Source organism: Archocentrus centrarchus, unplaced genomic scaffold (assembly GCF_007364275.1).
Source record: "Archocentrus centrarchus isolate MPI-CPG fArcCen1 unplaced genomic scaffold, fArcCen1 scaffold_36_ctg1, whole genome shotgun sequence".
In the NCBI taxonomy this organism is placed as follows: domain Eukaryota; kingdom Metazoa; phylum Chordata; class Actinopteri; order Cichliformes; family Cichlidae; genus Archocentrus; species Archocentrus centrarchus.
In genome coordinates this window covers 1,278,791-1,350,879 of record NW_022060263.1, presented here as the reverse complement: position 1 = coordinate 1,350,879, position 72,089 = coordinate 1,278,791, and the positions used below count along the sequence as shown (strand labels likewise).

At 41.6% G+C, this 72,089-nt stretch overlaps 1 protein-coding gene across 2 annotated transcripts; it reads right to left on the bottom strand.

The window, feature by feature from the left end:
- Positions 1-23,407: 23,407 nt before the first annotated feature.
- On the bottom strand, positions 23,408-52,913 carry LOC115776692 (protein mono-ADP-ribosyltransferase PARP4-like). Of its 2 annotated transcripts, XM_030724448.1 has the most exons (36): positions 52,789-52,913; positions 52,364-52,497; positions 49,087-49,318; positions 48,277-48,370; positions 47,910-47,988; positions 47,720-47,824; positions 47,008-47,166; positions 46,782-46,919; positions 46,467-46,634; positions 43,272-43,423; positions 42,883-43,014; positions 40,327-40,425; positions 39,003-39,186; positions 38,661-38,802; positions 37,976-38,118; positions 37,748-37,879; positions 37,181-37,267; positions 36,873-37,037; positions 36,559-36,605; positions 36,016-36,097; positions 35,009-35,146; positions 34,744-34,933; positions 33,178-33,248; positions 31,863-32,050; positions 31,150-31,249; positions 30,837-31,007; positions 29,574-29,654; positions 29,355-29,435; positions 28,631-28,726; positions 28,359-28,508; positions 28,058-28,117; positions 26,871-27,757; positions 26,707-26,776; positions 25,458-25,560; positions 24,488-24,620; positions 23,408-24,208 (listed from the first exon to the last, which is right to left on the bottom strand). In XM_030724448.1, exons 2-36 carry the CDS (start codon positions 52,493-52,495, stop codon positions 24,001-24,003), a joined length of 5,199 nt encoding a protein of 1,732 aa, XP_030580308.1. In that variant the 5' UTR covers positions 52,496-52,497; positions 52,789-52,913; the 3' UTR covers positions 23,408-24,000. The 2 variants fall into 2 exon arrangements, with proteins under 2 accessions (XP_030580308.1, XP_030580309.1); XM_030724449.1 differs by lacking the exon at positions 52,789-52,913 and having other exon boundaries at positions 52,364-52,728.
- Positions 52,914-72,089: the final 19,176 nt, after the last annotated feature.

Below are 72,089 nucleotides of genomic sequence, written 5' to 3'. Positions count from 1 at the left end.
AAGTGTCAGAAATCCATGGACCTCTTGAAAAAGTGTGTCACCTCAGTACCTGTCCTGAGATTTCCTGACCTTGGACACCCCTTCTTTATTGACACCAATGCTTATGACATTAGGGGTCAGTCTTAATGCAGAAGGATAAAGAGGGTCGAGAAGTTGTTATCGCTTATGCAAGTTGCTCTCTGCACAAAGCGGAGAAGTTTCTTAGCCTGACAGGGTACTATCGCGGAGAAGCCATACTCCCAAGAAGGAGTGTTTGGCTGTTATATGGGCTCTTGAACATTTTAGACCTTATGTTGAGGGCCTCCATGTGACTTTTCTTACTGATCACAGCAGCCTCAAGTGGCTAATGTCCCGGCCTAACCCTTCCGGCCGACTAGCCCGATGGTCCTTGCGATTCTAAGACTTTTATTTCAGCATAGTGCAGAAATCTGGTGTTGCAATCTTGCAACCCTGTGCCCCTTTCCTGCAGCACTCCTACAGATCTTTTGCCCAAGTACACTGTCATTGGCAGTTTGGATCTCCGTACTCTGCCTCCAGTGTTACTGGCAGATTCCGAACATGTTAAGCGATTGCAGTTGGATGACCCAATCACTGGCCAACTGCTCAGAGGTAATAAATGGACCTCGATAACATGAATGAGAACGATTCCTCATTATACACTGTGAATGATGTTTGGGCACCACTGTGGTCTACTCTATTATAAAGACCCAAAACACAAGTGTGGGTTGCATCCATTGAAGGAGCTTAAATTGTATGCTCCTATGTCACTCCGTGGTACTTTGCTCAGCTACTACCACAATCACCCCACCGCGGGTCACCTTGGTATTTCTAAAACACTGGTGAGATGCGGTCCAGGTTTTTCTGGGCACAAATGGCTGCGGATGTCAAGCGTTACGTCGCTTCCTACTCGGTCTGTCAGCTCACTAAACCAAGCCAAATGAAACCAGCTGGTTTCATGGTTCCTATCGTGCCCCAAAAACCCTGGGAGTACACAGGGGTGGATTTTGTCGGGCCACTGCTCCGCACTGCTTCGGGGAATGCCTATTTGCTGGTCTTCATTGACTATTTTTCCAAGTGGGATATATATATATATATATATATATATATATATATATATATATATATATATATATATATATATATATATCCTAAATATGTTTCTATTGCAGGTCTATATTTAGTCACTAATCAGGGATTAAGGTGTAAAAAATATTTTGACGGGGAAGGGGTCCTTCCGGTACTGAATGATCGCGACTGCTAATGGCAGCACTCGCTAGCAAACTGCAGTTATAGCCATCCATTCTGGGAGCTAAAGTAGAGAAAAAAAAAATCTCAGCACAGCGAGCACAACACACAAAGTGGTGGAGGTGTGGAAAAAAGGCCGGCGATGATCCACTATGGCCTCTTTCCCACCAACAGGGTTCCGGAGTCTGTGCCGTAATTTGAACCGTTAGGCGGGTTTTCCACTGCCGAAGCACTCGGTGCTCGGCCGAAAAACGGGTTCAATTCCGGCCCCGCAAACTAGCTGGTCTGAAGGGTGTGACTCTGCCGTCTCAACATCAAGTTTTCTACCATATTACATGTGTATTACATGAGAAAAGCAAAGTGATTTTCACGGCTGTGAATTAGGTTGGGCTCTAAGGCTGAGCTTGCTGCTTTGTATCAGTTCATATCACAGATAAAAGGACACAAAGTGCGTACTTGTCGTCTTGCTCCAATCGCTGTCTGTGTTTCCCTCTGTGCTGCACACAGATGCTGCAGTAGTTTGGTTTGGACCGTAAAACGTATTTGCAGCACAACAAAGGGGAGCGTGTTCTCCCACGTTTGTGCGCGTCGGCTTCCGTGTCCAGACGAGGACCCGCCCACACTCATACGTAAAGGAGCAGTTCACAGAAAGGCGGTGGGAACGCGGGCCCGTTCTTAATCTTTTCACCGGTTCCTTGGGAACGGCACGGGAACTTGCTCTGGAACCTCGGCGGTGGGAAAGTAGTATTAGTGTTACTCGCACTAAGGGGTACTCGCACATGCGCACTACGGTTGCGACTGCCACAGATGAACAACACTCGTTGGGGTTAGGATTCACGAGTGCCTCATCAAACTTCGAGTAGCTGTCGATCTTTTCTTGTGTTTTTGCCATTTTATTATTGAGTGTTGTGTGCAGCAGCCATCCAACCTCGTCGTCAGTCCACTAAGCCTCTCACATTGCCCATTTTGTAAATAATAAACAAATCTTTGCGGCATCCTACTTAGTTCCTCCACACATGCGTGTGTTGTGTAAATAAACTTTGCAAAACAAAAACAAAAACACCACCATCTTGTGGCCTGGCAATATGAACTACATTGTTTTCACGTTTCAAGCGTCTTCGTGTAAACGCAAAGCATTTCTGAAATGTCTCCGTGTAAACGGGAGGCCGAAACACATCAAAACGACACCACATGTCATTAGCACCGTAACGCAGACAGTGCTGGCGATCGTCGCTGAGGCACCTGTTACGTGCCCTTACCTGGCGTGAAGAGCTGTTTAACAATGAGCGTATCACCGCTGAGCCGGCTGATCAAAGGCATTTTGAATTACCGTCATTCTGCGACCGTTTGTCCTATCGGAAAAATTCAAACAGTTTCTGAAAGCTGAGAAATTGCACTTCAAATCCAATATATGTTTATTCCGGTAAAAGTTCGCAAACAGCGGCACCTTTGTCCCTGCAGCTTCAGGGATGAAAATCAAAGCAAGTCTCCACCGCTGTGTTTGCAGCTGCACTTAAACTGAACACACTGCGCAGTTTATGCAGCATTTTTCCGCATATGAAGCGAAAATATTCACAGCACAATTTTTACCTGAAAAATTAGCAGCTTGAAATATTCAAATTTTTCCTACAATTATGTAAATAAAATATATAATTTTATATATGCTGTTCTGCATAGGCCTGAATCCCCTCAGCCAAATCATCAACAAGTCTGGCTATGGATACTGACTACAGAATGGCACAAACATTAGCCACCTCCTCTACATGGATGACATGAAGCTGTATGCCAGGAGTGAACGATACATCGATTCACTGGCACTGCATGAAAAGAAGCATATTCGTCCCCGTATACTGACGCAGGCGCCGCTAGTAAACGGCAGCTTTCGTCAGCATACGGGGCAGCGCATTGTCGTTCGCCTGAGACAGATATGGTCGTTTACGTACCACCAGAAGCAGCGGGGGGTAAAGGTACGGGGGAGCCGGCAGGCATTAACGACTACTTTACATATGAATAGCAGCGCTGCAAGCCGAAGTAGCGGCAACAGACCCACGTGGCTTCTCTGTCATTGGATGAAAAAAATACCATCACAATTCAGCACTCACATGTGATTGGCTGGTAGATCTGTCCCCCATTGGCCTTTATAAAGACAGGCCTGGGTAAGCCCCTCCCTAATAAATAATAACCCAGTAATAAAAATTATTTTTAATCATTATTTCTGTGATAAACCTTGTATGTTATGTTGTATTCATGCCATGCTAATAACCTCAACTAAAAGGAATTCAATTAAGAGAAACAAATTGTGAGGCACAAGTTTGAATATTTTTTTTTATTTTCAAAGCAATATGCACATACACACATCATATAATCCATATATATATATATATATATATATATATATATATATATATATATATATATATATATATATATATATATGTAAAGAAAACAAAAACATTATGACATATAATGCTTTGCTACTTCTGGGCCATGTGGTGGTGGCTTTCTCTCAGAGAATGTCCAGCATACAAACACTTATGGTGCACAGTGTTGTATTTAGGGTGAGCTTCTAGTCAGTCTTGCAGTTTGGCTCAGAGGTCACTGAGCTCCTGGCTGGGGAAGCTTGGGGGTCTTAATCCAGCCCGACACGCCCTCTGAGACGCCATCCTCCTCATCCAACATGAGGTCAGTGGTGACACCGTCCCAGAAGGCAACCTCCTTCACTGCCAGGACACTCGTCCTCGCCTCCAGCAGCTGTTGACACAGAGCACACATTAAGTCATTATGAAACTGTATGAAATATTGTGAAAAATCAGGAAACTACACTGAAAGTTTGAGTCTCTTGACTTTGAATGTACACATAGCAGATAAGACCCTGAATGCAAAATTAATCAGCCCATCTTTGTCATCACAAACAATGGTTATGTGACAAAGTACCAACTCCTGCATCCTGTGAATAAAAGACAAATGAACAAGTACTTTGAAAAAATGTAACATTGATAAAAGTACTTCAGTGATTTTGGTCATAAACCCTTGAGGCACCTTTAAACTGATTATACATTTTTTATCTTTTAGGTCCCAAAATGTTACAGCTGCTATAAACTATAAACTATAAACATTCAGTGTTAATTATTTTCACCTTCACTGCATCATCTTTTTATATACATTTTGGGTTGTTCAAAAGAAGCCAGATTTTATATAAAGTTAAAAAAAACAATAAGTAATATTTTCCAAAAATAAAACTGCATTTCCAAGCTAACTACACAAATACAGCAGACCAACAATACAATCCAACACGTCTTACTGGCTTCCTTCTTGCACGTCACCGGGCAGGATTTTTAATGGCTGTCGCCTTTTCCTGAACGTGAGGCTGACTGTAGCGGAAGCTGTGGCGGACTGTCTGTAGGTTTAACAAGAAGCTGGAAAACATTTTTGTACATTGTAAATAAAGAGCATAAACACAGTGTATACATAAACATATCCAGGCAAAAAACACACGAACAACACCAATAGATACTTACACACAATTATATCACGGTCCACACATTAGGAACACTCACTCGCATTGTGAGGCGAACACAGTCTGTGGAAAATAAAGGTGAAAATAAATAAGAGTAAAAACATTTGAAGTTCTTCTCTCCTCCACACATTGAATACTGCTGCTTTGTTTCTGATTCTTACCTCTGCAGATGATCATACCGGCTTTTATTGGATTCAGAGTTGTGCAGGAACTGCTTCCTATAAGATGAAACCAAATAAAAATAAGAAACCAAATCACAATACGTCTGTCAGCTTACTGTGACCATTCCTCCACTCTTAGTATTTTTGTTTTAGAAACGACCAAGTCTTACCGCAGTTTTCAGATTGTGCTGCCGTCTTTTCTTTGTTAGAGTCCAGAGCATCGAGTCTCTACACAATAGACGCCATCTTGTCTTTAAGTTGAGAAAAAACAGGAGATAACCCACTCATTGCAGCCAGTAGTGTCTTCTCGTCTGCAGCGGGGCTGGTTGAAGCTGGCCGGTAGAGAGGCCCGCTTTCACGAGGAGCTTCTGGGGTGTTGAAAATATAGACGACCTCCATTGTACCAGGAAAGCAGCGTAGACAAAGAACGCCATTCAGTTTGAACGGAAGAGAACGACCGCACTGGTTTCCTTTGGTCTTGCAAGACCTTCAGCGTGATCCCGCACGTGATCTGTATTGTCCAATCACAGGCGAGGAAGGTGCCACACGGAATTCAATTCATTTCATTTCAATTAAATTCAATTTTATTTATATAGCGCCAAATCACAACAAACAGTCGCCTCAAGGCGCTTTGTATTGTGGGTAAAGACCCTACAATAATACAGAGAAAACCCAACAGTCAACGGGATTTGATTCATGTCATTTTTGGGAAAAATATTAAACCCACACTGCATGAAAAGTGGGTTTTTCGACAGTTTCTTGTATGTAATATTGCCGCGCGCCTTGAGCTTTCGGGCTCTCAGCAGGAGGCTTTGGCCAGAACAGTAAACTGTAGGGAAACTGCCGTGGACTCTCTGTGTCAGTGCTCCCTCAGCTCCCCCCCTCTCTCAGGTCTAGGGCAGGCTCTCATATTCAATTCAATTCAATTCAATTCAATTTTATTTATATAGCGCCAAATCACAACAAACTGTCGCCTCAAGGCGCTTTGTATTGTGGGTAAAGACCCTACAATAATACAGAGAAAACCCAACAGTCAAAACGACCCCCTATGAGCAGCACTTGGTGACAGTGGGAAGGAAAAACTCCCTTTTAACAGGAAGAAACCTCCAGCAGAACCAGGCTCAGGGAGGGGCAGTCATCTGCTGCGACCGGTTGGGCTGAGGGGAGAGAAGACATGCTGTGGAAGAGAGCCAGAGATTAATATCAATTAATGATTAAATGCAGAGTGGAGTATAAACAAAGTAAATAAGGTGAATGAGAAACAGTGCATTATGTGAACCCCCCAGCAGCCTAGGCCTATAGCAGCATAACTAAGGGATGGTTCAGGGTCACCTGATCCAGCCCTAACTATAAGCTTTATCATAAAGGAAAGTTTTAAGCCTAATCTTAAAAATAGAGAGGGTGTCTGTCTCCTGAATCCAAGCTGGGAGCTGGTTCCACAGAAGAGGGGCCTGAAAGCTGAAGGCTCTGCCTCCCATTCTACTCTTAAGTATCCGAGGAACCACAAGTAAGCCAGCAGTCTGAGAGCGAAGTGCTCTGTTGGGGTGATATGGTACTATGAGGTCTTTGAGATAAGATGGGGCCTGATTATTGAAGACCTTGTATGTGAGGAGAAGAATTTTAAATTCTATTCTAGATTTAACAGGGAGCCAATGAAGAGAAGCCAATATGGGAGAAATCTGCTCTCTCTTTCTAGTCCCTGTCAGTACTCTAGCTGCAGCATTTTGGATCAGCTGAAGGCTTTTCAGGGAGCTTTTAGGACAGCCTGTTAATAATGAATTACAATAGTCCAGCCTAGAAGTAATAAATGCATGAATGAGCTTTTCAGCATCACTCTGAGAAAGGATGATTCTAATTTTAGAAATATTGCGCAAATGCAAAAAAGCGGTCCTGCATATTTGTTTAATATGTGCATTGAAGGACATATCCTGGTCAAAAATGACTCCAAGATTTCTCACAGTGTTACTGGAGGCCAAAGTAATGCCATCCAGAGTAAGTATCTGGTTAGACACCATGTTTCTAAGATTTGTGGGGCCGAGAACAAGAATTTCAGTTTTATCTGAATTTAGAAGCAGGAAATTAGAGGTCATCCAGGCCTTAATGTCTTTAAGACATTCCTGCAGTTTAACTAATTGATGTGTGTCATCTGGCTTCATTGATAGGTAAAGCTGAGTATCATCTGCATAAGAATGAAAATTGATGCAGTGCTTTCTAATAATACTGCCTAAGGGAAGCATGTATAATGTAAATAAAATTGGTCCTAGCACAGAACCCTGTGGAACTCCATAATTAACCTTAGTGTGTGAAGAAGACTCCCCATTTACATGAACAAATTGGAGTCTATTAGATGAATATGATTCAAACCACTGCAGTGCAGTACCTTTAATACCTATAGCAAGCTCTAATCTCTGTAATAAAATGTTATGGTCAACAGTATCAAAGCTGCACTGAGGTCCAACAGGACAAGAACAGAGATGAGTCCACTGTCAGAGGCTCTAAGAAGATCATTTGTAACCTTCACTAATGCTGTTTCTGTACTGTGATGAATTCTGAAACCTGACTGAAACTCTTCAAATAAACCGTTCCTCTGCAGATGATCAGTTAGCTGTTTTACAACTACTCTTTCAAGAATCTTTGAGAGAAAAGGAAGGTTGGAGATTGGCCTATAATTAGCTAAGACAGCTGGGTCAGTGATGGCTTTTTAAGTAGAGGTTTAATTACAGCCACCTTGAAGGTCTGTGGTACATAGCCAACTAATAAAGACTGATTGATCATTTTTAAGATTGAAGCATCAATAATTGGAAAGACTTCTTTGAACAGTCTAGTAGGAATGGGATCTAACAAACATGTTGCTGGTTTGGAGGAAGTAACTATTGAAGTTAACTCTGAAAGATCAACTGGCGCAAAAGAGTCTAAACAAATACCAGCAGTGCTGAAAACAGCCGAACATGAAGAATAATCTTTGAGATGGTTATGAATAATTTTTTCTCTAATGTCTAAAATTTTATTTGTAAAGAAATCCATTAAGTCACTACTAGTTAAAGTGAAAGGAATACTCGGCTCTACAGAGCTCTGACTCTTTGTCAGCCTGGCTACAGTGCTGAAAACAAACCTGGGGTTGTTCTTATTTTCTTCAATTAATGATGAATAGTAAGATGTCCTAGCTTTACGGAGGGCTTTTTTATAGAGCAACAAACTCTTTTTCCAGGCTAAATGAGCATCTTCTAATTTAGTGAGACGCCATTCCCTCTCCAGCTTTCGGGTTATCTGCTTTAAGCTGTGCGTTTGTGAATTATACCACGGAGTCAGGCACTTCTGATTTGAAGCTTTCCTTTTCAGAGGAGCCACAGTATCCAAAGTTATACGCAGTGAGGATGTAAAACTATTGACGAGATAATCGACCTCACTGGGAGCAGAGTTTAGGTAGCTGCTCTGCACTGTGTTGGCACATGGCACCGAAGAGCATAACAATGAAGGAATTAGATCCTTAAACTTAGTTACAGCACTTTCAGAAAGACTTCTACTGTAATTAAACTTATTCCCCACTGCTGTGTAATCCATTAAAGTAAATGTAAATGTTACTAAGAAATGATCAGACAGGAGGGGGCTTTCAGGGAATACTGTTAAGTCTTCAGTTTCTATGCCATATGTTAGGACAAGATCCAGAGTATGATTAAAGTGGTGGGTGGGCTCCTTTACATTTTGAGAGAAGCCAATTGAATCTAACAATAGATTAAATGCAGTGTTGAGGCTGTCATTCTCAGCAGGAGGTTTCTGTGAGTCATACAAATGCAGATCAAGTACTCACCAGTGGTCACCAGTACTCACCAGAGGTCTACCCCTCCCAACAGTTGTAAGCAGCATATTTTTATTTTGAGATATATATAATCAAATTTACATGATCATCTTTTAAGCCTTTTTCTATTACAATGTGACTACACATAAATTATACAGCGAAACATTCAAACAAGATTAAACTCAGAAGAAGTCATTCTATTTTATAAATTAGTATTATCTAGTTGGAAATATACTTTTGGAAGTTTTCAGCTTTTGTCCCTTTTTCCAATAAGGCTGTGAGCTTCTGTCTGTGAGCTTCTGTCTGTGAGCCTTTGTCATGGAGTTTTTTGTGAACCCTGAACTTTAGTGGACTGAGGGAGATAAACAAAGGCTATAACTTGATTTTGGTGACACTACAAGCATTATTTTCATTGAAAAGCAAACTCAGTTTTCAGTCTAATTCACTGTAACTAAAAGTCTGTCACACCATCATCCTCTTCTATGCAGTAGCTTCCCAGCTAGCATTGAACATTCAGACAACATCCCATGAACGCTGCCATAAACGTTCAGTGAATGTTCACATGCATTAATGACATTAAAGACTACCAAGGCAGATGGAATAAGAAAACATATAAACATATAAACTTTTATTTTGCTATACATGGATGTACATAAGAGATATCAGCAGTGGATGTGTGTCTTCCTGCTCATAGGGGGTCGTTTTGACTGTTGGGTTTTCTCTGTATTATTGTAGGGTCTTTACCCACAATACAAAGCGCCTTGAGGCGACTGTTTGTTGTGATTTGGCGCTATATAAATAAAATTTAATTGAGTTGAAATGAAATGAATTGAATTCCGTGTGGCACCTTCCTCGCCTGTGATTGGACAATACCAGAGGTGGCAAAAGTACTGACATTCTGTACTTAAGTAGAAGTACAAGTACTTATGTTAAAAAATACTTTAGTAAAAGTCGAAGTACTGGTTAAACTTCTCTACTTAAGTAAAAGTAAAAAAGTACAGGCTCTGAAATGTACTCAAAGTAAGAAAGTAAAAGTAGTTCTTTGGAGGATGTTTCTGCCTGCTATTTTTGTGTAAAACAAACCGAACCTCATTATATATTATTGTAATAACATAAAATAATATTACATGAGAATACAAATGTTATTCCAATCTAAATTTTAATCCTAATGAATGCACTCAGCTTGAATCTGTTATGTAGGACACAAACTGTTAAAGGGAATTTAAACACAGCTCTGTTCTCTGTGTCCTCCATAGTAGAGGGTGACTGTGCCTCCACCTAAACACCAACATGACTCAGGGGTTACAGTGGGATTCAGAAGGTGGAGGAACCCTAAGATCAGCTGTACAGATGCAGCCACTGAAAATTTCCGGCCGATCCGTGACGCGACCTTGGCCGGTCCTTGGCCGATTCGTGGCCGAACCTTGGCCTAAACGTGATCCCCCGCTAATGACGTAGGAATTCCGGCCACTGGTGGGAACGCCCCTAAGCAGCATTTGGGGAAAATGGTGGTAATGTCTTGTTTATCCACCAGGAGGAGCAGTAATAGTGGAAGCGCATTCATTTACAGTCCGCTGTATACTGTACCAAGGATCCTCACATCATTGAACTGTAATTGTAAGCGGAACTGTCCATTAAAAAGAATAGAAAGATGAGATTAAAGCGGTCATTATAGTGGAGCGGTGAGTACTGTCTGGAGGGACGGGCTGGGCTTGAAGTTCAGCCCGGGACCTCGGACAGGCTGTGAGCGCTGCACCGCCAGCGAAACTGGGTAAAAAAATAAATAAAATAATTCTGATCACCAGCTGGTTTGGCCTGGGAATGACCTGGGAAGCCTAATCCTCTCATCAGTGTCACATTGTTCTTCCAAGTCTTCACAATGTTAAGCTTTTTGTTTGTTTATATTTTCGCTTTTATTTTATAATCAAAACTGCGACCAAAATGACTCCTTCCCAAACTAATAATACCGGCAGTCGTTATTGTATGCTGAGCTAGGGTTAGGGTTAGTAATTCAGACTAAATGTCATCCATATTACCTTTGCTGAATCTAACAAAGCATTCTTTGACTCTCCTCCACCTGCTTCATCAAACCTCAGCAGTAACATGTATGAAGGCAGCAGCTGACACAGTAACAGTGAGCGCAGCACACTGTGCAGTCTAAACTCTGCTCTGATTAATTATACGAATGTACAGCGAGTCAATCAGGATTGTGAAACGTCAGCTGCAGAGCCTCCATCATCAGATCAATGCCCGGTTCATTTTCCATTTTATAAACAATACTTTAGAGGTTTTAGTGAAGTCACACTGTGACAGTGACGTGCATTAGTGTGTGTGTGTCATCAGTGGCTATAAAAGGCCTTTTCTTAAAGGATAAAGTGGTGTTTGAGCCACAGTTACGGCGGAGCGGCGGCTCTTTGAAATGGGACGCAGCCTTCCTGCGGCAGACAGCTAGCAGCAGGAACCGGACGCGCCAGGTTAGCCTAAGAAGCTACTGAGGCGTCCGTGACAACCACCAGAGCAACAGCCTTTTAAGACCGTTTTAAAAACATCCTCAGAGTTCAAACGAACAAAAATATATGATTTGAAACAGTTACAGCTGCAGAGCTGTGGCGGCTTCTTTAAACGTTGTTTACACAGATGATCATGAATGATACGATGTAGCTAGCAGTGTAGCTAGCAGTGAATGAGGTGATGTCATTGTGTGCGCATTTCACAGCTGTCTGTCTCAGTCTGTTGTTGATATTATTCCAATGAACATGTGTTTACTTTCTCTGGACCATCTCAGGTCCACCGTTACAATTTCAGCCTACAAAATGATTTAAATATGAACACACACTCTAACATCAGTGCGCTTTATGAAGTCCAATCCTTAAAATAAATATTATGTTTGTAAACATTCATGTCTCTGAAATAAGTACAGATGTTCATGTTTGTCATTACCATTTTATTTGTTTAGAGAATTGTGAACTTCACATTGTGTATCTAATCAGAGTCTCAGCAACCTTCAGTCAGAGACTGAGACTGGATCACAGCTTTAACCTCTGCAGAGTCACAGACAGACACAAACCTTCCAAATCACACACAAGCAGCCCAGTCTCATCATTTTTGGATGCCTCTACTGTACACTACACTGTGATCAATATATTAAAAATTATAAATGAAAAGACAACATTCACATAAAGCTGTTTGAAAGTAAAATTAATAGGTACTTTCCAATAATATTTTTAAGGATCTCTGTCAGAGACCAGACAGAGCCATGACTCTCAAGAACCAGAGACTGAAATATGGAAAGAAAAAAAATCCCTATGAGAAATAAATGTGTAACAGTAAATATTTTGTCCAGTGGAAAATAATCGTTTTGAAACAAAAGCTTGGGATATCATCAAACCAGGAAAATAGAACTCATTTTTTTCTTTAATAACACACCTTAGCATGTAGTAATGTGACACATTTCCAAACAACAATACATAGATTTTGTTCAATGTTTTGATTGTGGCAGTGAAAACACATGTTGCTGTGTGAGTGTGACTGGCAGCCTGTGCACTGAGACCATGAAGCCCACTTCTCTGAAGCAGCTTCTTCTTCTTCTTGGCATCAAAACAGAGGAGGGAGAAATCTACCAAAAGGAGAAAGAACATCTGAGGTGAAACCAGTCAGGACAAATGATTAAATTATATATAGTAGTTCAATACAGCCTCTCAGGTAGCTTTGTGCTGATTTCAGCTCACTGCTCCTGTCTGTGGACCCGTGGTTTTTATGTTTGTAACCACTTAACTTCCATTCATCTATTTAACTCAGGGAGGAGAAATGTCAGGTTGGTGCAGGCTGGTGAGTTTAGGAGGGAGGTGCGTTTGGTTCTCTGTTGTCATTATCTGAAAGATTTGGTTCACCCTGTGGCTGGGCTGTATCTGGGGTTATGTTGGACCTGTCACACTTAGCAAGTTTCCCAGGTTGGTGTTTATGGTTTAGAACTTCTAGCTCTGGAGCAGCATCTGTGGCTGTGTAGGGTCCCGTTGGTTTTTGCTGTTTCTCCAGATCTGCGTTGGAAATTAGGTTATTGATCTCAGTGCATTCCTAAACAGGCTGAACAAGGTTATATATCGTCACCCTCCTAAAAAAATGGTCAAAGACATTTTTAAAATTTTATTTTTGTCTAAATTAAATTTTCAACATTCGGTTCAGTTTTTTGTGTTTTCTGAAAAGCCTGAAAAAAATCAAGGGAGGGTGATGACATGTTTCATGGCTAAATAACATAACTGCTGCAGTCTGATGGTGTCAGCAAGATCTGAAGCAGTGGGTGACGAGGAAGAGGAGGAATACAACAATTTGAAGAGATCCCTCAGTCTACAGTCAGCACAACGGCTACATTAGTGGCTGTTTGAGTTTCCTTCCATCTGCTGTGAACCTGAAGCACGGAGAACACAAAACATCTCTTCCAAATTTGAGATCACAATTACAAATATGTTCTTATTAAAGGTGAAATATGTGTTGTGACCTGGCTTTTTATACACCTGGCGACCCTGGGTCATCAGTGGTAACCCATCCCCACCCCCACACCCATCCCACACACATTCCGATCTACTGGCCCCGTGTACATAACAAAAGGTGGCCTAATGAGATGTAAACTGCCATTTGGAGGCGCTTGGTAGAAAAAGGAGTAGTGTGAAAATGCTGGTAGTTCTAGTGGTCCAAGTTGTTCACCCACTCCTCCAACCTCCTACAACAGTCTCCTAAATCCTTAGGGCTTGGTTTGTGGCCTGAACTTGAGTTCAAGCTTCTCCAAACTCCACTGGTGTTGCTCTGCAGTAGCTGGTCCTCCATCTTCTTTCTGTAGGTGTTTTTTCCATCCCTGATTTTCCTTCTGAGATCCTTCTGCACAGCTCTCAGCTCCTCCTTATTTCCTGATCTAAAGGTTCTCTTCTTCTCCTTCAGGAGAGCCTTTGTTTCAGAGCCACAGTTATGTACAACAAGTAATACTCAAGTGAATGTTAAACATGTATTAAAAGAAAAATGATTCAGCTCAGCTCACAAGAAACTGCTGGATACTATTCTGGAAATGCCTAATGAATACAAGGCCACTGTGAGCAATGACAAACCTTTAAACATGATAATCAAAAAGTACACATTAAGTATCATTGCTCACCTTTATTTATGAGAGTGTCACTTCTCAAAATGATTGCATGCTGTCAGCTCTCATGGGTGAAGTTTGGCTTTGAGGGTTGGAGAAGAAGCTTTCCAGCACCTTTGGATTTCCAATTCAGTTCTGAAAGAGCAAAGACACAAACTACAATGATGTATGAAGCGGAAATGTTTGATTGTTGCTGCAGCACTAAACAGGTTTATAAACTGGTAGCTGATATAGCCTGAAGTATTAAAGATGAACCTCCTCTTCCACAAAAAAAAAAAAAAAAAAAGATTTAGTGCTTCTTATTGCTGTTCTCAAATCTGCGCCCTCCACTGATAAACGACAACAATGTAAAACATATTAATGAATCAGTAACAAAATGATGGTGTTGAAAGTAAGTAGCCTGATGCTTCTAGATTAGTGACTCCAAAGCAGGCTGAGTCAAAACCTGAGATGGAGACTGGGTTTGTTTAAAGCTGAGGACAGTGACTCAGTCCCTGCTCACTGACAGGATTCCCAGAGTCTGGAAGCTAATACACTGTAAGTAATACACTGTAATACACTGTAAGTTTCAGCTCATTCTCAGGTGCTGGCAGGTTTCATGGATCCTCAGGTTTGTCACAGAGGATTAAAGGCAGCCAGACTTTCAGTTTTATGTGTATAGTGCCAAATCACAACAGTCACCTCAAGGCTCTTTCCACAGAAGAGCTGAAGGCTCTGCATCCCATTCTACTCTTAAGTATCATAGGAACCACAAGGAAGCCAGCAGTCTGAAGTATAAACAGACTGCTCTTTGTTTATATAGTGAATATAAGAAACTTGCTAATATAAGGTTTGTTTACAGTGAATATAAAGAAATCACGGGAACCTCCCCAGCAGTCTAGGCCTATAGCAGCATAACTAAGAGAGGCTTCAGGGTCACCTGATCCAGCAACTGTGTTCAGACCAGTATCATTTTATTTTACATTGTGATAACCCTGGGTCAGTTCAATGCAGATTAAATGAAGCACTGTACTCGCAGATATTGAATATGGATGCACTGAAGCTCATCAGGATATTTATTTGGAATCTGTGGCTGAAAATAATCATTTTACTTAACTAGTAAGTCCAGAAGCTCATATTTCTGTCATAACATTGTTTAAATAGTGAACGCTTTCCTACGATATCCGCTAACATTTGCACAGAAAATTTAAGCTAGCGTCTCAAAGACGGCAAAACCCGCAATAATCTCTACAAATGCATCTCAGAGTTGGGATATCAGCGCTCTCTTACACCACATTAATCTAATTTCAAGTGCTTATTGAACTCACTGCTGTAATAATATCACTATATAAACGCTGTCCATTGAAATCCTCTTACCTGAACACTGCAGCATCCGCCGGAAGTCAGCGAGCATGGCTTCTGTAGTCCTTCGTCTGTAGTCCTTCTCTGTCAGTGATCCTCCATTAGAACGATAACTACCTTCTCGACTGACTACGAGGTGCAGACGGCCCTTGCTGGCCCATATCTACGGGCCTGAAAACCGCTAATAAAGTCAGTAATTACCTGATAACATCCGAAGCGGGTGAACGAATGCAATTTACCTGGACAGCAACGGGAAAACGCGTGACCATGGTCACGGCCGATGGGGTGATGGGTACTGTAGTTCATTTATTTATTCATCGTTGGTTCATGGATTTAACACAGAGGAAAAATGGCTTCAGACCACGGAACTCACAGAAAAAATTGGACACCGAATATAGCACTAACCATAAGCACCCCACAATGAAACAAGGAGAAATTCATGTCAAAAGGAAAAGTGGCGGTTAAGTATCGCAATTAAAGGCATAATTCAGCTTCTGAGCTTCCAGTTCAAAAGAAAAGGGGGGAAAAAAGGGGGACAGGGGCAAAAAAAAAAAAAAAACTATACTGCAGCTTAGAAGCCGTGCTCAGAGGCACGAACTTTATCCCACTGCATTTCAGGCAGAATAGAAGTCGTGCCGAGTAACACGAAAAAAAAAGGGAATTCGTGTTCATGAGCACGAATCAATAGATTACATTTCGTGACTACTGCACGAACTGCCGTGAGACCGGGTTGGCTCAGCGCAGCACCGCTTCTTTTTTAACCTACTGTATTTATTTACTTATTTAGTTAAAAGATGAAGTGAAACAAAGGAATCTTTTGGTGATTCGCAATGGAAATGTGTGAAAGGTCATACTGACAAAAATTTTAGGCATCTATTTTAGGTTTTCAAAACTTGATACTTCACCAAAACTTTTTTGAATCACAGAACTCAACGTTTTTGTTAAGAAGGCGCCACCTTTTGGTGACAGTCTACAATTGAGGGAAAGGGGTGTGTTCATGCTGGAAAGTAGATACGCCCAGGAGAAGGAGGGGGACTTCCAGCCCGACGACAGCCGGACGTCGGCCAGCTGGGAGCTGGACTTCAGCTGGCCGACGTCTGGCTGGATGCTGCAACATTAGGTGGCTGCATCTGTAGTGGCTCTGCATGGGGAGAAGAATCACAGCTTTCTATTGTGAGCTGCAGTAAATGATGTTGGTGTGCAGGCTGTGATCAGCTGACCTGCTGCTGCTGCTCTGAGGTTTACTGCTCTGTGTGGATGAACTGAACTCACAAAGATGTAACCCAGTATTTCACAGCTCTCTGAGCTGATCTCCATCCCCTACACTGACAGCATACAGGCTGTAGAAATGTTGGATTCAGTGATCTCAGCATCAGCAGCTTTGATTCAAACTCATCTCTGCTGCACTGATGTAACCTGTAACTCTGACCATGAACACAAACACTGTGCTCCAGTCCAACACAGAGCTTTACTGTAAATACAGTACAACAAGCTAACCTATTTATTACACACTAAACTGCAGTATTTTCATACAATCTTTGAATTACACAAAGTCAGCATACTTCAGTTTATTTTCCAGTCCTTACCTTTAATTCTAACCTCTCTTCTTCCTCTCCTGTCCTCTTTCTCCATCTCTGAGTGAACTTCTCTCTCTTTGCTCTCCCTGAAATACAGCAGCTCTTCTTTTAGCTAGCAGACACACTGTGTGACAAACTGCACACACTTTGTGTGTTTGCTGATATTTGTTGAGCATTTAGAAACGTTGCATTTACCTGCCACACGTTACTCCCTTCATGCTCGCTCCTCTATAGTAGCGCTAGCTAAGCTGTTTATGTGCCGCAGCGCAACTTACGGACTCGGTCCGGCCCGATTATAGCGCTATAAATGATACATTAATTATATGGGTTTGCGTATTTAATCCCTTTGTACGAGATCAGCCCCGATGATGAAGGATACACCAGTACGATTGTCTCTTGTGTGTTATTATTCCTCCGTTTAGGCTCAGATCGTTTGATGTTTGACGGCGCACTGACCGGAAATGCAAACTTCTCTCTGACGTTTTAAAAAGTAACGAGTCTGTTTGAAAATGTAAGAAGTAGAAAGTACAGATACTTGTGTAAAAATGTAGGGAGTAAAAGTAAAAAGTAGTCAGAAAAATAGATACTTAAGTAAAATACAGATACCTGAAAAATCTACTTAAGTACAGTAACGAAGTATTTGTACTTCGTTACTTCCCACCTCTGGACAATACAGATCACGTGCGGGATCACGCTGAAGGTCTCGCAAGACCAAAGGAAATCAGTGCGGTCGTTCTCTTCCGTTCAAACTGAATGGCGTTCTTTGTCTACGCTGCTTTCCTGGTACAATGGAGGTCGTCTATATTTTCAACACCCCAGAAGCTCCTCGTGAAAGCGGGCCTCTCTACCGGCCAGCTTCAACCAGCCCCGCTGCAGACGAGAAGACACTACTGGCTGCAATGAGTGGGTTATCTCCTCAGTTAAAGATGGCGTCTATTGTGTAGAGACTCGATGCTCTGGACTCTAACAAAGAAAAGACGGCAGCACAATCAGAAAACTGCGGTAAGACTTGGTCGTTTCTAAAACATAAATACTAAGAGTGGAGGAATGGTCACAGTAAGCTGACAGACGTATTGTGAATTGGTTTCTTATTTTTATTTGGTTTCATCTTATAGGAAGCAGTTCCTGCACAACTCTGAATCCAATAAAAGCCGGTATGATCCTCTGCAGAGGTAAGAATCAGAAACAAAGCAGCAGTATTCAATGTGTGGAGGAGAGAAGAACTTCAAATGTTTCTACTCTTATTTATTTTCACCCTTATTTTCCACAGACTGTGTTCGCCTCACAACGCGAGTGTGAGTGTTCCTAATGCGTGGACCGTGATATAATTGTGTGTAAGTATCTATTGGTGTTTGTTTGTGTGTTTTTTGCCTGGATATGTTTATGTATACACTGTGTTTATGCTCTTTATTTACAATGTACAAAAATGTTTTCCAGCTTCTTGTTAAACCTACAGACGGTCCGCCGCAGCTTCTGCTACAGTCAGCCTCACGTTCAGGAAAAGGCGACAGCCATTAAAAATCCTGCCCGGTGACGTGCAAGAAGGAAGCCAGTAAGACGTGTTGGATTGTATTGTTGGTCTGCTGTATTTGTGTAGTTAGCTTGGAAATGCAGTTTTATTTTTGGGAAATATTACTTATTGTTTTTTTTAACTTTATATAAAATCTGGCTTCTTTTGAACAACCCAAAATGTCTATAAAAAGATGATGCAGTGAAGGTGAAAATAATTAACACTGAATGTTTATAGTTTCAGCAGCTGTAACATTTTGGGACCTAAAAGATAAAAAGTGTATAATCAGTTTAAAGGTGCCTCAAGGGTTAATGACCAAAATCACTGAAGTACTTTTATCAATGTTACATTTTTTCAAAGTACTTGTTCATTTGTCTTTTATTCACAGGATGCAGGAGTTGGTACTTTGTCACATAACCATTGTTTGTGATGACAAAGATGGGCTGATTAATTTTGCATTCAGGGTCTTATCTGCTATGTGTGCATTCAAAGTCAAGAGACTCAAACTTTCAGTGTAGTTTCCAGATTTTTCACAATATTTCATACAGTTTCATAATGACTTAATGTGTGCTCTGTGTCAACAGCTGCTGGAGGCGAGGACGAGTGTCCTGGTAGTGAAGGAGGTTGCCTTCTGGGACGGTGTCACCACTGACCTCATGTTGGATGAGGAGGATGGCGTCTCAGAGGGCATGTCGGGCTGGATTAAGACCCCCAAGCTTCCCCAGCCAGGAGCTCAGTGACCTCTGAGCCAAACTGCAAGACTGACTAGAAGCTCACCCTAAATACAACACTGTGCACCATAAGTGTTTTTATGCTGGACCATGCTCTGAGAGAAAGCCACCACCACATGGCCCAGAAGTAGCAAAGCATTATATGTCATAATGTTTTTGTTTTCTTTATATACCGTAATTTTCGGACTATAAGTCGCTCCGGAGTATAGGTCGCACCAGCCAAAAAATGCATATTAAAGAAGAAAAAAACATATATAAATCGCACTTTTTTTGGGGTGGGGGTTATTTGATAGAATCCGAGACCCAGAGCAGAAATTCCATCTTGAAAGGCAATTTAAAATAATAATGGATTAAAGAACAGGGCGAACACGGTTACGTCTACGTTATGCTAACGTAACACATTCAGCTACATGACGCACAACAAACAGAGTACGTGTTCGGTAAGTTAACGTAACATTAACAGTTATTCAGATAACCATAGCATAAAGAACATGCTAACAAACCATCAATCCATTGAATTCTTCATCCTCGGTGTCACTTCTAAACAATTCCGTACACTCCGTAGACGAAGCGCCGCTTCCTCTTCTGTGTCGCTTTCGTCAGACTCGTCGTCAGCTGCAGTTCCAATTATTCCAGCCTTTCTGAATCCCAACAGGATGGTTTGGTTGTCACTGAAGCCCATGTTTTCTTGATCCATCCAATGACTTCCAGGAAAGTTGGGTGGCGCATTCTCCCAGTTGCCGTTAAATTGTGCTCTCCATCCATCATCCACTGCTCCCACAGGTTACGCAAGACTGCCTCAAAGCTGCGGTTCAGGGAGATGTCAAATGGCTGGAGTATTTTGGTTCATGTGTTATAAATTTCACATATAAGTCGCTCCGGAGTATAGGTCGCACCCCCAGCCAAACTATGAAAAAAAGCGCGACTTATACATCGGAAAATACGGTATATATATGGATTATATGATGTGTGTATGTGCATATTGCTTTGAAAATAAAAAAAAAAATTCAAACTTGTGCCTCACAATTTGTTTCTCTTAATTGAATTCCTTTTAGTTGAGGTTATTAGCATGGCATGAATACAACATAACATACAAGGTATATCACAGAATTAGTCATTAAAAATAATTTTTATTACTGGGTTATTATTTATTAGGGAGGGGCTTACCCAGGCCTGTCTTTATAAAGGCCAATGGGGGACAGATCTACCAGCCAATCACATGCGAGTGCTGAATTGTGATGGTATTTTTTTCATCCAATGACAGAGAAGCCACATGGGTCTGTTGCCGCTGCTTCGGCTTGCAGCGCTGCTATTCTTATGTAAAGTAGTCAACGCCTGCCAGCTCCCCCATACCTCTACCCCCCGCTGCTTCTGGTGGTACGTAAACGACCATATCCGTCTCAGGCGAACGACAATGCGCTGCCCCGTATGCTGACGAAAGCTGTCGTTTACTAACAGCGCCTGCGTCAGTATATGGGGATGAATATGCTTCTTTTCGTGCAGTGTTAACAAAGTATTTGTACTTCATTATTTCCCACCTCTGCTGTTAGGAAAGCTGCAACCTCCAAGTACCTGCAGAGAGTAAGGCAAATCCTGAAGAGTCAGCTGAATAGGAAGAACAAGAAGCTGTCAGATACCCTGCTGGGGTAATAAACTGGCCAAAGGAGGAAACAGAAGCCACTGATGTTAAGACAAGAAAGCTTCTTACCATGCATGGAGGGTTTTACCCCAAATCCAGCACCCTGAGACTGTACGCTGAGCGGAAGGAAGGTGGCCGAGGACTAGTGAGTGTCAGAACCACTGTTCTAGATGAAACAAGAAAGATCCATGAATACATCAGGAAGATGACCACAAAGGATCATGTGCTTAGTGAGTACCTCACGCAGCAGAAACTTGAGAAAGAAAAGGAGGAAGAACAGAACCATCGTGGAAGGACAGGTCTCTGCATGGCATGTACTACCAGCAGATAGAGGAAGTGGCTGACATAGAGAAATCCTACCAATGGCTGGACAAGGCTGGACTAACAGACAGCACAGAGTCACTAATCATGGCAGCACAGGAACAAGCTCTGAGCACAAGATCTATACAGGCTGGGGTCTACCACACCAGGCAAGACCCCAAGTGCAGGCTGTACAGAGATGTCCCTGAGACAATCCAGCACATAACAGCAGGGTGCAAGATGCTAGCAGGCAGGGCATACATGGAACGCCATAAGCAAGTGGCCGACAGAGTATACAGGAACATCTGTGTATGACCTGGAAGTCCCGAGGTGAAAATGGGATATTCCCCCAAGGACCCCCAAGGATGGTTGAGAACAACAGAGCTAAGATCCTGTGGGACTTCCAGATACCGACAGACAAACTTGTGATGGCTAACCAACCGGACATCGTAGTGGTGGATAAACAAAGGAAGGTCGTAGTGATAGACAGTGCAACACCAAGTGACAGCAACATCAAGAAGAAGAACACGAGAAGTTCGATAAATACCAAGGGCTCAGAGAGGAGCTGGAAAGGATGTGGAACATGAAGGTAACAGTGGTCCCCGTGGTAATTGGAACATTCAGGGCAGTGACCCCCAAACTGGGAGAGTGGCTCCAGCAGATTCCAGGAACAACATTCGAGATCTCTGTCCAGAAGAGCGCAATACTGGGAATAGCTTAGATACTGCGCAGGACCCTCAAGCTCCCAGGCCTCTGGTAGAGGACCTGAGCTTGGAGGGTAAAAAGAAAAGCTGGGATTTCTTTTCTTATATAAGTGAATAAATATGTGAATTTGTTTAATAATACAGAGAAAACCCAACAGTCAAAACGACCCCCTATGAGCAGCACTTGGTGACAGTGGGAAAGAAAAACTCCCTTTAACAGGAAGAAACCTCCAGCAGAACCAGGCTCAGGGAGGGGGGGTCATGTGCTGTGACCAGTTGGGGTGGGGGTTCTCCCCTATCTCTTTTTTTTGCTTTGCTCTCTACCTTCTTACGCTTCCTGCCTGTCAGACCTGGCTGTCACATTGTGTGAACAATGATCAAAATTAACAAATAAGTTAAAGAAAAAGACAAACTTTAATAAAAGTAGCCTATAGAGAACTTATAGAGTTCTTCTTGTAAAAGCAAATATTTATGGTACAACAATGTATTTGGATCAAGAACTGGAAATAATGCCTTAACCCATCCACAAATCAATATTCATGTAAAAGGACTGCATTACACTCTAAAATTACATTTAATTGCCAAGACGTTTTTCCCATAATATTTATTTTGACCTTCATTTGGGCATTTGCTCAAAACCTCCAAGTGTGCATTGTATGTTTATCAAGTTATCTCCTGTGTATGTGACAATACCCCAAAGCTCCTTCTGTCTGAAGCCATCACCACCTGTCCAGACAAGAAATGAAGACTATACGTTGTTTATGTAGTTTTAATAGATTCCACAGTCGTAAAATCAGATCGGCAGTGTCTGACATGTTTGTTCTCTATTGTGCGTAGGAAGTCCTTATCACAGTGTTCACAAATTATCAAAAAGTTGGGATGCTGTGTAACGTGCAAATAAAAACATAATGCAATGATTTACAAATCTCATAAATCCATGTTTGATATATGTCAAATGTTTCAACTGAGAAAATGTACAAGGAAAAAATATTTTCTCAGTTTGATGGCAGCAAAGTACTTCTTAAACATATTTGTACTTAAAAAAAAAGTTTAGCCACATTTTCCACTATGTTGCATTACCTGTTCTTTTTTATGGCAGTTCATAAACATTTGGGAGCTGAGGAGCCCACTTTGCTGGACATTTGGAAAATGAATGCTGGCTTATTCTTGCCTGATTAAGGATTCTAGCTGCTCAACACTCCTTGTCATAGTTTTCATTTTATGATGTGCCAAATGTTTCTGATTGGTGAAAGGTTTGGACTGCAGGTTACTATGAAGCTATACTACATTAGAGTTTATCTTAATTAAAGTTATGTTATGTGTAGTTTCTGGTGAGAATGAGCTTTAGTGCACAGCTCCAGGATCTCACCTCTGCTTTTTGTGGATAATGTGGTTCTATTGGCGCCATCAGGTGGTGGCCTTCAGCTCGCACTGGAGCGGTTCACAGCCAAGTGTGATGCAGCAGGAATGAGAAACGATGCTTTAAGTGGAATGCAACAGCTACGTATCATTTTGAGCAGCTGTATCAACTGATCCTGTAATGATCACTGTAATGAAATAAACAGCCATCTCAAATAGTAATATTTTGACGGTGTCTTTCTGAGCCTGATTGCAGTTCAGTGAACAAATGATCTTTATTATATCCAGACATATCTCAAGTTTTAATTTAGAAAAGTGTGCATTTTATAACAGTGCAAATGCAGTTCATTTTTGGTGTTTAAATAACATGAAATTGCAATCAAAAATATTCAGCCGAACAAACAATAACACATTTATTTAAGTGATTAAAATTTTTATTAACCATCACAAATTAAAGCTTTGGTAAATAATCATTAAGTCATCATGGACATGAATTATTTTTAAGAACATGATCTCATTACACTAAAGATGAAAACTTTTGACCTTTATGATCTCCAGCATTTCACTAACTCATAGTTTTCAGAAGTCACTGGATTGTAGGCCAAATGGATGCTTTCTTCAGCTAAATTAGTTATGTTATCAGGTTTGTTTAACCAAAATTCTTGAGGAATTATAGCTTCTGTGTCTAAAGGTTGGTACAAGAGCAGAAGCAAAAGAAAAAATGATCCTGGCTGACTGGCTTTTTCCAGAAGTCACATATATGGCCAAACATTCGATACCCAACTTGATTAACAACATTGTGATTCCTGTATTTGTAACATTTAAGAAATTAATTACTGTAGAGGATTGAAAGTATATGATTATGTATGTGTATAAACACAGAGTACAGAACTCTACATATAACCCAAAGGAATACATGCACATTCATCTTCAAACAAATCTTAAAGCTCTTATCATCTCCTCAGAAAGGCTACAAGGTCTCCAAAACAAACTCATTGGACCAGTAGTGAGGCCATGGTCATCTGCAGATGCAGACCGTTGAGGGGGGAGAAGGGAGGAAGGCCTTCATAACCTAGTAGCTGACGGGTGGCGGATTCCCAGGTCAAGCCAAACTCCAGCCGACTGTAGACACAGGGGTACTGCCGGTCAGCCCAGCAAACCCAGTCCACCGCCTTCTTCACCCCCTCCCATTGGTCAGGCCTGAAACATAAAAACTTCCTTCAGTTCAGTCTCAGTCACAGTGGTGGATGTTTGAATTAAAGGTGAAAGTCAACACTTTTGATTTTTCCATTTCAAATATGAAACAAAATTGTAAAAACAGTGATTATGCAAATATTTCCAGACCTAACTGTATTTTTAAAGTCATGTGAGGCAAAAAGAGAGGTATGCTTCATTAACATATCACATCACACGTTGTGCAGTGTTCAAGTTTAATTTCATATTTTCTCCTAAAGGCGCTGTGTCCTGTGTGAGACAGACCTGGGCTGAGAAGCCTCTTCCAGGCAAAACAGGGTGCGGAGCAGCTTGCCTTCTTCGGTTTTTTCCACCCTCATCAGCTGCAGAACCAGAAGAGTTGCCACCAGCCTCAGGATGTCTGCATGGGCCTTCACGCCTTCAAACACACATGCACACACACACAAAGAGTATATGTGTTTAGCACTGTTTAAAGCAGTGGGTGGCTGTGACTCAGGAGGTAGAGTAGGTCATCTACTAATTGAAGGTTGGTAGTGATCCCTGGATGCTCCAGTCAAAGTATCCTTGGGCAAGATACTGAACCCCAAGTTGCTCCCAGTGCGTTTTTTAGAGCGTGAATGTGTGTGAACAAAAAGCATTCAGACGTAGAAAGTGACTGCAGGACTGTGTGTGAAAGAAGCATGCTGTATAATATGCTGATAAGGTCCATTTACCATTTGATTGTTTGCATATAATATATATATATATATATATATATATATATATATATATATATATATATATATATATATATAAAATACAAACCAAAATAGAACCAAAAAAGCCTCTTGATGTGTGTTTCACATAATCATACTTTTATACCCAGAGTAATAGCTACCAAATGTAAATCTCACACTTCAGAATGATCTACAAGCTTAAAATGTGAAATAGTGAAATAGTGAAATAACTGTCAATAACATCTGAGCCCCTGAAAAATGGGGGGAAAATGGCCTTAATGGTTAAATCTTTGTTACACCAATCAACTGAAAGCACTAAGTGTGGACTGTAGTTATTTAAATGATGAGTAGAGACCTAAATTGTAAAACACTTAAAAAAAAAAAGGAAAAAAAAACCAGACCTAACTGTAGGTGTTTGTATGGGTTTACTTTCACTTATGTTTACACTGTACAACTTTCTTACAGTATAATAATGATAGTATCTCTTCAATCAATCCCCAAAAAAGAATCCCCTTCAAAGCTCTGTAACAGGTTCTCACCTAGAGAATGGATGCCTTTGTTCTTCAGGAACACGTTGGCAAAAATGTCCACATTGACATTAATTAGTGTCCCCAGTTCTGTGGTTAACTCCCAGTACCCCACCTGCAACAAAGAGACAAACAGCACTGGATCAAAGGCAAACCTTTTTTTTTTATTTTTAATCCAGAAGAAAAAAAAGACAAAATCACTGGTCCATCCTTTTTACATTATCAGTGCTGCAGGCAAACAGAGGCCAAATCTGTGCCTCCGGCACGTTAGCCTTAGCCATGATTCCTTTTGTGGCAAAATATTTTTTAATATAGTCATAAGTTAAGACTCTCAAATGTAGCTTTAAAATGGAGAAACAACATGTACTATATAAAAGTGTAGATACAGCACATTAAAACACTGTGGCCCCAACAACTAGTAATTATTTTTTATTTATTTATCTTTCTCTTTGAATCACAGTAAAAATCGCCTCAGTAGGATTCAAATGGCCCATGGAATTTGATCCAACTTGAAAAAAATCCGTCTTATGTGTAAGTCAGATAAAATCAGATTCTTCAAAATAGACAGTTTGGGGTCTGATATTGAATTTCAGAGCAACTGGTTCGTCTCTGGATTTGCTTCCACAAATATTATAATCTTGTATTTTTGGTTATAATTGTGAGTTTGTAGCTTATGCTTGCCTCCTGCGCTTGCCATGATTGTCTCTGGTGAAATGAACTTATTGGCCCAGTGTAGCTAACCGCTTATGTCGTGTGTGTGTATAAAGCAATCTCCAGGCATTGTTACTGTGTGCAGTTGTGCATGAAGGAGCCGATGCACGGAAGTGGGCGTGGCGGCAGCTGAGGAGGGCTAAACTCATCCAACTTATGTGATCACATTTAATTGTAAATGTATTACAATGGGACCAGATTTTTCACCCGAGCTAGGCGAAAATCTGACTTGTATGATTTGATTTAGGACCCGCAGAAGCCATCAGATTAGAGCGAAAATCTGACTTGTGTGACTTTGACTTAGGCAAATTCTACTGTATATTTAAAGTCCAAGGAATTCCCCTAAAAATACATATATATATTTATTTTTTAAGCTCAATAAATGCATATTTGTACAGATCAGAAGTAATTCTGGTAAATAATTAAGCAAAAATGAAGCTTCATTTTACACAAGCAAAAAGAGATGTTTTAACTTGAGAACAGAAGCTGTTGCTGCCTCCTAGTGATAAACAGGTTTGTTGTTACTGTGTGCTATGATTTAAAATCTTACTGAACGTTGCATCTGGAAGATCTTTGTCCACTGGATCTTCACTGCTTCAGGAGATTCTTTGTGCTGTATGCTTAACAAAGTCATTTTCATTTGTCAGCCAAATACTTGTCATAGTTGTTGCATCAAGTAGAATTCTTAGAATTTTTTAAATTTTAGGGACTTACACAGTAATGGACTGACATGAACGGCGATGTTGCCTTATGGCTCTCCGATGTATCTTTCGTGTCATCTCAGAAAGTGGAACTCGAGAAGTAGAACTGGCCTCTCTGTAGTCAGCCTCGTTTTCATTACGATCATAATAAACATCTTCTGGTTCAAAGCTCGACAATTTCATAGGTGGAGAGGGCATCCTAAAAATTGCTGAGTTTATTGTGGCTTGGACACCTTCTACCACGATAGACCTGCTTGTTTCCTCTAGCTGACTGACTGATGGGATGGGGATATGAGGTTTCGGTGGGAGTACTTTCCGAAGACTTTTTAAGACTACTTTCTTTTTCGGTTCATAAAATGATTGCCCAGACAACAATGTGGCTACATCACTGCCTCTGTGCTCATCAACCATTAAATGAGGACTTCCTTCAAGTGGAGAGCCAACCTTTGCATCCATGTCAGGTGTAAACATGTTACTGGATGAAAAGCCAAATACACCCGTTGTTCCATAAGACCGAGAAACAATAGGAGCCTTTTGGGCCATGGAAACGTGTCTGGGGACACTGCTGCCAAACAGTGTGGGAACCTCAGGCAAAGAGGACGCGTCACTCTGTGCCAATGTAGGGACATGTTTTGCTGAATATTTAATATCCATGAAGTTCTGTGGCTGACTATCTGGCAATGATAATGAATGTGCAAATAAGCAACCAGGAGGTGAGACCATCTGTTGAACTCTAAAGGGTGGTCGATGTGGAGAAAATCCAAAAGAAAAAGATCGTGGAACATCTTCTGAAGCATGCACCAGATTAAGGGGAGGGGGAGGGGGAGGGGGAGGGGATGGAGCAGCATGGGGAACATCTTCATATGCTTCCATACTGAAGTCCATACTGAAGAAGCTGTCCTTTAATTTTGAAAGGAGAGAAATGAAGAAAAAACTGAATTCCTCCACAAACCACTAACATCCAATTTTAATCTGACTTCAACAAGAATGATATTAGTGATGTTACCTGACAGGTTTTACAAGGAAATTCATACATGAACATTAACTCAACACAAAAAAATGAGAATTGTGTACTGCACTGTCCTAAGGACAATGGCTGCATGTTAATTTAGAAATATATACATTTGTTAAATTGCTGTCATTTGTTTTGCTTTGAAAGTAGTGAATGTGCAGTATTAATCTGAGTGTAAAGGGACTAACCTTGTTTATGACATCGTCATAATGTGTGGGTTTTTCACAGAGCATGTATTGAGGTTCAGCCTATACCAAGGAGATAAACGCAGCCATTAGTAAAAAAAGAAGAAGAAAAGAAAACGTGGTCATTGGTTGTGAAGCATGCAGCAGAAATGTGTCAGTCAAATCAATAACATGATGATCAACATTTGTTTACTATGGATGTGTTGTGCCCTGGCCCAAGGAAACGTAACTAATTTCTATGCAGCTCGAGTTTGTGTGTTACACGAATTACTGTGTATGAATAACAGTTTGTATCAATTCCTACCTCAAAACAACACATCAACTCCGCTTTCTCATCCTCTTCCTCTTCCTCATCCTCGAGAGAAATCCAGTCAATGTAGGGAAGGAAGTCCACATCCTCCTCTGCAATCAACTTTGGGACGTCTGTAAAACCGTCTCCTGCTTGTTCTGAGTCCTAAAAAATATTGAATTAAAAGCTCAAAAAACCCACCCTCAAATCTAGACTGTAAAGTAAGCGGCTTAACGGGATAAGATCTGAAGACAAATAAGACTGTAGAAAAAGCTGATTGCACAAACCCTTTCCTCAATGGCCACAAAGCTGGTAAACTGACACAGGATGGAAAATTCTTTGCTCAGCTCAATGATGAAGGACTTCAACTCTGCTTTTCTACCCTGCAAGAGTGAAGCAAATATCACACACACATACTTTACTTAAGCAGGCAGCCAAGCTATGCTAACGGCTGCCACTGCACCGGGCTGTGTAAGCAATGCTTTTCAAAGTGTCCCTTTAATTTTTCTGAGCAGTGTACATAGAAAAAAATATAATTTTAATCTGCCAATTTAACCAGATTAATGAACACGTTCAACAACAGGAGGTATTAGCACATCTGTTTATTGCCCCTACAATATCTATGACTGCTCATGGACAGCTGTGGTTAAAGGTTTACATACACTCATTATGAGCATGAATGTGATGGGAATCTGGGACTTTGAATTAATTCTTCATGCCCATGATGAGTAGATCTAAACTTTTATACTGCAACACAGATTCTGAACCTTTTAAATTTTGCCCCAGACAAATATCCCAACTTTATAATAATAACTGCAAAAGAGTAACACTGAAACCACTAAAAACAAAACAAAAAAAACCCATTTCTCTGGAAATTAAATGGAACTTAACTGAAAACATACATTCAAAGCACAATAAAAATATTTAAACAAAAATAAGAGCTAAGATGTAAAGCTTAGAATAGATGTCTCAGTGTTTGTCTGACTTTAGTCTCACTTGCAGACAAAATACCTCATGTTCAGCTTCACTGGTATCCAGGTTTCCATCTTCATAATCCCTGATGATGGCCCTCGCGGTGAGCTTGTGCAGAAACTGAATACATGACATAGTCATCACCTCACTGTCCTCATGGTCACATGACAATCATCCAGCATCAGGACTGCAGGCCCAACAAGTGAGATGTAAACATGTACAGCAGGTACTGCTGAGTGTCAGTGTTTGTGCTCTTACTGTGCCCCTGGTCTTCTGCAGCTCACTGGTTGACACCATTGTTTTGAGCTCCTGACCACCCAGGTTTCCAAGGAGAGTAGCCTGCATTAAAACTGGAGTTAGCAAGGAGAATTTGCTTCTTTGCATCGTGGTGTTATACTGTTACTATTTGGTGGGGTCAAAAGCCAGAGATCACATTACAAAGGAGTTGGGAGGTGTTAAAAGAAGTTAAAATATTTTTGCCTCTGCAGTTTCTAAGTCAGCAATCAAACTGAAGCAGATTAGCGGCACTGATCATGCACAGGAGGTCAGATTACCTTCAGTTGTACCCTTCTATCAGATCACACTGATTTTGTTGGACTCATATGAACCTTCAACACAAACAACCTGCAGTTACTGTTGACCTGTTAGAATGTGACTGAGCCTTAAGTTTAAAGCAAAGCATTACTATAGAACTGTGGTAGGTGGAAACATGGTATTGAAAATAAGTTAAAGGCTCTCTCTGCTGCATCTCTCGTCCTGATTGGTGCCAGAGGCTCACCTACACGCATACAAAGCTACAAAATGAGGAGCGACAGAATCTCTTCTCCGTCAACACTGGCTTCAGTTGCTTTTTGCATTTTTGTTTATTAATTATTAGCTGAGTATTGAGTTATGAGCAGGTATGATTTTTGGTCTTGGTTTATTAGTTTAGGGGAGCACTCTGAGCCCGACAGCCTCAATCTGATGCCTTCTTCTTTTCTTTAGTATTTGTTTGTTTTGCTGGGGCTTCCATTTTACACAGTTGTATTTGGTTTTCATTATTTTTCTATTATCATATAGTCCTTAAACTGCAGCAACACATATCAAAGTACTTTTTGAACCCTAATGTGACCTAAGAGACTGTCACAGACTTCCCTCCACAGTCACAGCCACACGTGTGCCTATGATGGTTTCCTCATTGCCTCAAAGACATCCTTGATAGGTTAACTAGTTTGATTTGAAATTGTCCATGAGTGTGGATCCAGGGTAGATAAAGTGCACAGAATAAAGTGTATATGAATGTGAGAAAAAGGTGAACATGACTTCGAAGTGCGGCGTGATTTGAGTGGCCAGAAAGAATAAATGTCAGTCCATACAAGAAACCCTGTGGAACACTATCAGATCATGTGGAGACATTTTTCACAGATTCACTTGTTAAATGATCATTTTTAGGAGCAAAGTGTTGCTTTTCCATATGTAAAAGGAACACAAGGAAACTGCAGGGCTGCATTCAGTTTGCAGCTACAGACATGAACAGCTTACCTGAGTGCAGTGCATCACAAAGCCATAAACCAGAGTGTGACAGTCATTGAAGAGGGCGTGCAGCTGTTTGGGGGCCTGCAGAGCAGATGGAGCTGTAGGGTTGAACTGCTGCCACTTGACAGACACTGAACTGCAGCCAGGAGATGCCATACGCTTCACCTGACATGCCACCTGTAAACAAGACAAATTCACACCGGATCTCCAATCGCTTTCTCAATTTTGGATTAATTTTATCATTTACATATTTACAATTTTTCATAATGAGTCAACAATAACTGACAGCTGCTGATCTGTGATAAATTTGAGCTCCTACCTTCTTGGCCCAGTTGTGTTTGGTTTTTGTGTCAAAGAATTCATAGGCTCCGCCCCCTGCTTGAGCCAGGGCTCTCAGCATGTGTCGGTTGGCTGTTGGGCTAAAATCATAAAGACAAATAACTTCATACACCTTTAAACATCCAGCCAGAAATATACCAGAAGTTTATTGATGGCTACCAAAAGCATCTGGTGGACATGTAACCAAACATTAGTGGAGGTGTATGTATGTATTTGAGCCTGTGTGGATTAGAGAAAATCCAAAATAAGTTATTTTATTTCTTTTATAATTATTATTACCTCCGCCAAGGAGGTTATGTTTTTGGTCGCGTTGGTTTGTTTGTCTGCTTGTTTGTCAGCAGGATTACTCCAAAAGTTATGAACGGATTTTGATGAAATTTTGTGGAGTGGTTGGAAATGACAAGAGGAAGAAGTGATTACATTTTGGCGGTGATCCGGATCACGATCTGGATCCAGGAATTTTTTTAAGGATTCTTCACTATTGCGGGATAGGGGGTTATTGTTGTCTGGGAAAGATGAAAGATTATTTCACAGTATTTAGATACACGTATTACAGCGTCAGTGACTCTATGGCCTTGGCGGAGGTTTGCGCGGTTTACTATGACATTCATGCCCATGAGTGTATGTGAACTTCTGCCCCCCCCCCCCCCCCCCCCCCCGCCCCCCCCCAAAAAAAAAAAAACCTTTTCAGACCTGAGGCCACAAGTGAAGAGGCGGCTGTGCTGAGTATTGTCCCTTAGCAGCTTCAAGGTGAGCTCAGCGTTCTGGATATGACCATCCGACAGCAGCAGCAGGTTCCTGATGCCACGAGATGGAGGCAGCAGGCTGAGGGCCCGCAGGGGCCGCCACAGCTCAGTGCTGCCTCCTACTGCAAAGGAGTGCTAACAGGGAAGAGAAGAATCGGGCATTTCTGAAACTCTCTGTTGACAAACTGGTGGCAGAATGGCTTCAAATGCACCATCACCATGCCACTTACATCAAAATTAAACCTAACCTATAAAACCTATAATACCTGTTCATTAATACAATACAATTGAATCTTTACAGAAGATATGCACTGTCTGTACTATGAAAAAAGACAAATACAAAAAACAGCACAGTGGTAAATGTCATTTCAAAGGCTGGTATTATTACTGGTATTATAACTGTTACATAACAGTTATACAATCCAAATTTTTTACCATTGTTTCCTGTTCATGCTGTAAAGTGAGAAATAGCAATATTTTCTAGAGCTACGTTTTATAAAATGTAGTTCTCATAGCTGCAAGCACAGGTAAGTGGCTAAAACTGAAATGACACTAACTTTACAGTCAAAGATAGCATGAAAATATGAGGCAATTCAGTGCCGGCTGAACAGGTCAGTTTGCAGTACTGTGGTGAATTTACAGTAATACACAATGCTGGACTGGTGCACAGCAGCTGCGGTGTTCACGGTCAGTGTTAGGTCACATCAAGGGTAGCAGAGATGAATCTGACTGGATTCACTCACTGTGTACGGATTAGAAATCAGCAATGATCGCTCCTGTGATATCAGCTTATTTCTTGACTAACTGAGTTGTGTAAGTCCACAAAGAGCAGCAAACCTCAGAGCAACAACAGCCACAGAAGATAGAAGATAGCACTGAGTCAGAAAACCAAACAATCCCTCCATGAATTAAATTCCCAGCTGATGATGAGCATAGTTTCCCCCTTACAGCCACATCTCTGCCAGACAAGCTTCATTAGAAAAAAAGGCTTTCTTCTGGATAATATTAGCTAGTGTTAGCTTACCTGCTAAAACAAGCAAATGTCACTAAGGAGATACTCTCTGAAGCTCCATCAGCTTTTGGTTAGTGTAGTCTGTGTTTGCTCATGTTAGTTATTACTGGACCCCATGCTATTGTTAGCTGGTGTTGCTCATTGTTGAGTGTTAAAGAAGCATTAGCAATAAGTGACCAGCACGGGGGCAGAAATTATTCACAATTCTTTTGGACAATGGCTCCCAGGAGGCAGAAGATTCATAACTCACTTTGATAAATCTCCGGGCTTCTTCATAAACTTCAACAAGTGGCTGCACTGTTAGAAAAGCTTCAGTGTGATCTGAAAGGCAAACACATTAACAGTTAGGAAATCTATCACCGCTTACAGCAGCGATATCTGATCATACTGATGATATCTCATTAACACCTTTACAGGTCATACGAGATTGATTTGACACATTTGTATCAAAGGAGTGCTCAGTTTATACAAGTCTTGCACTGGTGGGAATAATCCAACTATGACATGTTGTAAATGATCAGCTAATGTGAAATAACGGATATCTCATTGTCTCTCAGATACATCCTCATGGATGAAGTCACACCATCTTCAACTTAATCTTTCTAAGACTGAACTACTGGTGTTTCCTGCATCAGACAAATTAGACCGTTTCTAACGCAACATGCTGCTCAGCTCCTGGTGCAGGCTGTGGTCATCTCGCGCCTTGATTATAGTGACGCAGTGCTAACGGGCCTTCCAGCCTGTGCTATTAAACCATTACAAATGATCCAGAGCGCAGCAGCACGTCTGGTCTTTAATCTTCCAAAACGGGCACGTCACCCCACTGCTCATTGAGCTTCATTGGCTTCCGGTTGCTGCTCGCATCAAATATAAAGCCTATAAGGTAATGACAGAAGACAGCCTATGTTCCATCTCGGCCTTTGCGCTCCTCCACTGAATGTCGCCTTGCTTTACCCAACATCTACCCAAAGCAATCCAGACTGTTGTGCTCCATAGTTCCCAGATGGTGGAATAAGCTGCCTACCTCCACCAGAGCAGCTGAGTCCCTCGATGTTTTTAAGAAACTCCTAAAAACTGAGCTTTTTGGAGAATACCTGCACTAACTAAGACAATTACTTTGATGTGTATAGACATACATTTTTAATGTGCCATTGGTTTTTATTGTTCAACTCTTTTAATGTTTTATTTTTTGTTTTGGCTTTTTGTGTTATTGTGTCATCATTGTAAGTCGCTTTGAATAAAGGCCTCTGCTAAATGTAATAAAGTAATAACGCAGTGACACACAGAGAGATGTGCTGCTCCAGTTCCTGTCACTCAGCTTTATTCCACAATCTCACACTTATTAGTATTTATTTTATATCGTCATCTGCATTTAATCATTAGTTATTATTAATCTCTGTCTCCCCCCCCTCGGCAGATGACCCCCCCTCCCTGAGCCTGGTTCTGCTGGAGGTTTCTTCCTGTTAAAGGGAGTTTTTCCTTCCCACTGTCACCAAGTGCTGCTCATAGGGGGTCGTTTGGACTGTTGGGCTTTCTCTGTAATATTGTAGGGTCTTTACCTTATAATATGAAGCGACTTGAGGCGACTGTTGTGATTTGGTGCTATATAAATAAAACTGAATTGAACTGAATTAGGGTGTACCCTGCCTTTCGCCCTATGACAGCTGGGATAGGCTCCAGCCCCCCCGCAACCCTGACCAGGATAAGCGGAAGCGAATGGATGGATGGATGGATGAATTGAATTATAATCTGAGCTAACACTTTAGCGTCGTAACAGCTTCCGGCTCAAGCTATTCTCTAAATGCATAAAACTGACCTGTTCCAAACAAAATGACATTGAGTCTCAGGCTGTGATCCAGGCTGCTGAGAATTTGCAGCGCAATTCTGCGGGCCAAGCAGAGAGACTCTCCCATCATGGACTCAGACGTGTCCAACAACAGGATGACTTCATCGGCATCTGAACTGGAGCTGACCTCAAAGTCTGGATAGAAAACCAACATGCAGGCCTAAAGGAAAGAACATGAGAACGCTCAAAAAGAATTTTTATAGAGAGAGGAAGAGAAGAAGATAAATAGAGAGACCTGGCTGTCCTTGTCAGGGTGTTTTTCCACCCACATCCTTGGCAGGTGGACCTCAGACAGCACGATGGATAGCTGGAATCCCTCTGGACCCATGACCTGTCCTGGCAGCACGCTCACCACTGCCTTACAGTCAGTTTTCTACATAATCACACAGAAAAGAGGAAAAAATGACGGCTTGCCAGTAACTAATCCTTTTTGAACAGTGCTGGACTCAGCTGCTTCTACACAAATCAACATAACACAACTTTAAATTTGTGGTAGAGTCCACCCAACACAAACACAAAACCCAGGCACATTTTAGTGACATGAAAAAATATCTATTTTCCCTTTAATTAGAAGAGTGAACCATGAATTTTGACATTTTGCTCAAATGAGTCTGTTAAGAATCTCATGACCGTGAGGTTACTGTAAATCCAACAATGACTTCCAACATAGGCGAATCCGTCTAAAATTTTATCTATAACAATAAAGGGTAATGCAGTAATAATTTTATACTATAAGTTAAGATCTGATAAGTATTATTGCTGGAAAAAGAGAGGTGACCTGCTGTCAGCCTCACTCAAAGAAATCAGTGAACTCTTCCTAAATTAGCTGCCACTGAGTGAAACGAAGTATTTCCAAAAGCAGCTCGTTCTGACTGCACGTGTCAAACCAGCCATGGGACGCCTTCACTGTGGTGACCCCTCAGGAAATAAGCCAGCAGCTGAAAATTGTACAGGCAGAGTTTTGTTACTTTAGCTCTAATTTTTTGTTTACTCAACAAAACCTCTGAAGGTAGAAATATATACCACTAAGTTTTATTGTTAAGCTCAAGTTAACCACAAGTAAAAAAAATAATTAAAAAGGCATTCAATCATGCTGCATTTATAGTCAGAGCTTCCTCATACTTTTTATACAGTGCAGATGAGAAAAAAAAACTGTATCAAGTTCTGGACTCAGAAACACAGCACCTACTCATCTCCTGTCTAACAATAATCACACTAAAATGGAAAAAACACCCAAATGACCTTCATCTTGACATTGTGAGTGATGCATTGCAGGCTGGAGATCTCATAGGGCATCTCAGCTGACAGGTCCAAGGTGAACTCTCTGAGAGAGAAAGAATGAGTAAAGCCTGAGTACTCAAGAGGAACACAGACATCACAATTTTACAAACACTCATCGTGGGCATGAATGTGATGGTAACTTTTTTAGCCATCAAGTGTCAAATTGTGACCACAACAACACATTTCTGACCATTTTCTGTATTAAATTAAAAATAATGAAATTATTAATTAAATTGTTGATTAATGAGATACATCTAGTTATGTATACAAAGTTGACCTAGTAAACCCAGAGGATGAAGTGAGGGCCTGCACAAGAATAAGATAAATAAAGATTATTTTGAGCTGTAAATAATGCAAAGCTACTCTATCGGAGTTGTTTATTAAAAATATGGAGCTGGAGACGAGCAGACTGGCTAACAGATCCACGGCCTCACCACAGAACTCCACTGAAACGAAACACTGAAACATTAAGCTCATTAAACTAAAACGGTTAATACAGCTCACCTGGCACTCGCCGCCTCATCACGCACACAAACCTTCTCCACGGTGACCTGATGAGTGACAGAAAACAAAGAGCCTTAAAAGCCATTTGGGTTTCACTACTGAAATACAAGAGAGCTGGCTTGATGAAGCCAAATTAACACTTCAAACACTGCTAGGAAGTAATTCTTTTCTGGACATGGACCATTATCTCAAGAAATTTTATTGTGTTTCATTTTTCACCGCAGGGATTAAATTTAATTTTAAAAGCCATATTTCTCAACTACCAGCACTGCAAAGTCCACACTCATCAAATAAGGTGAAAACGCTCCTGTTACCTGTGTGGTCTGGTTAAGGGCTGCACTCTCCTGCCATGGAGCCACACTGCCAGGCAGGGAGAAGAGGATCTGGCCGTCCCTGACGATCAGCTCAGAGACAATGGTCACTTTGATGAGGACAGTCGCACCAGGGGGCAGGTTACCCACACTGATGGTGAACACATCCTACAGTGAGGAAAAAGATGACGTCAGAACCGGTGACGGGACTACAAGGCCTACAAAACACTACAAGACACTAAACACATTAATGTTGGAACAGCATGATGAAGATGTGTGTGTGCGTGATTAGGAGCCGAGAACACACATACAGGTGCGTCCTGGTCCATGAGATAAGCTCCGTGTCCTTTCTCAATAGCCTGCTTGTACTCCCTGCGAGCTTGTTCTTTCTCCTTCACCTGAGAAACAAACATCATTATTTTCCACACGCTGTGTTAAACTGCACAGCACCATAGACTGTATCTACAAGATGGATATAGTCACTGTTTTTGCTGTCTTAGCTTTAGAAACCAAAGGTCATGCACTTCCATGTTGGTATCACTCACACCCAGTAGTTAGGTACATTTTTCCCCCCACAGTCAATACTTAGAAATGATATGTTATCACAGCCAATCAGAGCACTGCCATCTATAGCACCAGACATTATCAACAGAGTGCTGACTATAACACAAACAAGAAGACTTTCATCAATACTGACCAATACTTTTGATCTCACAAGAGGTTCTTGTTTTTGAGTTAAACATGCAAACCCAAAATGTATTGTCGTTCTTTTTCTACAAGATTACAGTTTTTTCATGTTGTACTTCACAGAAAATCAGAAAAAAACCTCTCATGTGACCTGTAGGTAAGATGAGGGATAAATTATTAACCTACAGTACCTGTCCCACCACATGTTTCCCATTGATGAAAGCTTCAAATCCACACACTGCAGCGGAATCATCCAGGGGGAAAACATACTTTGCCTCAATGGGCACTGAGCTCAGATTGGTGTATTTCTGGAATATGATGACCTAAAAAGAGACCAACAACTCAAACTCAAATCACATGACAGGAAGCTGACAATGAAAAAATACTAAGGAGCCTCTGTCCTGTTTTTGGTTTTCTACCTGAGACAACAGATCCATCAGTTTGCACTTCACATGAACAGCCTGCAGGGGGAGCTGCTGACCGGTGCTGTCCAACAGTCCGGCTGTCACCTCTTCCAGAGGGTTTTTAATATCTTCAAAAGTACTATCGTCTAAAGTGAGTTCTGCACACACAGGGAAAAATCATGTAAAATCAACAGGCAAATACTCAGACTGCACTTTAGGTGACACACAGCAGACCAGCTGGAGAGGGATTTCCTCTGGCTTTTTCAAGGCCAGCAGTCTCCTAAACATTCAGCTGAAACTTGAAGTGCTTAAACATCATCAGTCCCATCCTGACCAATAAAAACAGTCAAACATGCAGTATGAGGCCCAGAGGCAGCACAGCAGAGGTACAAATACACACTTTACTGAGTATTTCTAGATCTTTACAGGTCATAATGTCATAAAGAGATTAAAAAGCTGTTGTTCAGTTACAGAAACTCTACATGTGAACTGGTCCAGACCACTTGAGATCAATCTGGGCTGCATGTGGCCAATAGCTAAAGTCTCCTTGTGCACACTGAAGTAAAACAAGTAAGCTGAGTGAACTCAAAGCTGCCAGTTTTCTATTTGAATCCCTGCATTGCTCAAAACATACAGAATGTAACAATATGAGATTGTTTAATATGAGATCAGTGGAATATTCCAGGTGTCCAGTTCTCACCTTCACCAGAAGAGGGCAGACAGAGCTCAGCTAAGGTGCTCATGGCAGGAGTGAAGTCTTTCAGCTGCTCTCCCTCAATGCTGAACTGAACCACATACTTCAGTTGTACCTGATCAGGACTGTACACCACATACTCATCATCCTGGAGGACACACAGGAGTAGATGAATATTTACATGTGTTAATGCTGAGCACCACATACAACCCCCCCGCCCCCCCCCTCATTCTGACAGAATAATAATAAATTCACTACACAGGAGCAGAATTTACCTTATGGGCAATCTTTTTTTTATTCTACCCTTTGTTTATCTTTCAGTGTTCACTGACTCTCACACACACTGACCTCAAACTCAGAGGGAGTGTTTGGGGTGAGGCGGACCCCGTGCACGCTGTGGTGTCCCTCAGGGGCCTGGGTCAGCGTGATATCTGTCTTGTGGACCTTCACACAACGTCCCAGTGCAACATCACACACCAACAACAACCGAGAGCCGTCTGTCACACTGGGTTTGGAGTATTTCAGACTGGTGCTGCGGACAGAAAGCATGGAGAGGTGATGCCGTCTCGTTTCCCAAACATTAAAAATCAAATGAACACAAGTTACTGAGTTCAGCTTTCATTTGGGACAACTTACAGTGCTGTGCAAAAGCTTTGAGTCACCCCTCACTTCTTTATATTCCAAGGAGTCCTTTCAAATGCACAAATAAAATGTCTAGCAGATTAGCAGACTGGATTTTGTTATTGAACATTTTCTGGTATTTCTTTGTGTTATGTTGTGTTGTGGTCAGGCTCCGGCTGCTGCTCCACCCCTCCTCTGTCCTCCTGTTACCCTTCCTCCCCCCAAAGAGGAGTTGTACACTCTGATGAGGGACAAAGCAGTTTTCCAGTCTGTTAGTCCTCCACTTGGGGAGGATCAGTCAGTCACTGAACAGCATCATCCAGGATGTCCAGTAGTTTGTCCGTAGTCCTCTTCTCCCCAGAGAGTCCAGTTTCAAGAGGTGCCATAGAGCAAGAGGCGGGGTACATCCTGGACAGGTCACCAGCCTGTAGCAGCCCGGACCTTCTCGCTGTGAGGAAACAGTGCTAACCACCACACCACCGTGCTGCTCAGACTGAAAATCAGTGGCTACAAATCTTATGGAGTTACAAATTTTAAACCTTTGTTTCAAATTGTGATTGATATGTATGGAGGAGGCCAGGAGAGAGGAACACCTGCAGCTACCTGCAGTTCAGCCAGTGGTAATGGTCAGATTTTTATCCACAATGCAGTACCATCTGGAACGTAAATGGCAACAACTTCATTTTCTTGCCTTATACACCGTGTTGTTGCGGGTGGCTGGAGCTCAGGAGGTGGGGGAAGTCACCTACTAATCGGAAGTCTTGCCATCCTTGGTCCAGATACTGAACTCAAGTTGCTCTCCAATACAACAGTTAGTATGTTACTGTTGTATGTGTATATATGTGAATGAGGCACGTTGTATGAAGTGCTTTGAGTGCTCAGAGCAGAAAAGCGACGTATACAAACCAGTCCATCTGATTGTTTGCACGTTTCAATAAAACGCTGCATCTACTTCCATTTTCCCAGGAAAATATAAATGAGGGGTGGCTCAAGACTTTCACACAGTACTGTATGCATGAGAAAACCAAATAAACCAGATTCAGAGACTAACCTCAGGGCATCACTGAAGTAGATTCCACTGCCCAGTTTGCCCATATCTGTTCTTTCTATCCCATGATGCTCGACTCCAACGCGGGGCAACAGCAGCCCACTGAAGAGGAAGACAGAATACTGACTCAGAAAGAGAAGTCATGTGACCTGCCTACCTTTTTCACTGCACACATAAAGCATTAAAGACAGAATTCATATCCAAGTGCAGACTTGATAACGTTTATGTTTATGAAGGAAGTGAACTTTAAAAGTCACATTTACACTCGACAGGACGCTCTTTAAAAAACATTTAGAGTGAAAAATTATGAAAAAAGGAGCAATATGAAGAATAAAACTGTAAACTATATGTTTCAAAATAATGTGATAAATATAGAACACATACTAAATGCGACACAAATGGGTCCAAAAACCAAACATCACCTTTTCCTCTAAATTTGCTTAAAAGTGAGACGCTGGGAGGACGTCGAAGAAAAGACAACAAGAGTTTACAGTCACACAATGTATACTCCAGGTTAACATTACAAATATTAACATGTTGATATTATAAACATGCTTTACTGTATCCGTAACTTTTTTGTGAGCAGTCTAACTTTATTGTTCTTGCGCGCGGCAGCAGATCTGAATATGAGGAGCTCACAGCAGTACTCATTAAAGACATCCTTTTAGTTTATCAGCTGCATGGAGATGAAAATGCAGAGCATATAATAAAAAAAACAACCTAAAAAACACAATACTGTGCACTTAGAAACTAAAAAAAATAAAAATAAATACACACAGGAAAACAGTCTCTTACCTTCTATAATATAATAATGAACAAAATCCAGTCAGGAAACTAAGTGAAACTAAACTGAATCAAATACAAACATGAAATAATATTAACCTATAATAACTCTGGGAAATGTTTCACCTGCACCTTCCTAACTAAATCTCAACACCGTTCAAATATCTGATTTGATTGTTTCTTTCTTATCCCTTTGTGGTAGGTGGGATCTGTGTGTGTCAGTGTGTAGATGTGCAGAAGGCGGCGTAACCTGTAACCTTAGAGAAATCATTATGTGTGATGAACGTTGCCTCAGGCTGATGCTGCTTCAGTCTTTACTGTAATCTAGTTGCTAAGGTTTTATATGTTTGTGTGGATGTATGTGTTAACATGACTCGGTCAGATGGATTAAGTCTGTGGCTGGACTACATGTTTGTCTTTGGGGTGGCTGTAGCTCAGGAGGTAGAGCGGAAGGTCAGCGGTTCGATTCCTGGCTAGCCTAGGCTGCATGCCAATGTATCCTTGGGCAAGATACTTAACCCCAAGTTGCTCTCCGACGCAACCATTGGAGTGTGAATGTTAGATAATAAAAACCACTTAGCTTAGTTAATCATGGAAGTGCTTGTGTGGATGGAGTAAATGTAAATGTGTTGTATAAGCGCTTTGAGTGCTCAGACAGAGTAGAAAAGTACTGTATAAGAATATGCAGGACCACTTTTTTGCATTTGCGCAATATTTCTAAAATTAGAAACATCCTTTCTCAGAGTGATGCTGAAAAGCTAATTCATGCATTTATTACTTCTAGGCTGGATTATTGTAATTCATTATTATCAGGCTGTCCTAAAAGCTCCCTGAAAAGCCTTCAGCTGATCCAAAATGCTGCAGCTAGAGTACTGACAGGGACTAGAAAGAGAGAGCAGATTTCTCCCATATTGGCTTCTCTTCATTGGCTCCCTGTTAAATCTAGAATAGAATTTAAAATTCTTCTCCTCACATACAAGGTCTTGAATAATCAGGCACCATCTTATCTCAAAGACCTCATAGTACCATATCACCCCAACAGAGCACTTCGCTCTCAGACTGCCGGCTTACTTGTGGTTCCTCGGATACTTAAGAGTAGAATGGGAGGCAGAGCCTTCAGCTTTCAGGCGCCTCTTCTGTGGAACCAGCTTCCAGCTTGGATTCAGGAGACAGACACCCTCTCTATTTTTAAGATTAGGCTTAAAACTTTCCTTTATCATCAAGCTTATAGTTAGGGCTGGATCAGGTGACCCTGAACCATCCCTTAGTTATGCTGCTATAGGCCTAGGCTGCTGGGGGGTTCACATAATGCACTGTTTCTCATTCACCTTATTTACTTTGTTTATACTCCACTCTGCATTTAATCATTAATTGATATTAATCTCTGGCTCTCTTCCACAGCATGTCTTTCTCTCCCCTCAGCCCAACCGGTCGTGGCAGATGACCCCCCCTCCCTGAGCCTGATGGAGGTTTCTTCCTGTTAAAGGGAGTTTTTCCTTTCCACTGTCACCAAGTGCTGCTCATAGGGGGTCGTTTTGACTGTTGGGTTTTCTCTGTATTATTGTAGGGTCTTTACCCACAATACAAAGCGCCTTGAGGCGACAGTTTGTTGTGATTTGGCGCTATATAAATAAAATTGAATTGAATTGAATTGAATAGTCCATTTACCATCTTGAGTGCCGTGTCCCTGTTAAGCTGAAATAAGTCTGTTTCACTTACAGTATGATAGAAATGACACTAAACTCTAAACGACAGGATCATTTCACACGTTCTCACCGAGACAGGATTCCTACAAAGTTGTTGGGACTGGAGGAATGGAGGAAAGTCTTCACGTTCCCCAGCTCACTCTTAAAGGTCTGAAGTTCCACCCCTCGGCTGACGCGCACGATCTGCTGGATCTGCACCTTTCTGCAGCACACAGATTACACCAAGGACACGTGAGAAAAAGGTCTTTGTGCAGTTGCAACAACGGACAAAACAACAGCATACTGAAGACATTTGCTAGAAAACTGAATTCAGTTCTGTTTGAACACTCTGGCTCATTTACCTCAGTGACTGCCAACTTCTTGCAAAATCTGTATCTCACAGTTAAGCTGAATATCACATCCCTGTTATGCAAGCCTTTTATGATCAATGGACTGTTTTGAAAACAGAGATTAAAGTACCTGTCCTGCAGCAGATCGGTCACAGCCTGAAACTCACAGCTGCTGGGGGGAACTCTCTCAATACTGCATCTCAGAGCTCGATACTTCCCCAGGGTGGAAGGCGTGGGGCTCCCCAGAGTCATCTCGCTTACATTCAGAACATCTCGGATTAACTAGATGAAACCAGATCAGTGTGTTCATGTTAGACTGATCATAAAATGAGGAGACAGGTTGGGTTGATGGACATGTGCACTGGAGTTGGGCTCCATTCTCCAGCAGAGTTTAAACATTTGCATGCAGACTAATGTGGCCAACTGCAATTAGTTCCCACAGGTGGCTGAATATAAGCTAACAGCTATAATATAAGTCATACCATTTGTTGGCTCTTTATTTTACGCCAGCTTATTTAGCTCTGTGTAAGATATCTCACCTGTCCCTCCTGCGCTCTTCACCTGCCGTTCCCACACACAGTGCAGTTTTATTCAACAAAAACACCCAGTGGTTAAAAAATATAAAAAAGGGTGTCTCTGCAAATGCTCACACACATTAAACTTTAGCATAAAAAAACAATCTGCCCAGCAGTCAGAAAGATCCTCTTGCGTTCTGCTCGTTAGATGATGATGATGATGATGATGATTAGTGTCACTGCTCCACACGCACATTGATTTCAAAGCGTGCGAAAGTCTGAGCATGAACCTGTGTGTTCACACCATAAAAGGCATATACAATTTATTATTGGATGTTATGGATCTCAGCTGTTGATGCATACTTTGACCAAAATGCCGTTTAGATATCTGAAATGTAATTATGGAGAGTCAGAGAAACGGGTTTTATGTTCAAACGGCCTGCCATCGTTCGTGACGGTAACGAGATCTCCCGTCAGTGACGTAGTCCATGCAGCCACAAGTGGTAACGCCCCTACGCAGCATGTAGGAAAGCCAGTTGTAATGTCTTGTGTTTCCACCGGGGGGAGCAGCTATAATGGAAGCTCATGTGTTTCCTGCCTGCTATTTGCTCAGGGCCTCTGTAAGTGTCTTGGAATCATAATGCCAGTCCTTTCTGTAAAATGTTAATTTTTTATATTATATACGTGACTGGCTCCTGTCAGAGAATGAAATGCATTTGCTCCCTGAGCATGCAGTGCTGTGTGCGAGTGCATTCTGTTTTGGGCTGGTACGAAACAGTGCATAACAATGAGCTCACTGTCAGAGATAATATGAGTATTTGTGGTTCTGTCGAGGCAGTAGACAGATATGTTTGAACTGTGGTTAACATTGTTGGGACTGTGTGGAATATTGTGCTCTTGATTTCAGCAAAGAAATGTGCTTGACTGTGTGAGTGTGTAATTCTTTACTTTAATACGTGTGACAGATATAAGCTACGTCTGCTCTGTACTGTTACATTAAAATACTGCGTTACTGAGAGCCAGAAATAAGCTGTGGGGCTCTGCTCCAAGCAGCTGTGATGAACACTCAGTGAGCTACATCTGGAATCACTGCTGGAATAACCTGCTGTTAGGTGCCTGTTTTGAATGATTTACAGACCCTTTTACAGCCTACGTCATCAAATGCGCGTGCATCTTGGCAATGGAAGTGAACTGCTGCTCCACTCAAATCAATAAGAACGAGGAGACTGCGCTGCCTTTAAACATGATTTAAGAGCGATATCAGCATCAAAATGTCTGCTGTTGCATGTTTGGCGGTCAGAATTTCTCCTCTACCAAAAGAAGTTGAACTGAATCCCACAGGATCACGGCTGTTTGAGAGAAAACGGAGGTGTCTGTGGTTGTATTTGCATCAAATGTACTGATAAAAATTGGACTGAGGAGAGGATCAGAAATGCTCACGTTTGAAGCGCCCATTTTATATCCGGTAAAGTTATTTATCTTGCGTTGGTTACACCGGGATGTCAGGTATCTAACGTGAACAGCATTAGCTGGTAGGCTATTTGGCTTTTAAACTGTAGTGTGGCTGTTTACAGGTGAGGCATCGCTGGACTCAGAGTCCTGATTTTTAAATTAATATTTAAAAATTATAGATTACAAAATGCAGTGCCAGTCAGAAGTCTGAGCAGACTCACATATGAATGACTGAGCGTGTCTCACAGTGTGACTGGAACCGTATATATTTTTGTCATTGCAGATCAATAATATCTGTAGTCGGAAAACTCTTAAGTTAGAAAAGCAGTTTGATGAAGTACTCAGGCTGCCATGCAGGTACAATGACCTGAGCCTCATACACAGCGCTCCTGTTTCCTCGTCTTTGACTTGAAGAACTTCTGCCTTCAACACTAAACTCAGAGTCTGTGTCCTGATATTTGATGTTCGTACACGCTGCAAACATCATAACTGTAAGCATCCAGTGACTTATATGCGCTGCAACTTCTCTCGGGTGTATATGCTGGGTTTCTCCATCAAATACACGTATATATCCGCCCACAGATACTCGGCCACTTGCTAATGTACCACAGGGATCGGAGTCGGTTGTTGGTGGTCAAAATTAATTTTTGCAGGTAGTTTTCACGATCTTTCGTTGATAATCCCTTATCATAGATTGAAACGATATTGAACTCCGCCGTACTTCCGTTTCCAAAATGCGCGTGCATCGCTACCTACGTCATCATTGTTTACAAACAGTAAAAGGGTCTATAGTTTATTGTTAAACAGCTTAAGGAACATCTTCAGGTACAAGGACTGGACTGGAAATGATTTAAAAAGCAGCCGGTGTCCAAAGAACAGCTTTGAAAGCCCTTCATGAAGCCTGGAGACCAAAATTAGAGGGCACAGAGGAGAATTTGGCTTCTCCTAAACAAAACACAAAAAACTATGTATGGCTCAAGACTTATGCACAACACTAAAGTTTATTGTACTGGGTAAATAGGCTGCAAGCCTGCTGGGAGAGGCAATGTGAAGGTGCTTTCACCTCCATCCTTTAGGTTTGTGTGTTTTAATGGAGCTTTTGGCAGAAATGGGACGTGAGGCCACGCGGTGAAAGCAGCTGGTGTTTCCAGCATTGTTTCCTGTTGTATTCTGGTTGTTTTCTTAGCTTTGTAGTCCTGCCTCACAGCCTCACTTACCTGTGTGTGCCTCACTTACACTACCAAAACCACATTTCTGCAGGATGTTTCTCCTCAGCACATCAGACATCAGGATCATTTTAGACAACAGATAAAATCACTCAGTGTCCAGAGGCTTTAGTGTATGGTCTGTTTTGTTACCTGACAGAGGTCCAGCTTCTCAGAGATGAGCTTGGCATTGGGGAAACTGCTGATTTCTCTGTGTGGCAGTAGAGTGTAAAACTCATGTAGTAGACTTACGACCTCATTAACAGTTCCCCCTCTCAGCTTTTTCTGAGCCTGAAGCAACAGGCCTTCTGCCCTGCTCACCTACACACACACACACACACACACACACAGTACAAGCATTTTTCTAATGAGAAACAAAGGGCATGATGGGAAAGCTGCTGTTTCCTTCAGTAGTCAGTCAGCAGTGGCAGCAGGCCTACATTTTACAATCCACAGAGAAAATCTCACATCATTGAGGCTGAGCTGGTCAACTGAAACTCTGAGGATGTTGCCAAGACAGCCAAGGGCTTCAGTCCACAGCAGCTCCACAAATACTCCCACATCCTCTGATAAGCTTCCTGTGTTCAGCTTCTCCTCCAAGAGCAGCTGCCAATCAAATAGAGAATGTATCATTCAACTGATGAGCAGCACAGATGTGCAGCAGCTGTAATACACAACGTCTCAGACGGCAGACCTGCTGGAGGGGGGCAGAGCCGATCTCACGGGCAGAAGGAGGAAACCTGCTCCGCTTCTGCAGCCCTGAAGCCTCCAGGGTGTCTGTGAGGGCCCGGTACACCTCCAGAGCCTCCTCTGAGGTGGACAAAAACACCAGCTTGTCCCGCACGGCCTCCGTCTGTGAAACACAGGTATGTAACTAAATAAATAAAAGTGCATATTTTCACCAATAAAAATATGTATGAGCTTTTTTTTCCCGCCTGTAGTATAAGCATCAGTTTGCATTGCAACCAAGACAGTGACAGCGGAAAAGCTCGAGGCTTCAGGTGATGTCACACAGATACGTCCATCTTTAATTGGCTGTTTGTGACTTTATATTTCGCTTTAAAACGGTTCACCCTGCCTTGTTTGGTATGCTTGGTTTTTGTATGTGACTGTACAGTTATTTTATTTTGACATGGCAAACATCATGTATTTGTATTTCTCAGCTTCTCTCACTGATTTATGTTTCATCAGCTACCTGAAGAAGAACTACACACCAGGTATTCAGGCATTGATTGAAAAAACCACAGTTCTCCACAGAGATCCAGCTCAGCTCGGGAAACATTCCCCTGGTTTCATATTAAGACAGGGAGCATGCAGCACAGGAAAAACTGAACCAGAATGTAATGAGACTACATGCAGTCTCACACATGCATGTACACTCTCTGCAGACGTGCCTTTTTGCTTACCTCAGAGAGGATATCATCCTTCCAGTACCTGACCACACGATACTGCCGTCCTTCCTCCCCTCTGAAACTCTGCAGCTCCAGCACACACCAAGTGCTGCTGCTTACCTGTAGTGACATATCTTCTAATAATACTTACAGCTAATGCCATAGGAATATTAATAGTTGCAAGCTAAAAGAAATGCTGCTTTACCTTTTCAAAGATTGCATACTTGGCCACTTGAAAGTTTGTGGGGTATGATGGAAGATCAGAATCAGTCTCTCTATAGATTCTGTCAAATTTAACAAGAAAATTGAGACGATCAGTTAGAAATGGAGAAAAACTCTCCCAGCACTGGACACATTTATCAGAGCAGTTACAAACAAGTATAATAAATTCAACAGGGAACACAACAAAGAGCTCAATATCAGTCTCTTCAGCTCTGAGTCCAATCTGCTAAATGAGGAAGAGGACAAACCTATAAGTACAGTGGGCTGCTGCCTGATCTGTTCGCGCTGTGGTTTTAATGTTGTTGCTGATGTGTGTGTTTATGAACCTACTGTACTCTAACTGCTCTCACCTGAACCTTTCCAGTACACTCCCACTCCTCTCTGGGGCCCCCGCCCTCTGAGTCACACCGACCAGCTCCACAGGTTGGGTCCGGCCTTTTGGAGCTACATTGCACAATATGGAACAGACACACATACACATTTTAATAATTAACTCAACACCATGTTCTGCAATGCATGCATTAGAAAGGGTGTAGTAAACCTTTTCACACACCAGGCTCTTACACAAGGTAACAAACAGTTTTTCTAAAGCACAACAGTGCTGCATCAGCTTAAAAAACTGAATGTGTAATGCAGTACACAACTGCACACACTCAAAATGTAGTTAAACCTGCTGGCTGAGTCTCAGGGGCATTTTTAATCTGAATGTATTTAAATCAGTGTGTGGGAGGACGACATTAGCACGAACACGCTGGATAAAAGCAGCCAGTGACTGGGAGGAAACAGAAGTCACTGTGCTGCAAACGGGTGGAATTACCACATCCAGCTTGTCAGCTTGGAAAATGACAGGTGGACACAATCACTTGTTTCACCTCACAGTGGAAAAAACATTAAGCTTCTTTAGTAAATAATGTCAATAATTAGGGTAAAAAAGAGCAATGCAGCAGGGCGTGCTTTACTGTGTGAGTCACATACGAGTGTGCACCGTCTCTTGGTTTGTCAGTCAGACCCTCCCCTCAAATGTTTGTAAACACCAACATGGAGCATCTTTTGTGTATTCTCTAAACTATTCAAAATTCAGTATTAAACAGTTTTATTTCAAAGCCAGAATTCAAAACATCTACTTAGCGGTGCGTTTTGCAGACAGTATCTATACAGACCTGTACACTGAGGTGCGAGTGAAGCAAGTGGAGCCACCTTGAATGAAGAGAGAGGAGGAGGTGATGAGGCAGAGGAAGTGTCCAGCCTGTATTCATCCACCTGCAGGAGAACTCCACAATCCAAACAGCTGTACACATAATCCACGCCGACCACAGGCGTCTGGTATTTCTGAATGCTACGCAGCCTGTTGGAGCTTAGGTTGGACACATCAGTGGTCACTATCAGAGAGCACTGTGGGAAATGTAGGAAGAAATCAGAAAAAAAAGTTTGTTTTTTTGTATGTATTTGTTTTTGGTCACTGAATTTGAAAGTGTTCAATGAGCATCGGTTTCATGGCTGGAAGAAGACAGAGCCTAAAAGGAATTTTGCACTGCAGGCTGTGCCCACAAAACACATGTAGACTGGTTGGGCAGACTCAAATATTGGTGACTGTATAAGAAGCTGGTGCAGTGCTCCACAACCAGGACGAAAACCACATTGTTTCTCCTGCATCCAGCATTCAACTGATTGATGGATTTGCCAGGCCTCCCCCACAACATCCACCCTCACCCACCCCAGGGGCCCAGCCACCAAGGGTTAGGGTTAGGAAAACCTCCATACCCCAATATAATTCTATTAGAATAGAATAGACTTTTTTACAGTTTGCTAACAGTACGTTTTGTTTGTACCACAGTTTTTCCTGCTGGTTTGTTGCTTCTTTTACCACCAATAACTAAATAAATAAATAGGAATCTGAAGCAGGAAGAAGTGCAGCACAGAAAAGACAAACAGCAGAAAATCATTTGGTGGTTTGGGTGGTGATGGGGGCGTCGACCGTGTTAACTTCTCTATGCCTCGAGGCTACTGTTGTTGGCACCATATAAATATTATTGAATCTAATTCTGAAAAACTCAAAAATGTAAAACAGTAGATGGTGTGGTACATGTACAGAGCTTTTCTACTCTAACCGGGCACTCAAGGTGCCAATCACACACACATTCATACATGCACTTTGGCTAACACCCACTCTCACTGCAGTGGATGAATTGGGGGCAGCAAGAATACTTCAACATGCAGACTGGAGTAGCCGGGGAATCAATCCACCAACCTTCTGACTGTAAAGACCAATCTGCTGTAATCTGTAAAATGTTTCTCACCTGAGAATATGTATTCAAGCATGGCAGAGTGTCTCTACTGAGCTCCTGCTCTATTTAACTGTTCCTAGCTGGTACAGCTTTGGTCAGCCAAATACTGCACGATGGAATAATGAAGCCATATTAACTGGGGTTTGTTTGTGTTTTAAATCTAGCTACACTAGGTGGTAAAATGTGAGAAAGTAGCTACCAAGCAGGCGGGCTTCAATCCAAAGTGCAAAGAGCAAGAAGAGTATCCTGTGCTACTCTCCTTCTTCTCCAATGTTTGCTGTTTCAGCTGTTGTCTCGAGCAGGCTGAGCTGCAGGGACTCAAACGGTTTACCACAGCGGTCTGTGTCACTGCCTGTGTCTTAGGTTCTTTGCTATGCAGATGACACCCAGCTCCAGGGGCGGAGCTTCTGGAGGGGCTGGGCCCCCGGGGCTAGCGGGGGCCCGGATGGGAGAGAGGAGAATAAGATTTCAGGTAGCCAGGCCTCTGTCACGTCCGAGGCGAGGTGGAGAAGGAGGGCCCTGTCTTGATTATATCGCAATATGCATGGCTCAATGTGCACAGTATACAACCCACTATACATCACCCATCATTCATGTTTTACACGGGGGTTTTAAAGGTTGCCACAGTCAGGACTGAGTCATGGTTGCTCAAAACTTTAAAAGACCGACTGACTTTAGTGATGTAGTAGGTGTAAAATATTGAATAAGATGTTGTACTGCATGATTGGCTTTATTTTCACTCTTTCACACCGGATTCATTGCGTAAAAACGACATGAAATTTCGAATCTTTCGGATGTGAACTTGTCGTGTAACCTATAAACACACCGGACGCGCTGCGTTTTTGCGAATAAATCAGAGCGCTGCATTTAGCAACATGTGAGTTCATAGCTCAAAACGCACACCAATGTACTGAATATACAGTGATGTGGGAACAGTAAACTCGGACTATTTTACCTCAGACACACAGCTACACGCTGCTCTGAGTCAGTCGGCTCTCTGAAATTATTCTCTGCCTCCTCACATGTGATCCCAACTCTGCCAACAACAACTGCCCACTGATGATATGAAATGTGCGCGAAAGCATCCGTGATGCAGCTTCAACTCCGGGATCAAACCATGAAACTCTCCCTGCTGCTGCTTTCTGATGTGTTCGATGAACCCAGAATCTCTTTTTCTTCCTTCTCTTGTTTAGAAAAATCACAACCTCATTACATCATTGTTTGATGTCGGCTTCCTTTCTTTCCCAGTGCGTTTTATGAGGGCAATTTAGTCGCAAAAAGGCAGCGCGTCCGGTGTGTATGTAGGTTACACGACAGGTTCACATCCGAAAGATTCGAAATTTCATGTTGTTTTTACTCAACGCATCCGGTGTGAAACGGCCTTAAAGGCCTGAGGTGGAGCATTTTTACGGACTAAGCTAACATGAGTGGCACTTCATAACATACACATTCCCGCTGTTCTGGGCATGTGTATGTTATAAAATGATGTTATGATGAGCTTTATTATTTGGGTATAAAGGGCCCGGTCATTTGCCCCGCCCCCGGCCCGGCTCTGATTTGTTCCTCTAGTGCCCAGCTCTACATTTCACAACAGCCTAATGCAGCTTCTCAACAAGCTTGTCTTGAGTATTTACTGGTTCTACTTGTAAATCTAGTTTTTGATTATGATGTATGGAGAATTAGTTCAGAGTCCAGGCTCTGTGTTAGTAGAGCTAACTCTTAGTTGGTTAGAAACTACTTGTTAACTCTTTAATAAATGTTTATGTGAACATGTCAAAGTTTTTAGCTTTTCAAAGATGCAAATTTTAATTTTCAGTCATTTGGATAATTCATGGGACAAAGCAGATATTGTTTCAAACTCTAAGACTTCTTCGGAATTTCTACAGACCAAGAAATCACGTAATTTAGAGCACAATCAGCACATAATGAAAGTTATGATCAGTTGCAGCTTGATATGCAATAGATGGACTCTGACTTCATATAACGCATGGATAACTATAAGACAACAGCCATTCCCGTCCAAAACCTTTAGTATAGTTTCATATGAAAATGTCATTATTATTTTACGCCCCCCCCCCCCCCCCCCCGCATCTGTGTTGACAGCCGAGCTCCGCCCCTCGGAAGTGGTGTGTTCACTGTGCTGTTCTCTGACCTGTTTGTTGACCACAAACGACAGGCTGCCTCCATTATCTGTCACTGCGGACTTCAGTTTCTTCTTCTCCTTGAACGGCAGACCTTTCAGGTCGAAAAGCACTGAGCAGTTGTCAAACACAGCCGCAGCCATGCCTGTAAGCACAGAGACCACGTAGTGACACACAACACAGCTGCGCTGCGCCAAACTGCGCAGGTCCAGAGACTCCTGTTACAGTCACAAACGCGGAAGCAAACCAGGCTCAAAAGTGACGGCACTTTAAGAAAAAAGCTACTTAACAGTTAGTCACGTGGGACTGTTTGTTTGTGAATTGACTTTTTTTATAAATATATATATATAAAACGAATAAAATGAATCAAAACAACAGCAAAGTGAAGAGGCCTCTATGACAGATAGAGGACGAATACTAACGAATACTACTTTACTTTCAGCCTCCAGAAGATGCTCCTGCGGCCGTCAGACGGTACAAATCACCCTCCGCTCTGGAGAAAGACGGAAAACTAGCGATCTGATACTAACGCCCTGAGACCTGTGGCAGGCAAAGCGGGCGTGTCCAAATGAAGCCTGCGTCCGTATCGTTTTTCAGAATATCACGTGACAAAAGCCAAACAAGGCCCCTATTCTGAAATCAAGTGACTGCCTCAGTTATAGGTGTGAATGTCTGTCTGTGTTAGGCTGGCGACTTGTACAGGTGTACCCTCCCTCTCGCCCTATGACAGCTGGGATAGACTTCACCCCCCGACCATGAAAGGTTAAGCGGGATGGATGCATGGATGGATGCATGGATGGATGGATGCATGGATGGATGCATGGATGGATGGATGCATGGATGCAGGGATGGATGGATGGATGCATGGATGCATGGATGCATGCATGGATGGATGGATGGATGCATGGATGGATGGATGGATGGATGGATGCATGGATGGATGGATGCATGGATGCATGAATGGATGGATGCATGGATGGATGGATGCATGGATGGATGGATGCATGGAGGGATGCATGGATGGATGGATGCATGGATGGATGGATGCATGGATGGATGCATGGATGGATGGATGCATGGATGGATGCATGGATGGATGGATGGATGCATGGATGGATGCATGCATGGATGGATGCATGGATGGATGGATGGATGGATGCATGGATGGATGGATGGATGCATGGATGGATGGATGGATGCCTCATTATGTAAGCAGCGGGAAACAGAGGAAGTGTTCGGGGTGATGTGAGGAGAGTCTGGTCCACTGTTATAGCAGCATAATCAGAAGCACCTGGATCCTCACCTGTACACTTTAGAACTTCAGTTTCAGCCTCTGCTTCTTCTGTGAGAGGGTTTTCTAAGGCTGGGGAAGTTATACCAAAATGAAGGGATCGCCTGCCTACCGTACCTACCTTAAAATTCATGCGGAAAACTCAACATGCATGATTTTTGCCCTAAAGAAATTCTTAATATAGTTTAATGACAATAATAATAATAAAGCCTTTTCTTTCTTTCTTTCTTTTTAAAGAAAAGGCCAGAAAAATTGTTTTTAAATGCCAAAAGAGGAATATCAACGTTGATGTTGGTAGCAGGAAACCGTCAGCCGTCATCCTGCTTGGAACCACGGTTTCCAGTTTTTATAACGTGAGCTGCCTTGTTACACAAAGTCATGCTGCCCTCTTCTGGATGAAGAGCCGTACTACAGAAACTGTTTCTTTTGCATTGTTGTTTTGTGTGGATTCAGTTTTAATAAATTATGTTTGATTTAATTTTGAGACGTTTTAAGCCAGACTAGGCCTGCTGAGCAAGGATATGTTTTCCATAAAGCATCATATTTGTGGTGGATCAATACCAGCACATGTGTACAATCATAATTCCTAAAAAGTTGTAAAATCTAAATAAAAACAGGATGCAATGATTTGCATATCTCAAAAGCCCATATTTTACAGACAATGGGAAAAATCAAATATTTAAAAAGTACCACAATAAGAAAAAAATGTCATTTTTTAAAATTCGAAGGTAGTAATACATCTCAGTAAAGTGGGGACAGGCTCATGTTCACCCCTGTGCAGCATCCCCTGTCCTTTTAACAACAGTTCACACACACCTGGGTCCTGAGGAGACCAGCTGCTGGACTCACAGGAGAAGAATGTTGTTCATTTTGTCTGGATTCGGGATAATACAGGATTGTAGCTGCTCAACAGTCCGGGGTCTTCTTTGCCGTATTCGTCTTTTCGTGGATGTGCCAGATGTTATCAGTTGGTGAAAGGTCAGCTCAGCACCTGGACCCTTCTACGATGAAGCCATGCAAAAGATGGAGCATATGATACTCTAAATTCTGTAACATACCTTTCGGATTTGGTGGTGCCTTTCCAGATGTGCAAGCTGCTGTTTCCCTAATGCACTAGGGAGTAATGCACACCCATGCCATCAGAGAGGCAGATGTTTGAATGGAGTGTTGAAAGCAGTCTGGATGGTCCGTGTCTCCTTTAATCTGGAAGACACGTGTCCATGTTTTCCAAAAAGAATTCCAACTTTCGCTCTGTGTGATGCCGGGACAGAGAAGACGCTGGCATTTCTGGGGTGTGTTCACGTATGGCCACTACTTTGCATGACAGAGCTTTAATCTGCATTGGTGGCTGGCACGTGCTCACAGACAGTGATTTCTGGGCGTGCTCCTGAGCCCATGCTGTGATTTCCATAACAGAATCATGCCGGTGCATCCAGCAGATTTTTGGCACAGAGTTCTCCAGATTCTCAGAATATTTTGAGCATATGTGCTGAGGCTGATGAGATATTCTTTATAATTTTCTGTTAACTGATTTGTAGACAAAATATTTGCAGATTGAACCTCGGCCCGATCGTGTTACTGGCCTGTTAGTTTGAGGATGTTCCTCCCGCTTTTGAGACATGTTGCTGCAATCAAATTCAAACTGAGATAATATTTTAATTTATATAATATAATATTATATCATATTTTAAAGATTTGATATATTTCTGTGTTCTATTATGAATAAAATCTGGGTTTGTGAGGTTTTTGCACTCTAATTTTCTCACAGTTTACACAGCATCCCAACATGTAAAATAAAAACTATAAATTTTGTTTTGTGTTACAATATTGTTATAAATTCATACAGAACAAAACAATTTTTAGATCTGCCAGATCTAAAACAAGCTGGTGCCTTTATGTTTATTAAACATAGCCAGGGATGAGGTACAATACTGATGCCACAAAGTGTTTAAACTGCACGAGGCAGAACTCTCAATATGAAGTCCATTTTTCTCTAAAAGAAAGAAAGCATTGGCCACAAAGACCAGGGAGGAACACCAAAGAACTGAATCATCCAGCCAAGTCATCATTATAATAATCTATGATCTAGAGACGCCTTTATTAATGTAAACACTGAGGGTTTGTAACAGGCTGAAAATGACTAGTTACACTCAAAAACAGGAAGGCCACATTAAACTCTGCCTGAAAACATCTCACAGAGCCGATGCAGTTTTAAAGGTCCAGAAAAGTGCTGTATTATGCAGCCCATCACAATCATAGCTCCTGTTACTAAAACTCGCCCTGTTATTAAACTGCACAGCCATCCCACCAATTTAAAGAAACCAATTCAGATCAAACTTAATCCAGTCTCTGATTTGCTCATGTGCCACTTAGTTTAAACACTAAGTCCAATATACAGAGAATCTTTGTGAAGCAAAACCTTTAAATATAAGAATTATGTGGAGATTAAAAAAAGGAATAAATGTAAACACTGGCAGATACAACTGACAAAGAAGCATGTGAACTCACACCCTGATTTTTCCTCTCAGTGTGCCTTTAATCATGTGCAGCCATTCATGCACTTCTTTTCTGAGTGAAATAGCTACATAATCAAAGCTGCAGCATCCTTTTGAACTGTGATAACACAGTAATGAAGCACATCTCTCCCCTCGCTGTTTTTCCATTTATGTATAATATTCTGGACTCTTGTTGCTATGGTGTACACTGCATTAGTGCATATTGCCAGTGCTTATGTTTTGTTTTGCAGAAACAATTGCAAATTGTTTATAACTGAGAAAAAGAAAACACTGTAATGAGGAAAGATGAAAAGAAGTGTGATGTTAAAAATGTAAATATCTAAAATATTAAATAAGATAATAGCTGGTGGTGTAAATGGTGCTGTGACTGAGGAGTGACAGCACCAAAAACTGAAACTGCTGCTTCATATTTTGAGTGCACGACTGCATTCACACCATCAAGTACGGCTGCAGGAAGAGCGCTGTGATCATCTGGGTGGTGTCCTCACAGTGGTTGCTGTCTTGGGTGTGCAGCAGATGTGTCCGTCACTGTGGATGGTAAATAACCAGGTAACTGTGGCAAAGCTAAAGGCACTGAAGTTACATTTGTTGTGATGCTGTTTGATGCTCATATGGCCTAAAGAACTGAGTTATATGTAAAGGCTCAAAATGTGATCATAAAAAGCAACATGAAAATCACAGCTAAACCTTGACAGTGGTAACAATGTACTAACAACAGTGTACTAACTAAGTGTCCAACAAAAGGACACTGTGTACCTAACCTACTGATGTGTACATCATTGACAACATGCAGGACACCATTTAGCTGAGGAATCTGAAACAACCAGCTTGGAGATGCTGATGCTGTGAGTGTGACGGTGTGTGTGTGTGGATGTGTTTGTGTGTGGATGTGGGGGTTTCTGTGTCCAAGAACATTTTTGGATGACAAACTGGATGATGTGCATCCTGCTGGAAAGGAATGGCAGCAGTGGACTGACAGAGAACAACAGGAGCCAAGAGCCAGCTCTTCCACACACACACACTTCATAGTCATCCTTCCATCACTCCAGGAGACATCACACTGACTGATGGTCATCTCCTGAATGTAACTCTTAGCAAAGCCAGGCCCTAAACTTAACCTTAACCTAAATCCAAACATGATATTCCCATTAAAATATAATAATTTACATTTTTTTAAATCTTTTTTGTCCCCAAAACAGAGGTGAGGCACGAGTTAATCAGCAACACCTGTAACCTTTCTAATGCAAGTATCTGATCAGCCAATCACAAGTGTAAACTTCTGCAGCTGCAGGCCAAAACCTGCAGCTCTCAAGCAAACACATCAGAGGCATTAGCTGTGCTTTAAACTGTGTACTTCCTACTCAGATTAGCTAATGCTTAATCTGCACTGACACTGTGAAGTGCACTACAAGTACCCACACAGTGTACTCACAGCAGTAAAAGAAGATGAGTGTGGCACACTGCACAGTCAGAAGTTGCTACATAGCAGAAACTGGGCGGCCCCCAAATCATTTTCATCTTCTCAGGTTTTTTGGCACAGTGGACACAAGGATGGTTTTAGTCAGCAGATGGATGATGAACAGTAGCTTCAGCATTATGTTCATTTGGTCACCACAGCAGATGGATCCAGATATTTGATTTGGCACTGATTTTTACACTAGATGCCCTCAAACTGACACACCTTCAAACTGGGGCTCTTTTGCATGTCAGTCAGTTGTGTTAATCAGTGCGTTGTGGAGTCAGAATGAGAGTGAGGGACAAACTGAAATCTGAGGAAATTATGGCATGGATCATGCCAGCACTGAGCAGAACACACACACACACACACACACACACACACACACACACACACAGCTCCCAGTGGGGATTCTCGCAGCTGCCATTCCTGCCTGCCAGGACTTGCATCATCAGACACCAGAATCCTCCAAAGCTTTGGAAAAAGCTGCTGAGATGAGAGCGTGTCACAGTGTGAAAAAAGTGTGAAATTATTGTATTCTCAGTATTATTCTTAGAGATGTCTCCATAAACCAGAGAAAACCTCCTTCCTTTAGTGAGTATTTTCACACATGGTTATAGATCATTTAACAGGTTCGTAGCACGCTAACATTTTCATACATTATGGCAACCAGGGTCGTTTTTTTATTTACCTAGCTATCAGTTTTTTATTCTGGTTGACAGAACAGTGTCTTTTACACTGTGAAAATTAACTGTTATGCCTGAAATTATTTGAAAAATGTTCACTGTGAGTGAAAGAACAGGACTGCAGATACCTCTGAGGGATGTCTGGGCTCACCCTTAGAGACACTGTGGGGTGAGGAGCTCAGTAATCCCAGAAGGGCTCAGAGTGCAGCTGCTGCTCTACCTTACTGAACAAAGCTACTGATGTGCTTCTGCCATTTGATTAGGATGCCACTTCTTAGGTGAGGTTTCTGGGGATGCAAATTCAATGACATTTTATTTCTATAGCTCCCACTGACAAAACAGTCAGGTGATTTACAGTGAACGCTGAAGAGCCTACAATATTAGAGAGATGATCCCCCCGTGAGCAAACACTGAACTGGGCTCAGGGAAGGGCAGGCCATCTACTGAATCAGTCTGGGGGTCAGGAGACAGCAAAGAGAAGTGTAAAAGAAACCAAGCAGGACAGCAAAGAGAGAGCAGACACACGTTAACACAATCCAGCAGCACCATTTAAATGCATGGGGAGTGAAGGGAGTGCTCGGTCTGTCACAGCACATCCCCCAGCAGCCTGAGCCCATAGCAGCATAAATTAAGGGATTGTTAAGGGATTCCTGATCCAGGCCTAACTATGTCCGGACCCCAGAGGAGACCCAGAACATGACCTAGACCTGGATAAGTGGAAGAAAATGGATGGAAGATAATATGACTCTTAATTATGGAAAACAGCACAAACTACACCTGCATGTGATTTCCTTACAATGAACCAAGTAATTCCACATCAACATGATCAGTATAGTGATGCATGCTTTGTGATTCTATACTTGTATAAAATCAATAATTCCTATAATGTTTATGGATCTTTAAAGTGTCTTTTTGAGCAAAGAAGGAGGTCCTGAGATGCTGAACATAGACGACGGATGCTTTTCTTTACTCTCGCTCTTGCTTGTAACTCGCTGACTGCCTGTGGTGTTCTGAAGTGGCTGATATGTAGCTACACTGCTTCTACATGAAAATGGCTTTTAAAATAGCTGTCCACTGTAGTGGCCACTATGCATGACAGAGCTATTAGCAGCTCCCTCTCATAGATGGCACTATTACTTCAGAGAAAGAGGAATGACTTTGATTCCTTCACCGTTAACAAGCAGCCATCTGTAGGTGACGCCGTGAGTGAGCTTCATGCAGAGCAGAAAGGCTCAACCACAGCTGAATGCAAGCTATGTCACAGCTTAATAATAAGTAACTGCAATCAGTACAAAAACAATTGCTAGTTATATTATCAGTGATTATTTAACATTAATTAACATTACAGGCTAAAATATGGGCACCTGTGTTGCACCTTCTTGTATAACAGGCCAAACAGTGCCGGGTGGGGCTGCTCACACAGTTAAAGTACTGATCAGAGGTTGCTAGTTTGAGTCCCTCTTCAGACACTGGTATCTTTCTGTAAATGACCCCTGACAAAAATATACATAATAAACAACCTGACAGACAGTTTGTTCCAGTCAGCTGATGGTTTCTGCAGTCGTCACTGCAGCATTATTTTCTGTAGCAGCAGTTCTGTTATCACAGTTTCAAACAAAGGCTGGACAGATTTTTGTGTATGTTCAGTGTCCTTAATTACAGTGTTGTGCAAGATGAAAACAATCAATTAAAATTAATCCAAAATGTCTTATTAAAAGCTAAATGTCTCACCCGCCAGTTTAGATATAAGAGAAAAAACTACTCATTAAATAAGGAGCTTATTTTCAGGTTATTAGGCTTCTCGTTCAGTGCAGTCCTTCCATGAAAGAATCTTATACATAACATTTCCACAACATAACATGCATCTAAATGAAAGTTAATACACCCACACAGTGGTAGGTTTTCTCTCAGTGTCCTGCAGCTATTCAGAGAAAATGTAAATGAAAGAAAATCTGACGTCTTGATAGAAATAACAACCGTTTTTCTACCAAAACACATCAAAACAGCCCAGTAACGATCTGTCATTACAGCCAATGCCGCTGCTACGTGGTTCAGTTGTTCTATAAGGTGCAGCTTTATCAATGTTTGATTTTGATGTAGTCCAGAGATGTCTGCCTTTTCAGTCTGTAAGGTAGCTCCTGGATTTAATCCCTTGTCCAGTAATCTTTCATTATGGTGATTATTAGCTGTGTACTGTATATTCTGTGTGCTCATTAAGCAGTGGACTGCATTATACTGCCTGTGCAGAGTCTGGAAGTGTGGTGTGATGCCATTGTGTTGCTCCCTATCTCCTTTTTTTGTCTGTTTTTTTTTTTTGTCCATACCAGCTGAGCTGTTGGCAAATTTATGTTGGATTATATGAATAAGAATCTGTTTTCATATATGTGATTTCCATTCTGGTTCATAGACTGTGTCTCACAAAGTGAGAGTACTGAAGGTGTGCTGCATGCAAGTGTTGTAAATGTGTATATTTGGGTTGTGTTAAAATTAATGAAGGAGGAAACAATCTCCTCCTGCAAACTGAAGGTTGTGTTTTTGCTTATGTGGTGAAATGAGCAAAAAGCCCCACACCAAGTAGGACGTCTTTCAAAAGTTGTTCCAAAATTCCAGATGAAAGAATTTGATGGAGCAGATTTCAGTTCTCACGCTGCGAGATGTGAGAACAGCGTGAGAAGCTGAATGCTTGCTTGGCTTGTTTATGGATTTTTCTTTTAGTTATTGATTTTGTTTTGAAATAAGTGCTAATTGTCTCCTTAATTCCTCCAAAGATCCTTTGGATCTACAACACTGAGTAGTTCCTCCCTCCAAAGTATTCAGTATTTTGATTCTACAGCTGTGCCGGAGCGGCTGCAGAGCCTCAGCTGATCCACTGCCGGAAACGAGCTTTAATAAGTTTTATGTAACACATTTTAGACTCGGTCCCTCCTCCTCTGCCAGTTTTGTTCTGACTGTCTGCCCCAGGTTTGAACAGCAGGTGGGTGGGGCTTCAGAGCCGTGGGCCTGAGATGACCATATTAGGAATATCCTATTTCTGTGATGTCATAGAAGGCCAAGAGTAGAAAAAAACAGCCAGGAACAGAGTGTTTAGAGCCTGAGCTTTCGGCACACAGGGATTGGTTGTTAATGGGTCGCCAGTGCTCTGAGCTTGTATTTGAAACTTTAGCCATGTTTGAACATCCATCACCAAAAGATTACAAAGAAAATTAGGAAAAGCATAAGAAGTCTACTTTAACTATCTTTAATGAGTTTATTCTGCTGTATTCTATTGTATTTTATTGTATGGATTCTTTTTATATAAACATTTTCATGACTCATCTTCTATCTCTAGTCTTTGTCTTGTGTGTGAACTGTGGGAGGAAGCTGGAGCACCCAGAGAAAACCCACGCAGGGATGGGGAGAACATGCAAATTTGTACATCCCCACTATGTCCCATATACAGATTATGTAAATATGTATACATACATACATATTTACTTGTGACATAGTCTTTTTTATACATTTTACAGTCTGCATGTTGCATTGTTTTATAGATACATTGATTTAGCCCTTTCTCTTTAGCTCTCAAGCACTAGATGGAGAAGAAAATCTTCCAACTGAACTTTCTGGATCAAATTTGGTCGACCCCCCCCCCCCCCCCCCCCCACACACACACACACACACACACTCATGCATGTTTCTTTAGACTGCTGCTGTTCTGGTTTTGAACTCCTTCTGTACAATGACACTGCAGTACTCAAAGCTGTCCATTAGGAGGAGCCCTGGCTCCAGTGGTCAATACCACCGTGTTTTGAGCCTTGACACAGTAAAGGGCGGTTAATGTGAGGATTTTATCCACCCCAAAGTCCTTCTTTTGGGAGCCACTCATAGTAATAGTTCCCTTAATATGAGATATTGCCTCAAATGCTAGATGTCTGTCCTGACTGGCTCAATTCATGGAAAAAAGTACATCAAATTTAAACTCCTCCTTCCTCTACCTTTCTTTATCGCCTGCTTCCTTCTCTGTCTCCGTTTTATACATTTCTCTGCTGTAGCTCATGTCACATCAGCTGTCACATATCTTTCTGAATCTCCTCCTCACACGCTTCTCTTTTGTACTTTCTGACATGGCTTTAGTAAACTTGAATATGAGGACAGAGGGATTGTTGGTGGTGGTTATACAGTTGCAGTAAGAAACACCGTATTGTAGGATACAAGGAATAGGATCTATACTTGGTGTGAGGGCTTCTGATTGTTTTAAATTTCCACTGGATACACTGTAAACCCAGATTTTGATTCCACTTAAAAATATTGAGTTCATATTACTTAAAATTGCCTAGAATGTGAACATTACTTATTAATGCTGAGTAGACTGTACTTTGTGATGGTCTATCTTATTGTAATCATGTGTTTGAGTTCAAACAACTTAATATCATCAAGTTTTGAACCTGCTAAAAATCTAGTTTATACCAGTTTTAACAGACTGGGCTAATGCACAGCTGCATAGTGGCATGATGGTTAGCACTGCTACCTCACAGGTAGAATACCATCTGGAAGGTCTGGGTTCAATTCTGGCTTGGCCCAGGCCTCTCGCTTTTTTGGAGTAGTAGACATTTGGTGTTTTTGTTCACAACGCTCTCTCGTATAATTTTCTATTGTTCCATGGACAAATGTTATTTGTAAATGTCAATGTACCAGCCTTCAGCAGGGCTGAGTTTTATCATGTTTATTTACCAAATTTAAACAGACACATTTCAACACTGTAAAAAATATTTCTGTTACTGAGCAGCATGGTGGCGTGGTGGTTAGCACTGCTGCCTCACAGCTAGAATAGATATCTGATAGTCTGGGTTTAAGTCCACCTTAGCCTGGGACTCTTGCTGTGTGGAGTTTGTATGCTCTCCCTGTGTCTGTGTGGGTTTTCTCCCACAATCTGAAGACGTGCAGTTACTGGGGTTAATAGGTCTCTCTCAATTGGCCACAGGTGTGAATGGTTGTCTGTGTCAGCCATGCAACCAGCTGGTGACCTGTATGGGGTGTACCCTGCATCTTACTGCGTTGTCAATCTTTTGATCAATCAGTTCCCCCTATCCTTTTCATGGTTGTGTGTGTGTTGTCAGCTGGGATAGGCTCCAGCCCCCCCCCCCACACACACACACACACACAACCATGAAAAGGATAGGGGGAACTGATTGATCAAAAGACACTTTATTTTTTCATGAACTATAAAAGATAAGTTTGGTCAATTAGAACATACAATTTAGTTCAACTGGAAATGGAGTAGTGCTTACTTAACAGGCCGAGTTAAATGAACTGTTTCATTACTTAAAAAATTTAAGGCAACGAGTTACCTTGGTTTTTTTAAGTAGATTCAACTTATTCGGGTTTACAGTGTAGAAAAATAATAATTTCCCTACAGCTGGTGGAAAGATGCTGCCCTGTGTTTTAGGATGACCAAAGTTGAGCAAAAATATGACACATTAACATGAATCTGCAGACATATATGAGGATATCCTCAGGAACGGTGTTCTGTAGTCTCACAACAGACAAATAATGTATAGTATAGCATAAAATGTGTGTGTGTGTTTTAACATAAATGCTTTTTATAGCTTATTGTAATGGCGTGACTATCGCCCTTGCAGCCTAGGGAAATCTGCATTCACTCATCTGCCTGCATTGAGTTCAGGCTGCTAGTCTATTCTTTACGTCACTTCTTCTTTCCCACACTGTCACATTTAATTTGGTCATCACCGATCATTTCCTTGCCCACCTTCTGCGAGCCAGTCTGCCTCTGTTCCATGTGCTTTAAATCTCAGTGCTCTTCTGTTATTGTTCCTTTCAGGCTCTCATTCCTGCAATCTTGTTTATGTATTTGTCATTTTGGGTGTTATTATTTTTCCTTTCAGTCATGTCGAAAACATTTTCAATCGCGTCATGATTCCTGACAAAGATCATCTGTAATCCCGATTCCTCTCCTGTGTAATAGCAGCAGAAGGAGCTCCAGCATTGTATTGTGTCAGGACTACAACCATTCCTCCTCACTGCAAATTTACACTGCCAGCAAACTCATCCAATCTTGCAAGAGCTTGCCTCAGTCTCTCTGCCAGCCTTTGACACCTGTCTGCGAGCTTTTTGGTGGCCTTTGGCATTTTTCAGTACACTCTGTGCAGTTTATAAAAAGACAGAATGTACCAAAAAATGCCAAAGGCCACCAAAAAACTGACCAGTGGACATGTCTTTAGACAGGCAAGCATCAGAGGATTTCAGCTGCTAGATAGGCATAGAAGCAACCTTTTAATCACATTCTGGGGGAGGCAGCAGGAGATTAAATAAATTATTAATGTCTTTACCTTGCAGTATTTTGTGCACAGATTAGAAGAAACATTGGTTGCCTGGGGAATTCAGGATGACCCTGTGAGAGGCGAGGCCAGAGAAAACTGAGGCGAGGATGTGGAGGCTGAGGCAGAATGCCAGGGTGGAATGCTGGATGAACGAGGGTGTTCGTACAGGGACGTGCTGATTGCACTCTCCAGAGCTCGCAGACAGGTGTCAAAGACTAGCAGAGAGACTGAGGCAAGCTCTTCCAGCGGTGCAGCGCTGAGATTGGATGATTTTGCTGGCAGTGAGAATTTGAATTGAAGAGGATTGGTTGTAGTCCTGACACGATACAATGTGGGAGCTCCTTCTGTTGCTATTACACAGGAGATGAATCAGGACTTACGATGATCTTTGTCTGGAATCATAATGGGATTGAAGATGTTGCTGCCAGAATCTGACATGATTGAAAGGAAAAATAATAGCACACAAAATGACAAATAGATAAACATAATTGTAGAAATGAAAACCTGAACGGCACAAGAATAGAAGGGCGCTGAGATTGGAAGCACACAGGGCAGAACCATATCTAGCACTGATTAGTGATCTCAACTGAAAATACGACAGGGATATGTTCTATCAGTATCTCAAAGCCCTCCAAACCCATGCTCTATATGACACAGTACAATACTTGCATCAGACCACCAAAAACCAAAGCTAAAATCAGCAAAAAGCTATTTAAGCATAAAAATTCAAAAACAATAAATAATACAGCTTCATCAACTGCACCAAAAAATAAAACAATTAAATGTGGATTGTTAAACATTAGGTCTCTCTCTTCCAAGTCCCTATTAGTAAATGATTTAATAATTGATCAACGTATTGATTTATTGTGCCTTACAGAAACCTGGTTACAGCAGGATGAATATGTTAGTTTAAATGAATCAACACCCCGAGTCACAGTAACTGTCAGAATGCTCGAAGCACAGGTCAAGGAGGAGGATTAGCTGCAATCTTCAATTCCAGCTTATTAATTAATCAAAGACCCAGACAAAGTTTTCATTCTTTTGAAAGCCTGACTCTTAGTCTGGTCCATCCTAATTGGGAAAATCAAAAACCTGTTTTATTTGTTATTATCTATCGTCCACCTGGTCCTTACTCAGAGTTTCTGTCTGATTTCTCAGACTTTTTATCTGATTTAGTGCTCAGTTCAGATAAAATCATTATAGTGGGTGATTTTAACATCCATGTAGATGCTGAGAATGACAGCGTCAACACTGCATTTAATCTATTGTTAGATTCAATTGGCTTCTCTCAAAATGTAAAGGAGCCCACCCACCACTTTAATAATACTCTGGATCTTGTCCTAACATATGGCATAGAAACTGAAGACTTAACAGTATTCCCTGAAAGCCCCCTCCTGTCTGATCATTTCTTAGTACATTTACATTTACTTTAATGGATTACACAGCAGTGGGGAATAAGTTTAATTACAGTAGAAGTCTTTCTGAAAGTGCTGTAACTAAGTTTAAGGATCTAATTCCTTCATTGTTATGCTCTTCAGTGCCAACACAGTGCAGAGCAGCTACCTAAACTCTGCTCCCAGTGAGGTCGATTATCTCGTCAATAGTTTTACATCCTCACTGCGTATAACTTTGGATACTGTGGCTCCTCTGAAAAGGAAAGCTTCAAATCAGAAGTGCCTGACTCCGTGGTATAATTCACAAACGCACAGCTTAAAGCAGATACCCGAAAGCTGGAGAGGGAATGGCGTCTCACTAAATTAGAAGATGCTCATTTAGCCTGGAAAAAGAGTTTGTTGCTCTATAAAAAAGCCCTCCGTAAAGCTAGGACATCTTACTATTCATTATTAATTGAAGAAAATAAGAACAACCCCAGGTTTGTTTTCAGCACTGTAGCCAGGCTGACAAAGAGTCAGAGCTCTGTAGAGCCGAGTATTCCTTTCACGTTAACTAGTAGTGACTTCATGGATTTCTTTACAAATAAAATTTTAGACATTAGAGAAAAAATTATTCATAACCATCTCAAAGATTATTCTTCATGTTCAGCTGCTTTCAGCACTGCTGGTATTTGTTTAGACTCTTTTGCTCCAGTTGATCTTTCAGATTTAACTTCAATAGTTACTTCCTCCAAACCAGCAACATATTTGTTAGATCCCATTCCTACTAGACTGTTCAAAGAAGTCTTTCCAATTATTGATGCTTCAATCTTAAAAATGATCAATCAGTCTTTATTAGTTGGCTATGTACCACAGACCTTCAAGGTGGCTGTAATTAAACCTCTACTTAAAAGAGGAACGGTTTATTTGAAGAGTTTCAGTCAGGTTTCAGAATTCATCACAGTACAGAAACAGCATTAGTGAAGGTTACAAATGATCTTCTTAGAGCCTCTGACAGTGGACTCATCTCTGTTCTTGTCCTGTTGGACCTCAGTGCAGCTTTGATACTGTTGACCATAACATTTTATTACAGAGATTAGAGCATACTATAGGTATTAAAGGTACTGCACTGCAGTGGTTTGAATCATATTTATCTCATAGACTCCAATTTGTTCATGTAAATGGGGAGTCTTCTTCACACACTAAGGTTAATTATGGAGTTCCACAGGGTTCTGTGCTAGGACCAATTTTATTTACATTATACATGCTTCCCTTAGGCAGTATTATTAGAAAGCACTGCATCAATTTTCATTGTTATGCAGATGATACTCAGCTTTACCTATCAATGAAGCAAGATGACACACATCAATTAGTTAAACTGCAGGAATGTCTTAAAGACATTAAGGCCTGGATGACCTCTAATTTCCTGCTTCTAAATTCAGATCAACTGAAGTTCTTGTTCTCGGCCCCACAAATCTTAGAAACATGGTGTCTAACCAGATACTTACTCTGGATGGCATTACTTTGGCCTCCAGTAACACTGTGAGAAATCTTGGAGTCATTTTTGACCAGGATATGTCCTTCAATGCACATATTAAACAAATATGTAGGACCGCTTTTTTGCATTTGTGCAATATTTCTAAAATTAGAAACATCCTTTCTCAGACTGATGCTGAAAAGCTAATTTATGCATTTATTACTTCTAGGCTGGACTATTGTAATTCATTATTATCAGGCTGTCCTAAAAGCTCCCTGAAAAGCCTTCAGCTGATCCAAATGCTGCAGCTAGAGTACTGACAGGGACTAGAAAGAGAGAGCAGATTTCTCCCATATTGGCTTCTCTTCATTGGCTCCCTGTTAAATCTAGAATAGAATTTAAAATTCTTCTCCTCACATACAAGGTCTTGAATAATCAGGCCCCATCTTATCTCAAAGACCTCATAGTACCATATCACCCCAACAGAGCACTTCGCTCTCAGACTGCTGGCTTACTTGTGGTTCCTAGGATACTTAAGAGTAGAATGGGAGGCAGAGCCTTCAGCTTTCAGGCCCCTCTTCTGTGGAACCAGCTTCCAGCTTGGATTCGGGAGGCAGACACCCTCTCTATTTTTAAGATTAGGCTTAAAACTTTCCTTTATGATAAAGCTTATAGTTAGGGCTTAATCAGGTGACCCTGACCATCCCTTAGTTATGCTGCTATCGGCCTAGTCTGCTGGGGGGTTCACATGATGCACTGTTTTTCATTCACCTTATTTACTTTGTTTATACTCCACTCTGCATTTAATCATTAATTGATATTAATCTCTGGCTCTCTTCCACAGCATGTCTTTCTCTCCCCTCAGCCCAACCGGTCGCGACAGATGACCCCCCCTCCCTGAGCCTGGTTCTGCTGGATGTTTCTTCCTGTTAAAAGGGAGTTTTCCTTTCCACTGTCACCAAGTGCTGCTCATAGGGGGTCGTTTTGACTGTTGGGTTTTCTCTGTATTATTGTAGGGTCTTTACCCACAATACAAAGCGCCTTGAGGCGACAGTTTGTTGTGATTTGGCGCTATATAAATAAAATTGAATTGAAAAATTGAATTGAATCATCTAGAACATTCTAGAACAACTAGCAGCAGCAAAGTCTGGTGTGATATGGATGCTTCTGTGGGGAGAAGAGTTCACTCAAGAGAAGAGCGTTTTTCACTGAAATGGAGCAAGTCTGGAAAAGCCCACCCTGTTCCAGCTGAGATAAAGAGGTGTTTTCATGGTTGCTGTGCTGGTGTGAAGGTGAAGGCTCAGAAGGGGAGATATAAGCCCTTTCTGCCAACAGTCATCATGGGAAATGTCAACTCTGCCCAACAAAAGTGATGAGCTGGAGATATTGATGAAGACTCAGAAAGTACGCTGTGAGTCAGTCTCATGTGTTGTACTGAAACACCTCAGACTCTAAGGTGGATCTACCTGGTATGACCCTCATACAGAGACGCTAAAGCCAGCGGCAAGACAAAAGGTGGAGGCCTGCCTTTATTGTGACCCAGAGATGGTGTGATCCTGCACACGTCACTGTCAGAGAGAAAACGTGCTGCCCTGATATTCATATTGTTGGCAGTTGACCATATGATGTACCAAGAGAATTCAGTCACCTCCCCCCAAAGCAACGTGTCCATGTCAAGTTCTCCATGAAACTGTTGCTAGGCTACAGACTAAACATCCAGAGGCACTCTTCATCATCTCTTCTTCAGACTTCAATCATGTTTCTCTCTCCTCCCACCTGACTGGATTCACACAATGTGTTGACTGTCCTACCAGAGAAAGGTAGAAGCCATCCTGAACAACTGTGCTATAACACTTTATAACACCTTTATGGAACAAAAACCCACCAGCGCTGGAAGACTCCTCTCTCCACTGTAAAACAGAGAGATACTAAATCATTCATACCCACAGCCACCAGGCTTTTCAATTCTCACACAAATAGCAGATGAGATATGTCAGACATATGCATTTCCCTCTGGGATCAATAAAGTTATTCTTTCTCTTCCCTCTGCCCGGTCCCTGATACCGAGCTCCTGAATGCTGGACATGAAGCTGCTTTTTGCTCGAGATAACTCCTTTTCCAGTTATCAGAGTGAGCCCAAAATAGCTAAAATCTTTTTGAAAAGAATAAAAATCTAAATTACAAAATAATAATTGCATCTCTCTCGAAATCTTTAAATGTCAGCTGCTTCCCTGTTTGGCCATCTGAATCTCATTCATGCCATACCCCGAGGCTGCACTTTTTCCTGTGGATTATTCCATCTAGTCTCCTCAGTGCCGAATCTGCTCTTCTCAGTCTAATTAAATAAAGGTTGTCCTCAGAGTAAGGTTTCTGGCCGAGCTGCTCAATAACTGGCAGAAAATGTCCTTTTTATAATGTTGTGCATTTTCTTTGAATATCTGCAATTCTACGTGAACATAAAACCATCAACCGGTTTTGTGGTACTAAAAGGGAAATGTTTTGCAGGTAGCTGAATGTAGACCTTTCTGCTCTGTCCCTGTCCTGTCCTGAAATATTCAGTCATTGAGTCATGCTACATATGGGGTCAGAATTGGCAGTGCAAATGCATTCCCATATTGCATGGCAAATATAGCTGATGTCTCTGGACCATTCTTTAATTCAATTCAATTTTATTTTTATAGGGCCAAATCACAGCAGTGGACACCTCAAGGAGCTTTATATTGTAAGGTAAAGACTCCACAATGATACAGAGACATGACACAAGATATTGTTAAAACCCCTGAGGCTTTATCTCTGCTGTCCTCTGACGGCCCTTTGACACAGGCTCATTCCTCTGTTCACTGCTTATTTCATTGTTTAAACCTGAATCCTTCTCTGTCACCTATCATCACCATATACAGTTCATTTTGTGTTATGTCAGTCTGTCTCCTTAATGTTGACACTGCAGCCAGCCTGTCATTTGATTTATTTCCACTGAAATGATAAAACTGCTGTTATTTGTTGTTCAGGGATTCTGTCCTACCATCGTTGGAGACTAATTTCCAAATAGTTTATAACTCAAACTCTATATTTCAATAAATCATGTGTACTTCCTTCAAATGAGCTCTCCTCGTTGAAATGAAGCTTAAGTGTAGGTTCAGGAAGGAAGATCTAGTCTAGGCTTTACATCTCTTCCGCTTTCCCACGCTGTCACATTTACTGCCGGGTATCAGAATGGCTTATAGTGTGAGCAGGCAACCAAAACCCTTTGGGCTGAAAGGCAGTGGCCTGGGTTCAAGTCTGACCTGTGGACATTTGCTTCATGTCCTCTCATCACTGTTCAGTTTGGTCCAGTTGGATTATCTGGCTCCTGTGAGCTATCCACCCTCTGTCATTCAGCCTTTCAGACTCTCATTTGTGTGACCTGCCTCCACCCACTTACGTCCACCCACTCACCTCCCCACCTCATCCTGGCCTGGAGGTCCTCGTCCAAGTCTCCACCTGCTTCATCTCTGCCATCACCAGCATCTTTTCTCCAGGGGTCCTGTCCTGCTTCCTATGATCACTGGACTCTGCTCTACTATTAGCTTCATAGCATTCTAATCTGCAGATACTTTATTACTCAAACAGTCTATTTCAATAAATCCTGTTCGGTTCCATCAAATGATTTCTCATTGAAACGTAATTAATATCGAGAATTTGTCGATTTTTTTTATTTAAACAAGCCAAGTTTGTTACTCTAAACAAAGGTAAATATACAAATTATAAGAAACTAAATCTAAAATAGGTATGACCATAAACTTTATGTATAGATAAATATGCCACCAGTGTCACGTTTTGGTTTGGGACGCCATATTTTGGAGCCTAAACATTTGTGTTTTGCTGTTTTGTTTTTGCTTTTGTTTGTTTGTTTTTTGAGAAATAAATGATGACATCTGGATGTCGTTATTCAGTTATCAGTTAACAGTAGCAAGCTTGGTCAGCACGCTGCAGACACGTAGTTCTCCAGGATTTCTGAAGGTCTTTCTCTGAACATTAACTACTTTTCCACAAAGTTTCCATCCAGTCCACCCCCTGATCATTTTCAGATAAGTGTGTTTGTTTGTTTAAAAAGGGCCCTGATTCAGTGGATGAACCACTGCTGTGTTTACAAAAGACAGACAACTTAGTAAAGAACCAATTTTAAATCGTATCTTCAGGCACTTTGTTACAGGCAGCCTGTCACAAAAATACAATTTGTTCCCATTTCTTCAGTTGAATCTGTGAAAAATGCCAAAGATAATATGACAGATAGTTTGACAAGTATACAGTAGTTTATTTGTATGAACAAATTTATTCACAAAGAGTTATTAGCTGAAAACTTGGCATACCTCAGCACAGTGCGCAGTGTGTCCTGAAAAAACTGACGAAACTGAATAAGTGGAGAATAAAAGAACAAGTTGCATCTTTAGCAGATGATCTGAAAGTATCTGAAAGTTATGTCTAGACCTGGCTTCTTTTTATGGGAACAAAGAGCATTTCCATTGTTTTGCAGCATCCACCCATCTTTATAAGTTCCTCTGAGTAAAAAGCATGGCAGGTAGGTAATGATAAAGCACAAATTTTGGAGAATGTTACATTTAAATCAAGTCAAACTTTTATA

Coding starts and splice junctions, on each gene's coding strand:
- LOC115776692 (XM_030724448.1), bottom strand. CDS start 52,495: ATGGCTGCGGCTGTGTTTGACAACTGCTCAGTGCTTTTCGACCTGAAA. Junction 46,920..47,007: donor GCTCTGCCCCCCTCCAGCAG/GTCTGCCGTCTG, acceptor TTTGATTGGCAG/CTGCTCTTGGAGGAGAAGCT. Junction 24,621..25,457: donor CAAAGGCATCCATTCTCTAG/GTGAGAACCTGT, acceptor GTGTGTTTGAAG/GCGTGAAGGCCCATGCAGAC.